Source organism: Cucumis melo, chromosome 9 (assembly GCF_025177605.1).
Source record: "Cucumis melo cultivar AY chromosome 9, USDA_Cmelo_AY_1.0, whole genome shotgun sequence".
Classification (NCBI taxonomy): domain Eukaryota; kingdom Viridiplantae; phylum Streptophyta; class Magnoliopsida; order Cucurbitales; family Cucurbitaceae; genus Cucumis; species Cucumis melo.
The window spans coordinates 3,107,585-3,178,831 of record NC_066865.1 but is presented as its reverse complement, the minus strand read 5'-3'; the positions used below and the strand labels follow the sequence as shown (position 1 = coordinate 3,178,831).

The 71,247-nt window shown below is 33.9% G+C and overlaps 5 protein-coding genes across 11 annotated transcripts; 3 read left to right on the top strand and 2 right to left on the bottom strand.

Moving 5' to 3' along the window:
* The first annotated feature begins 32,074 nt into the window (after positions 1 to 32,074).
* On the top strand, positions 32,075 to 38,133 carry LOC103498057 (WAT1-related protein At3g28050-like). Of its 5 annotated transcripts, XM_051089612.1 has the most exons (9): positions 32,075 to 32,147; positions 32,336 to 32,562; positions 33,215 to 33,443; positions 33,816 to 33,881; positions 34,566 to 34,679; positions 34,806 to 35,070; positions 36,382 to 36,543; positions 37,237 to 37,385; positions 37,482 to 38,133. In XM_051089612.1, exons 3-9 carry the CDS (start codon positions 33,268 to 33,270, stop codon positions 37,633 to 37,635), a joined length of 1,086 nt encoding a protein of 361 aa, XP_050945569.1. In that variant the 5' UTR covers positions 32,075 to 32,147; positions 32,336 to 32,562; positions 33,215 to 33,267; the 3' UTR covers positions 37,636 to 38,133. The 5 variants fall into 5 exon arrangements, with proteins under 5 accessions (XP_050945569.1, XP_050945571.1, XP_050945570.1 ...); XM_051089613.1 differs by lacking the exon at positions 32,075 to 32,147 and having other exon boundaries at positions 32,178 to 32,562; positions 33,220 to 33,443; XM_008460519.3 differs by lacking the exon at positions 32,075 to 32,147 and having other exon boundaries at positions 32,178 to 32,562.
* A 5,883-nt stretch (positions 38,134 to 44,016) lies between these two features.
* On the top strand, positions 44,017 to 49,986 carry LOC103498056 (WAT1-related protein At3g28050-like). The gene is made up of 6 exons (XM_008460518.3): positions 44,017 to 44,357; positions 44,517 to 44,630; positions 47,723 to 47,972; positions 48,833 to 48,991; positions 49,091 to 49,242; positions 49,374 to 49,986. Exons 1-6 carry the CDS (start codon positions 44,095 to 44,097, stop codon positions 49,567 to 49,569), a joined length of 1,134 nt encoding a protein of 377 aa, XP_008458740.2. The 5' UTR covers positions 44,017 to 44,094; the 3' UTR covers positions 49,570 to 49,986.
* Positions 49,987 to 51,678: 1,692 nt separating this feature from the next.
* LOC103498055 (uncharacterized) lies at positions 51,679 to 53,025 on the top strand. Its single transcript, XM_008460516.3, has one exon. The coding sequence runs from the start codon at positions 52,247 to 52,249 to the stop codon at positions 52,796 to 52,798; it is 552 nt and encodes a 183-aa protein (XP_008458738.1). The 5' UTR covers positions 51,679 to 52,246; the 3' UTR covers positions 52,799 to 53,025.
* Positions 53,026 to 56,751: 3,726 nt separating this feature from the next.
* On the bottom strand, positions 56,752 to 60,320 carry LOC103498054 (ankyrin repeat domain-containing protein EMB506, chloroplastic). 3 transcript variants are annotated; one of them, XM_008460514.3, is made up of 8 exons: positions 59,994 to 60,318; positions 59,242 to 59,661; positions 58,460 to 58,539; positions 57,976 to 58,074; positions 57,737 to 57,835; positions 57,544 to 57,642; positions 57,094 to 57,192; positions 56,752 to 56,958 (listed from the first exon to the last, which is right to left on the bottom strand). In XM_008460514.3, the coding sequence occupies exons 2-8, from the start codon at positions 59,633 to 59,635 to the stop codon at positions 56,854 to 56,856; spliced, it is 975 nt and encodes a 324-aa protein (XP_008458736.2). In that variant the 5' UTR covers positions 59,636 to 59,661; positions 59,994 to 60,318; the 3' UTR covers positions 56,752 to 56,853. The 3 variants fall into 3 exon arrangements, 2 of the variants coding, with proteins under 2 accessions (XP_008458736.2, XP_050945568.1); XR_007823448.1 differs by having other exon boundaries at positions 56,921 to 56,958; positions 57,504 to 57,642; XM_051089611.1 differs by lacking the exon at positions 57,544 to 57,642 and having other exon boundaries at positions 59,994 to 60,320.
* A 1,578-nt stretch (positions 60,321 to 61,898) lies between these two features.
* LOC103498052 (xyloglucan glycosyltransferase 4) lies at positions 61,899 to 64,768 on the bottom strand. Its single transcript, XM_017046824.2, has 4 exons — positions 63,841 to 64,768; positions 63,434 to 63,742; positions 62,945 to 63,349; positions 61,899 to 62,850 (listed from the first exon to the last, which is right to left on the bottom strand). The coding sequence occupies exons 1-4, from the start codon at positions 64,483 to 64,485 to the stop codon at positions 62,203 to 62,205; spliced, it is 2,007 nt and encodes a 668-aa protein (XP_016902313.1). The 5' UTR covers positions 64,486 to 64,768; the 3' UTR covers positions 61,899 to 62,202.
* Positions 64,769 to 71,247: the final 6,479 nt, after the last annotated feature.

Sequence of the window (71,247 nt, the reverse complement as noted above, 5' to 3'; positions counted from 1 at the left end):
CTAGTTAAGGCCCACCTCCTCACTTGACGTTAGCGGACCCAAAGGTAAGGCCGGGGCTCTGTTCTCTTTCTTTTTGTGTGGGGCGATGCCAGGAAGAGAAAGGAATGCGTCGAGGCAATGAACAAGAAGACTACAACTCTCTTTTGGCTTTTTCCTCCATGAGATTAGCCCAGTGCATTGGATGGATAAGAGAATGTAGTAGGCCTAAAAAGTGCTTGGGAAATCTACGTACGATGTAGACTCCCTCAATCCGATCCTAAGAAAGAAGAAGTCAATAAGTCAATGAACAAGGCATAAAAAATCGCGACAAACAGAGCAGTTATTCCTCTGGAAGTTATTTTTCTCTTTCTCTCTACGAAACGGATCTTCTTGAGTCCCCGCTCTGCTTCTTTGCGCTCTGTTGGCAGTCTAGGCTTTCTTTACTGAGAACTAACTAAAGAAACCTATCTAGTTGAGGTGGATGAATGAAGAAAAACCGAAGAGCGAATGCCCACTTTTTGAAAAAAAGAAAGAGCATAATCAATGAACATCCATAAAGAAATAGGAAGAAGAAGAATAAAGAAGACATAAAGGACTTATTCCTCTAATAGAAAACGTTCTACGCCCAACTTGAAACCTACCCTTCCAACTTTCTCTCTGATGTTTAAGAACTTTAACCATGATTCTATTCAGTGTGATGACTTTCCTTCTAAACCTACTAAAATAACTCAAGCCTATCCAACTTTCTCTCTAATGTTTAAGAATTTGAACTTTCTTCCTTTCTCTTTTTAGAGGGTTTAAAGCCATCAGTCCGATACCAAATAATAAGAGTAAGCCTTTCTTTTCTTCCTTTAAATAGGTTCTTTTTAGAGGATTTGGAATGCCAGTTTAGTCACTTTTGGCCTATGCAAACAGCAAGTTTTCACGTATTTTTGCTTGTTTTTCACTCTTAGTTAAAATGGACATTTAGTCAGGCTCATATAATAATGCAGCAAGAAAAGACCTCAACCATTTGAACATCTTTAATTAGTGAAATGAGCATTTTCTAACTTTTAGCCCTGTAGGACGTAATAGAAGCAAAGAAGAGGAGCGAAGTCCTTGTTTGAGTTCCAATAAATAAGGGTCCAGGTGGGATACAAAGGTAAAGACTCTAAAAGAGAAGGACTCGTTTTCTTTTATTTTCTTAGAGAAATCTGCTTCGCTATTCGGTAATTCAATATTAGAAAGAAGATTTCCCCCTCTGTTCTACTCCTTCGATATGGTCTCATTGTTCATAACCTTGCTGTAGGTAGAAGGCGTAGAAGGCTAGGCAAACCTGACTAAACTTTCTTCTTATGGCATCAAAAAAGAAGCTTGCTTTTCTTGTTAATGGATCTAGATAGGTTTCTTTAGTTGGTCGAAGAGATAGGGCTTCCAACCTTGAACTGCATTCCCATTATTTTATCCTCTTATGACTTGAATCTGATAATATCCTCTTATGAGACTATTATAAGAAAACCTATCTTCCTTTAAGCCCTCTTAGTAGGTTTAGAATCTTGCTCGGCTTCTATTCTTTGAGTTCCATTCTGAGTTGCACTCCTGTCTTAAACCCTTGTTCATTGATTTCGTTATTTTAAATTAAGGGTCCAGACTAGCTTAATTAGGATATAAAGGTTAGGACTCTGAAAGTGAATGACTCATTTTCTCTGATTTTCTTAGAGAAATGCGCTTCTCAAATTGTAATTATAAGGCACAAAGAATTTGCGAAGGATCAAAGAATTCTTGAAGCGACGGAAAGGTGCAAAGCATCTCAACTAAGAAGGAGAGGTGCAAAGAACTTATGGAAAGGAGTTGCGAAAGGCTTTCAATCCACTCCGGTCTGAAGAAAGACATAGAAGCAAAAACAAAGGGTCAAAGCCCAAGGTTAATATGGATAGTCCTTCAAACAGGATCATATGAATCTGCTCTTATTAATGAGACCGGCTGGGTCCCCCTATCTTTATGTGATCTCGATTGATATAACTAGGTCTCACTCCTTCTCCCCTCTCGCTTTAACTCTCGCATATTTTCTCAAGACACTAATCGGCAATTAATAGATAGCCTAATCTGTTCTAATTCCCAATTTGGAAAGCCAAGAGAAAGATTTTATTCTTCAATAGAGCTTGTGTTGCTCTTGCTTGCATGTAGGGTCGTCGCCCACTCCCATCCTAGGGTGCTAAGGGGCTTTTGTTATAGGAACAGACGGCATTCCTAATGCCTTAAACCAAGTTTTTGTTGCAACATGCTATGTTTTCTCCCTCATTGCTAGTAGTTTGATGTGTCGCACGCCTGGCACACATGTTTTGTCCTTGTGTGTCCATAACTCAAAATAGGTGACCTAACGGTCGTTACCTAACTAAACACACCAATAATCACCATATTCATATAGGCTACTGAAGAATAAGCAATGATCTTCTTAAGATAGATCTATCTTGAAGTGGTCAAGGAAGTATATATTATAGAAATCATGCTTAGAGCATAAATGAAAGGAGTGGCACAAAGTCTCACTTTGGGAAAGATGGGTATTGAAAATCATAAAAATCTATGGGTTCCCAATTTTAAAGAATTCCTACCAAGATGACGGATCCTGTCGTAGGTGCCTCTACATTAGCTTCGAGTAACCAAATATGAACTGGTACCCTAAGCACTTTGACGGCGAAAGAGGTGAAAGAAGCAATCCATAGAAAGATTTGGCACGACTCACTAAATTCTTTGTTTAATGAGATTTGTAAATTGGTGGTTCCTGTTTGGAGAAGAATCAACAGAATAGCTAATAGCATCAAAACAGATCCCAGTAAAGTATAAAGGAAAAACTGATATGCTTGCTTGATCTTTCTTTGTCTCGAACGCCATACCCCTATAATAATGGACGAGTCAGTGGTGTCCCTAAAGCAGAACTAACAGATGGTAGTTGGTCGAAGCTCCAATAGGTAGCCACTCCCTTCTTAGAGAACCGTACGTGAGACTTCCGCATCATACGACTCCATCTCGAGCTTCCTCGACTCTTGTCATTAGCCCACTATCTATGCATGTATTTTTAGCCTAGACTCTCTCATCTTTTACTTCTCGGATAGTAGTGAAGAATGTAGCTTGAATTATGGGAGATGTTTGCTTCTCACCCGAAAGAACCGCTCACTAGCTAGCAGGCTTTATCTGGAGACAGATCGAAACTCAATCTATACGAACTCTTCCAAATCAAAATAAAAATAATGGTCTCGTTTGGAAGAGGAGTGCTGCCTGTAGAGCACATATCAGGCACATTCGAATTGCTCACGCAGTGGTGTCGATAGACAGATAGATATCTTTTAATAGAGATAGATAGATATCTTTTAATAAAGAGTGATGTGAGTAGTTCAAATTTCTTTTCTCTTTCCCAATTATCCTAGCCTTCACTTGTACAAAGTACTTGCGAGGGTGCATGCATAAAGATTTGGAACTAGAATCTAATCTGAATTATATCTATGGAAGTGCCCTTAGAAGGAGTCAAAAATCCTCCTTATTAATTGAGGACCTTTGTTTTGGAGGGGTCAAGACGAGCAAAAGCGGCTCAACTGTTAGGAGAGGCGCAAAGACTTTGCAGGTTAGGACCAAAGAATTTGCTCTTGACTTTTATTTTCTACCATATTAACCTGTCTCGAAGTCTCTACCGAGCTTTACCCAGCCTCCATTTCCTTTTGAAGGGGGCCAAAGAAATGTCTCCACCAGTTGCCAACATTCTTTCTTTGGAATAATACCAAACGGGTCGATCCTCTCCTCTCCCCTTTGTTTTAGCAACTTAACTGTCACTCTTCTCATTAAGAACTCCTCAGTGACGATAGAAGAAGCATAAGCAACCCCTGTGGCGGGGCGAAGAATCTGTAAAGTATGCGATTTTGGAGAGGTCTTGTTTTGTGGTGTTTCTGAGATGTTCGACGTAGAATTTAGGTTACATACCTTCAGATAAATTATAGAGGACACCAAAATGAAGATTTTGACATAAAAACACTCATCTTGGTTAAGTATTGAGGGAGTTATGGTCATTTAAAGGTTATGTTAGAAATCTAGAAAATGCAGAGAGTTGTTCAAATAGGATTTTATTTCTTAAGCTTTGATTTTGTAAGCGTCCTCTTTAGTGTGACATGTTAAGTCTATCTTTAGAAAACCAAAATATTTAGGGTTCTAATACTCGGTTTAGTTGTTGACAGGTCGAGAAGAATTAAACCGAGCTTATAGACCAAGGATCTACCTCAAGATTATGAGTGACAAAACAAGTTTTGAAAATATTTTTCCCTAATCATTATTTATGATGACCGCTCTACAAGTTTATTTACGAAGCCATGAAATCATTTCAATTCCATTACTATTTTCAAGTGTGAGTTTCGAAACTAGATTTCTTAATGAAAATTTATGCTAGCATGTGATTATCGAATGTATAGAAAGAATTTGAACCACGGTGTTTCAAGTAAAGCATAAGTTAGTAAGTTTTGTTTTAAGAACTACAACTTTTCACGAACAATCTAAGTAAGCTTGAGCTTTACAAAAGATAAAGATAGCGGACATGTTTTAATGTTTTCGTATGATTTTCTTATGTTTCCGTTAACTACATGACTGAAATATTGAACCCGAGGCTATATGGTACCGTGTGTATACAGGTTAGATCCCATTGTTGGCGTTGAGTGTACTCCGTAACAACGATGTTGTCTTGAGTGTTGGGCAGGCCCCACTACGACAAAGACGATAGGAGTGCTGGGCAAGCCCCACTACATCGTAGAGCTTGTAAACGTTAAGGTTACTGCACGTGTCCTACACAACGTAGATTTGTCATGTTAGTTAAATTGTTTTGATATACTTGATATGCCTTGCTAGATTTCAATGACTTACATGTTGAGTATTTGAGAAAGCTATTCTTACTATTATACGTTTATATTTATGACTTGTATAAATAGATTTATATGTGTAAGCTTTCATGTGCACTTATTTTTAAATTTATAGTTTAAACTGAGTCACTCACTAAGCTTTATAGCTTACGCTTCCAAAATGTTTTACCCACTTTCCAAGTAGAGATCGAGCTCCCGGTGCCCGATAGACTGCCTTGCTGCAGCTTCAATTTTGATTGTCAGTACGTGGTTAGAGTTGTACATAAAGTCTGTTGTGTTATGTTGTATATGTCTTTGTACAATATAGATACTCTATAGCTTGTATAAGCTCTAGGAGTTGTAGTTGTGTAAACTTTTGTTGGTTATTTTTTGGTTAAGGTGTCTCCATTAGGTTTACTTGCTAAATCAGTTATTTTTGGGTTACACTTCATGTATGTATATAATTAGTCTAGGTTCCGCTGTGTTGTATTGCATGTATAGTAGTTTATATAATAGATTAGCTAGTTTATCATATTCAGGAGTTTAGCAGAGTCGACAGATATTGTTAGAGGAGAACGATGTCAGTCGACTTCACCCCATCTTTTGGTCTAAGATAGCAGGTAGTCCGGGAGGGGGTGTGATAGAACCTATCTAAGATAGCAAGAATTTATGAACTGTTAGATTCAACTACGGAGGCTAAGTAGGAGCAATCTAATCTTCTTCTTCCCACTCCCTCTAAAGGCGCAAGAATATTGTGTTTTTCGTTAGCTTTCTTCTTGTCCTTGATCTCGGGGTTGAATCAATCAATACTCTAAGCCAGGAGATCCCACTAATGGATTTGATCTAGATTAAGTCTAAATAAGGAAAAAAAGGATTCCCCTTTACACTCAAGAACATCAAAGAAATTTGACTTGATAGAAAGAATTAAGTCGTTTAAGGGTGAGGCAAGAGATAGAAAGCACATACGACGAGAGGATAGATAAAGGGGTGGGACCATGCCTACGAGGGAGGGGCTCCGTAGAAGCCTACCTGCTTCTGAGGTGATAATAGATGTTAAGGTTATGGAATATCTTAATAAGAAGAGGCATCAAAATTCAATTCCTCCTTTTAGTAGGCCCACGAAGTGGTTTATGGATGATTTTCTTCTAAAATACACTTCCTTGCTCGAGGACAATTAGATGATCAGTTCGCATATTAACTTCTTTAAATATGTCTTTCTTAGACATCTTGAACCTTATGGAAAGAAAGAACTTGAATAAAAACAAGGAAAGTCACACCCTAATTTAGGGAGGATCTTAGTCCATCTCATGTGCGATCACCTCTTCCGCTCTCCTATTGCACATATGGGGAAAGAGCTCCCCCTTGATTATCATTTCAGTCATACTACATATTACAATTTACCTACCCCTATCTGACTAAGTATATTAAGCTACGTAGTACGCATCAATCATTTATAATTGATCCTCTGACTAGTACTCCTTCTGCACTCTTGTTTATTGACTTTAGATATTATGTCTTTTACTTTTGAGTGGATTTAGTAGGTTTAGAAAAGTGGAGAGATTTTTTAGGTCTTTTCTTCTCAATATTCTTTGACATTAGAGAGGCAAATAAAGAACTTGAAGGACATAAGACTCTCTCCTTTGACCATAGGAGGTCTCACGGAGAAAGAATGTGGAATTAAGAATCGATGAGACGACCATAAATAAAGAAATGCAGGTGGAAATCGGTTTCACTCTGATAATCAAAAGAGCAACGGATATCAAGCAAGAAATTTTTGGTGGACCAGAAAAAGAAGGTCTTGGTTTACATAGTTTCCATCCATTGGTAAAACAATCTCTTCCCTAACTGAGCTAATCTACCAGATGTGGTTGTAGATAAAGGCACCAAGGACAGATGTAAGGACCAAAAGTACCATGAGAAAGCACTATTCTCTTGGTGATATACCATCAATAAGTCACCTTTATAGAAATGCCCAAAGAAAACTATTCACACAAAGAGTGGATCTAAAAAGTATCAATTGAGTATTGAATACATAAGAAATCCAGTCATCCAGATCATGAATCTTTGGAATCGCCTTAAACGAGTCAGTTTAGTCTGAGTTTTAAAGGAAGGCTTTAATTTATCTTTGATAAAGCAAAGCGTTCATCGGATCAAGGTCTTGGTATTGAATGAAAAGTCTTTCAACCTTCTTCTAATCTTTCTCTTTCTACACTGCTAGACATTTACCAGCCTTAGTAAAGGCTTCTTGGGTGCTGGGCTTTAGAAAGATCAAGAAAGTAAGAAGAAACATAGACTAAGCCACAACTATTTTCATCACATAGATTCTCTTATTTACGTAATTTCTCAATCTAGTTCTAGTTCTTATAGAGTGAATGAATTGGAAACCTATTCACTGAGAAAGAATAAGGAAAGGTTGCTTCCTTTTAAACTATCGAATCATAGGAAAAGGGAAGCAAGCTTTTGCTCGGGAAAGGCAAGGGTATGGTTTCCAGCTTTACCTCTTTTCTGGTTTGGAGATCTGGATCCAGCTTTTGAGATTTTCGTCTCCAAAAAGGCCCTAGGCGCGAGACCAATCGAGGGTACGGTTTTCACCTCTTAGTCTTCCTTTCGGCTGGCATATTTTCATATTCCAGAAGACTACTCCTCCAAAAACAAGGCTCCGTAGGAGTGTCCATATTTGAACCTTGCCTACGGGTCCATCATATTTCATTGAACCTTGCCTCCCTTTGTGGTTCTAAAAGGAGAAAACTCCTCAAGAGGATGAAAGCTAATTAAAGACGTTCAAACCCAACGGTAAGAGTATTAAGATTCGAACAAGTCTTATTTCACTAAGGAGTTGTCTTTCTTCTTTGTCTTTTCTTAGCATTGGTACTTTTCATGTTTTACATAATCTTCGTCATCATCAAGACCTCCGAACCGATCATCTCAAAAGATGAAGATGCGAGATCAGACAAAGTTCCATCTTTAACTTGTGAAGAGTCACCCTCTATCAAAGTAGTCTTTCCATAAGTTAAGTCACTCATTGAACAAAGGTCATTCTCATGACATTATCATCTTCAATCGGAACAACATCATTGTGTGCACCTCAATGTTCAAAGATGGCTCCAACCCCGGTGTGGGTGTGTGAAGGGAATCACTCGCGCTAGGAATGAATTCATTTAATTCATTGTGTTGGGTTTCACCCGTGGATTGTAATCAAGATACCTAGTTTATCTGAGTTTGAAGTTAGGATTATTTTCCTAAATGCTCTAAAATGTGTTGATTTTTTATTGCTACAAATAGACGGAGACATCTGCCATCGATCCTGGTTCCTAGAGACAAAAGAGAATTGGTTGATGAGCCCTTTCTTCCTCCTTAAAATGCCTCAAAGAGTTATTGCCCCTGATCTACATCTTGTCTCCCCGCCCCCTCCTTTCTGCATCCCTTGCCTGATCTTATTCTGTATCTCTTCTTTCAGTTGAAAGAGGCTCTTTCTTCTTTCAGTACTGAGAAGGAGCCTAGGGTTAAAGAAATGAATCTCTACCTAGCAAGGCATCCTTAGTCTTTTGGAATATATATTAGTCGAAGTGAGTTTACGAATGAGATATAAGAGTGCAAAAGAAAAAGAAGAAAAAATATGATAAGAGGAGAGGAACTCATTCTCAATTCTCAGTTTATGACTATAATGGGCTAGAGGTTATTTGCCCAAGACTGCTCCCTGGGTTACTGACCAATTACTTCATCTTCTTTGATTTCAGGAAAATGAAAAGATCTCTTTCTCATACATGAATGAATCACCGAAAGCCTTATGACCGAAAATGGCTTTTCTTCTATCAAACCTACCATCAGATAATACAACAAAAGTCTAGGGAGCGGCTTAAAACCTTTCTAGGAGAGAGATAGCCCTCTCTAGCTATCACCCTAAATCATCCTAGCTTGATTCTCTTTCTCTTCCCTCACTTTATCGAGATAGCTTGATATTTCTTCTAAAATGGAAGAAGTCATTCAATATAATGATATTTGCACTTTTAACTTAATATGAAAGATAATAAAAGGGAAAAGAGTTGAGTTAATTAGAGAAAGAGGGTGAATTGCACACTTGAGTGTGAAGAGCATTGTTCTATTTCAGTTATGAATGAAAGAGGAATTTGATTTCAATTACAAACTGAAAGAACCTACTGTTCATGTGATTTTTTACTCAAATACCCACTTTCATCTCAGTTTGAGCTATGGGAATTATAGAGTTCTCACCTCTCTTTTCCCTCTCCCTCGACTACGAAATCATAATCAGATTTTCACAACATCTAAGTAGTAAGGAAAGAGATCATGAAAGATCAAATGAAGAGAGAATGGCTAAGAAGGCGTGAAGCAAAGCTATTCGAGAGAAAAAGTATGAAAGATCATAATCGTTTTCAAGAGAAGAAGAAAGACAAAGAGAAGAGACCTTTCTTCCTCTCTTTGTTTGTGAGGACATTTCCCTTGTTTGCCTCGTGAAACTGGGTTTCTTGCTTTTCTTTTTGTACTTTGAAATATTATGATTTTAGAAGAGTCTTAGAGAGACTATTGGGACATCTAAATCCCAGGATTTTCATCAATTAGATACGCGTGAAGCTGATGATCGAGCTTACCATAATGGAAACCTTTCTTTACATAGGAAATCATAGGCTTCCATTTCGACCAGGAAATCTTGAAGGCAATACAAGAGCTGAGTTTTCTGATTAATCGGCTACCCTATAGGGTGCTCACTCCTAATCGACTCATCGATTCATTCCCTCTTTTCACACTTGAGTCCAGTTCGTCCTTTTATTGCAGCCTGTGTTTCGAGACCCTACTTATCATAAGAAAATGGGTGATTGGGTTTGCACGCCTGAAAACAATTCTTGTCACGGGGGTCAATCCATAAATCAGCCCTTTATGGTTCATAAAGCATGAATGAGCTGATCGAAGAAGATCAACAAATGTAGAGGGAGCCAAGGAACCGTAGGCAAGGTGTTGATGATATTCAGAGCTATTCAAAACATTAGCATGCGAAGCCAAGATTATATAAGAGATTAAGACAAGACCTACGGGAGTGCAAACTAGAGGCACTACATCTGCTCCTACGTGTTAAGGAGTGCAAAGAAGAGCCTATCTTGAATATGGAACAGTTCCTGAATTCATGTGTTAAGCAAAAAAAAAAAAAAGAAAAAAGAAAACCTAGCATCTGAAGGTGCGAAGCGAAACAACTGGAAGAATATATTTAGAAATATCTCCACTCAAGAATATAAAGATCAAAGAATTATCAAAGAATTTGAAAGCGAATTCCATATTCTGCCACTTAGAAGGAGCTCTTATATTTAGAATAACTCGACTCCAAATGATAAGGAGAGGTGCAAAGAATTTGAAAGCGAAATCCTTATCCCTTATTCTATGAAGAAGCCTTTTATTTTTTGAAATAACTCAACTGTAAGGATTAAAGAATTATCAAATAATTTGAAAGCGGATTCCTTATTCTTTCCATTAGAATGAGCCCTTCAAATTAGAAATAACTCAACTAAAGTTAGGAATGAGATGTTCAAAGAATTTGAAAGTGAAGTCCTTATCCGTTGATTAAGAGCGCTTTAATGAAATAACTCGACTCAAAATGAAAGGTGAAAAGCAGCTCGACTAAGAAGGAGAGACGCAAAAAATATATGGAGTCCTTATCTTTATTCTTTAAAGCACATTGAATAAAGAGACTCAAAACAAAATGAATGGAGAGGTAGAATAGAAGTTGAATGAAAGCGAAAGTCTTTATTCTTTGAAGGCTCAAAGAATTTGAGAAATTCCATAAAAGCCTAAGTTATGGATGATCAAAAAGAGATTCATATGGATGGGTTTATCTCGTATATTTAGAATGAGCTGGTTAGGTTGTCAAAGGGTAAGAGAAGGAGAGGCAGATACAGTTGTCCTAGATGGAGAGGCAAGAGGTGAGACCAGAATGAGATCGTCCCTGTTTAGGAAGCAGAGGTTCCCTCTTTGTTCATTGACTCGTCCAAGTACTTTCTTTTGAAGTCTCAATGGTAATCTCTAAAATGAGCTATAAGGCTCCTTCGACTGTATTTAGAAGCAAAGCAAGGGTAAAAAGGTGGTCAATCCTTCTTAATCGAAGTCAATTCAGAAAAAAGCCTTGATATTTGCCAATGCATGTGTCACGCATCTTTCTCCTTCTCTTTAAACAAGGGCAACTGGCACAGCCACCTCTAAAACGACAACAGCCACTACAGGGACAAGAACTAATGCAAGAAGAACGAAGAGCTCACATCTACCTCGCCCTCTCCTCTGTCTACTTCTGTAGCACAAAAAACTAGGACCTTGAGCGGCTTTTAGTCTCATAGAATGAGCATTTCAGCAAACCCCCCACGTGAAATAGAGATTAGGAGCAAAGCGAGAAAGCTTTTCGCTCTGGTTCAAGGGAAAGTGGGCTTGGAGAAAGCATGATGGTATGAATCACAGCTAGCTATAACATTAGATACACTGATTGAATGTAGGGAGAAGTTAGCATAAATGCCATTACCTCTTCCTATGGTCAAGCTACTTCCATCCCTCTTGACTTTCTTTGTTAGTGAGACATGAAGAATCTTTGAAATGAGATTGATGAATTAACAAGCTTGTCAAGAACAAAAGCACGGCTACAACTTATGAAAGCCTATCGTCTTTTCTTTCGCCCATGAACTCTAGTAGGCACCCATTGAGTGGCTTATTCCTTATCTCGATCTATGGGGTTCATATCTAGTGATTCATCTTCAAGTTCATCTTCAACGAGAACCTCTTTCTGGTGTCCCCTTTCTTCTTCGATGATGCTTCCAATCTTGTCAATCCAGTTAGTTGTTCTAGATACCTATGTTGGTTGAGTTACTACGCTCGCCCGAGTTTCAAAAGCTGTTATGAGCATCCTCTTGGCTTTACCTTTGTTCTTCCTTCTTGCTTGAAGGCTGATCGAGAATAAAGGTATGTTTCCAAAAGCTAGAGTTAGAGAGAGGGGCTCAACGAGGCTCCGTAAGGAGTTGACACATAGGGGGCATGATTCTCTCTGCCCAAGGCATCCGACTTTTGGAGAAACTCATAGAAAGCGCCTTTCCTATAATACTAATGGGCACATTCACCCTTATTCATACATTTCTCATATTTTCCATGTAGCCTACAACGATGTCCATCAAGAATGGTGAGTAGTTTCTTCATCTTTTTCTCAACTTCCTCTTGGTGGAAATAGCTTGAAGAGTTTGTTCTTTCCCGCTTCGTCGGCTCGTCAATGACCCAAATATCATAGAAATTCTTAGCCCTAAAAAGTCGCTCTTTCTGTGCCCTGTAGAATAGACCCGTAATACCTTTGATAGCATCTTTAGAAAGAAAATGATGAAAAATGACTTTTGAAATTGCTGAGTTTTTTACTCCCGAATATCCAATTGATTACTAAATTCTTTATAACGCATTTTCTTTTTCTTTGATAAATAAGAATTTAATCGTTGGCATTTTCCAAAAATTTGACGTAAACCTCTTTGAGTTAAATAGTCTTTTTTGTGCAATTCCAAATGTGAAGTCAGTCTTTGTATCTTATTGGTTCAACTGACTACTTGAAATTCACTATTGACTCTTGATGATTCTATGCTCAAATTCCATCGTCCTGAATTCACATGAAAGAAGAAGAAGTTGGCTTTAATTGAAGAAGTTGAGGAATTCTAAAAAAAGGATTAATATTCGGTAGAAAGATGAAGTAAATTAAAGACGTTATGACCAAAGAATTTGCAAAGAAGAAGGAGTGAAAGTAGAAGTTTCAATTTTTTTTGAAGGGTTATCGACTCACTGATCGCTACATGGGTGGTTAACTGTCTAACTAGAACCAAGCAGTGTCCAGTCTCTTTTCAAAGAAGCTTCCAATTAGAAGGCGAAGGGCAGAAGTTTAGTAAATGAGAGCACGAGACCCTTCCATTTCTCCTTTTCCTAGTCCTTTTCTCTGAGAGAGTACGGGGTGCTTTTTCTATTTTCTCATATTCTTTTCGACAAGAAAAGTAAGACAAGGAAGACGGAGCGGGAATGTCCTAGGGAAGAGTGAGAGTCGGAGGCACGTCTAACTTCAAAAGGTAGCTAGGGATGGAAGAAACCCACTTTGCTCCTAGGTTAGACTTAAGCTTACCAATCGATCTACTTTAACTGATCGAACTAAAAAGCCTCAACTTCATAAGCAAGAACTGCGAAAATGGAAACTAACTGAAAGAAAGAAGGAAAGCGGGGACAGATTCCTTTTCAGCATCAATTGTGATAGAGACCTCCCCCTTTGAATTTAATGCCCTGCTTTCTAACTCTCGCACGTGAACCTTTGATCATGTGATGGTCTTTCTTATTCCCCTTAGAAATGATAGTGGAATTCCGCTTGATAGTGGAATTTTTCCTTTCTTTTATTGTATAAAATATGAATGAATACGGCGTGGTCCCTTCTCCCTCTTGCTACTTTTATTGAATTCTTGGACTTCCCTGGATTTGTCCAGTTAGTTCGGGAATCGAGTTTGTGATGGTCTTATCGTGTTATAGAATAGGAAAGAAAGAAAAAGGAAGAAGGACTGGCTACTTCTGCTTCAACTCCTACTAGAAAAAGGACTTTTTCCTCTCCCTCGTTCTAGCATTTCCTCCTTTACCAAACCAGACCAGGTCGATCATTTCAATCTCCTGTCTATCGTCCCAAGCTTAACAAAAGGTCTTCCACTCAATCTCACACCTTCTTCTTCAGAGGTCAAGGATTGTGTGCTTCGATGGTAGTCTTTCCTCCTCCTTTTTGTGTGAGAGATTTCATTATTATCAATATCAAGAGCGTGTTTTCCAACTGGGCTTAGGTGATCGATCGAAAAAGAAGAACTCTCTTTATGCAAGTCCATAAAATCGGGATTATTGCATGAGCTTTGATTCCATTTCACTGAGAAAATGATTAAAAATCATGGGCAAAGAATAAGAAAGAATCAGATATAAGTCGATAAGAAATCAATAATTTTGTAGAAGATGGAATTAATGAGTTCTCACAGGTTCACCCTTTCTCTTAATGACTTCGCTTACCTCCGCGACTATTAACTCATCTGGAGCTTTATTTTGACCTTTTTCCAATTCGCCTCTTGTCGAGAATATCATGAAAGCTCAAGGGTTCTTATCATTCTCGCTCTTCCTCTCTGGAGCTGGAGATCGAGCGGTTAGACAGCCAGTCTTACTTCCGATTCTAGAGTCTGAAAGGTTAAATTCTCTTGATTTTGGCCTAAGATTCGCACCTCCTTGGAGCTTCCTCCCTTTTATGATAACCATGCCTGCTTAATTTACTCAACTGCTCCAACCCTTAAAATGGAAAAACTGAGAAGACTAATCCTACTCCCACCCGTCGTGGACTTCCTATTAATCAACTCATTTTGATGAGATGTCTGTGATCTCACTTTAGAAAGAGATCTAAGCTCCGCCCCAACTTCTTCTGATTTCAGCTAGTCCGCTCACTAACGTAGGTAGCTAGACCTCTAACCTTTCTTTTGTCCCTTGTTTGCAAATTCTTTGCGCCTTGTTCATTGATTTCTGACTTCTTCGTCCTCCGACCGGTACTTAGAATTTTTTAAGATTCTGAAAGATCTAATACTGAACCCGATTATTTAAAATACTATTATCAAAAGCAGGGATCGGGGTCAAGCATATTTCATCCGTCGAGCTCCCGAAGTCAAGAGGGTGGTGGTAAGTTGAATATATAGGTAGATCAAAGACAAGAAAAAAGTGAGGCTAGATTCAATTTAGTCGACCCATCGGTGTGAGATAAAAGAGAAGTCAGAAGTCAGGATTTTGTTAGCCTCTCAATAAATAAATCAAAAGTTCTAGTCGTCTAAAAGAAGATATGGTGTAGACCTCCATAAAGAGAAAAGGGCTAGGATTAAGGAAATTGAAGCGCCCTATGCTAGAGGTTTTGAGCCCCTCCCTCTTAGTTTAGAGAATTCTTTGAAGATATCAAATCCCATGCTTGAGGCCTTATCCATCAAATCATGCTCCAAAAACCCATCGATGATGAAAAAGGCTATTGCATAAGGGTCAATCCTCTACCATCTTGACTCCAAATGATAAGGAGATGCTCCGTTAGGAATTGAAAGTGAAGTCTTTATCCCTTATTCTTTGAAGAAGCCCTTTATTTTTTGAAATAACTCGACTCAAAATACCCACGAAGCGGTTCAAAGAATTTGAAAATGAAACTCCTTCCTTATCCCTTATTAAGAGTGTAACTCGGAAATCCCATATTTATCTCCTCCTCCGGATGAGTCAGAAATCCATATGAATCTGTAAGGAGAGGGTCAAAGCCCTCAATTAAAAATAAGGACTTATCTCTTATTATGTTAAGGAGTGTAACGAAGGAAATTTCATATTCACCTCCGAACGAGTCAGAAATCCATATTCATCTGAAAAGGCTCAAAGAATTCTCAAATTCTTTTCGAATTCCATACTAAAAGGTTTGAGAAGCGACTTCACAGGAGTGAAGCAGCTCAACTAAGAAGAGAGGTGACGATAAAAGGGGAAACATTCAATTTTGAACATTTGGACCTTTGTTTTTGCTTCAGAAAAGTAGTGCTCTGTTAGGTAGGGAAGGTTACCTTTGATAGCGACAGTAAGGGCACCGCAAAGGTTCTTTTCAGAGATGGCCCTTTACTCTGGCCCACTTAGCGGTTATGCATGAAGCAAGAGATCTTGGAAGTAGATTTCTTGCAAAGCGATTATGAGAAGATTTCTTGCAAAGCGATTATGAGAAATGAATAATGAGGTCTTGACTTCCAAGATCAGAAAGGTCACTTCATCAAGAGTGCTCTTTCAATTGACTATTTATGTCTATAAAACTCTTCTTCTTATTACTTTCATGGGAGAGAGTGGATGAGGGGTGTCCGATATAAAGAAGAAATGCTATCCCAAAGGGTAAAGTACGTTGATGTCCCCGTTCTTGTTTAAGAGGTGGCTTCATCCGTTGATCAGTAGGGTATTTCCTTAGATCTCTTTCATGAGACCTCATTCTAGGATTCTTTATTCATTGTCTAATCAAAAGATGTCAATGTGCTTGCCCATGAAATTCAAAAAGACACCAGCCTCAGATTTGGACCATGGATTGATGAAAGACAAAAGGCCCTTTATTGTATTGTACATCTTTTACGCAAGGAGACGTCAAAAGTCGATCACCTACTAATTTGGAAGAAGAATAAAGACGAAAGAAGAATGAGTCCTTCATAAGGAAGGCTCAACCATCGGAGTATGAGTCATCCCTTACTTTAGTTAAAAGAGCTAAAGTAGCAATCCTTTCTTTTCTTATACCTTTCATCTCGTGAATGCAATCAATTAAGGATGAAATAATCTCGTCCATTCTCATTCCATGAAGGACGATAAGAAAGTAGACTCGCCACGGGGCATCTAATCAGGCAAATAGCCCTTATCTCTCTTTATGTCCTACTCGAGAAGACCTTTTCTTGCAGGTTCAAATTCTGACATTCTACCTCAAAACGTGGTTAGGGCTTAGAAAGTATCAAACTATAAATAGATGCCCCATGGACGCAATTTCTTCCATTCAGCCTATGGTCTTTTCTCACTAAAACGAAAAGAAAATGTCCATTAGGCTTTCGCCAAAAACTTGAATTGAAAAAGGATGCAAACCCTAGGTCAACTCATCTAGAGATTTTTTTTTTAATTCACATTCTAAAGTGTCCCGGAAAAGTGAAGGAAAAGAAAGACGTTCGTATGGTAGAATCAATCACTGAATTAAGAAGGACGGGTTAGAATCAGGAGATCTCGAACTTTAGGAAGACCAAGCGATAGGCCTAATTTGAGGGATCGACCCACACGCGGGAGAGGCATAGAAGCTCAACAGATTGCCTAGAGTCTGAGGAGAGACCAAGTGCAGAAAAGGCCCCTTGTTCATTGAGGTACTACCAGTGCCGGTTTTAGAAGCAATTCATCTTCTTCGTTATTTTCATGCTCATGCCTATAAAAGCATTTCACTCTTTGTACCGGAAGTATCCCAATGAATGGCTCACCTTAAGCCTAACGATCTCCCTATCGATCATCGATGAAGCATCGGACATAGCTCATACGATGGGATCTTGCTTGAGCTTTTCCAGTTCCTAGGTCTTCCTCTTATCTGAACGTTTTGATTAGAGTACCCTTCGGCTGGGGGCTAACCTATCAAGCTTCACTATGGTCGAGCTTACCGCTTTGTAGGACTAAGACCACTAGACAATGAAGAAAGAAGAAAATCGCTCCTTGGGTTTTACGATCGTTCTTGTCCCATGTCTAACTTCTACTTTATAAGCGGGAAAGCTTCTCATAATCTATTCTTGCAATATTGGAAAGATTTCCATCACCGCACATGTAGATTCTGAAACCTTTGCTAGCCAATACTAATACTTCTCGTGATAGATCTTATAAGAAGACTGACACATCCGACTTTGGTATCTGGCACCTCTGTCCCTCTTCTGACGATCGAGCAATCCCTCTGTAGTGGGTCAAGTTAGTTCGGCCATGGAAAGTCGGACCTCTAAACTAAATTCCATGGATTCTTTTTTTATTAATCTAAGGGCTCCTTCACAGTCGCTTCGCTTCATGCCTTATTTAGTAGGTTAACTTGCACTCCTTAACAGCCGCTTCGCTTTCCGCCTTACTCTACCTCTTTCATTCACTTCAATCATTCTTTGAGCCTTGTTCATTGTTCTCTTTTCCTTACTAACTAAAGAATGCAAGAATTATGAAAATTATATCTTAGCTTTAGGCTAGTCCTAGCTTACTCAACAATGAATGCAACTCTTGCAGTGGATAGCAATAAGGGCCCGATCCAACTCGCTTGTACCAGTATGCCTCTACTTTCTTTTTCCGACACTGAATTCTCCCTCTTAGCCTAAATGTAGGCCTTCCCTTTTGGAGAACCTCGACCATTCTTTGAGCCTTGATTCTGAATTCCTTCTTTTCATTCAAGACGTTTTCATGTAATTTGACAGCCATGTAGCGCTTTTTTTAAGGATGGAAGTTGTAACGTCAAAGAAGTCACGACAGCTTCTCTAGCAAGAAATGAAGTTTTTGTATGTTTTCTCATGTCCAAATCCTACCAAAAAAGATGGTAAATAGCAAAGTTTGCCTCTAGGCTTTCTTTCTCCATCTAGACCATAAAGAAGAGATAAGAGTCCTCGCATCAAAATTCATTTTTTCCGCCTTTTATTTGATTTTAGTAGGTCAACTTGCACTCCTTAACAGTCACTTCACTCCTCTCCTCTCCTTCTTAGTCGAGCTTCTTCGAATCCTATCGTTTTAAGTAGAGTTATTTCTAATTTGAAGGGCTCCTTCACAGTCATTTCGCTTCGTGCCTTACTCCACCTTCTCTTCCCTTTCGTCCGATTTCAGTTACCTATCAAACTCCAACTCAGCAGCTCTTTCTCGATAAAGCACAGCTTAGTCCCAAACCAGGATAGCGGCTTTACGGTCATATTCTACCTTATAAGTAAGAAAGCTAACTGAACTTAGAGAACTATAACTCATTCCCTACCCTATCAGAGTCTCATGGAGAGAGATTGACGGAAAGAGAGAATTCTTGATCATTCCTCTTTATGATAATAGAAGGTAGGAATCTTCCTCAGACTCGGTCTCGATTGCTCCAACTTGACTAATCGATCTAGCTTATGAGAAGACTAATGAAAGAGAGAAAACATAAAGTGGGAAGACCTATGTCCTTGGGAAGAAAGACTCCTAATTCAACGAAAGAACCTAGTTGGTCGATCTGGTCTGGCTTCCAAATCCTATGAAAGATAGAATACTAAGAAACAGCACTTAACCAACCTTCAACCTATTTCAATTTCGTACTCGACTTGGGAATGCTTGTCTGACCCTAACCAATTTTGAGACTGAGAATAGAGCAGACTCAGTCTGAAGATGTGATCTTGCCTGATTCCCCGACCTACAGATAACAGCCCCTAAACCTATTATTTAGTTCCCTTAGAAAAGATTAGGCTTATTAGAACTTCAAATACGTACTTCTTCCTATTTAGAAACCTATTCGTTTTTCTACAAAATTAGGAAAAAGAGAAACTTCGGTCAAGGAGCATAACGAATAAGGGTACTCGATGTATTGTAAACCTACCCAGCATCAAGCCTATTCTCCTTTTTTTTCTAACTCTAACTTTAAATCATCATCTTTCGGGTCTTACGAGAATAGGATGAAGAGAAATCAGCCTCGCGCTAATGCACGAATAAGGCATAATTAAACTAAGCAAGAAGAGCTTCAACAATGGCCTACGTAGCGGTTCTTTGAGTAGGAAAATTCTTTAGCCTCTGGTCTTGGCTTTCCCCTAGCAAGAGCCTCGAAGGGTGATTCTTTCACCCTAGCTTCCCCAATCCGATCTATCTTGGTTCGAGCTATCTAGCACGGGTGGGACCTTTCACTGAGAACAGTTTGAAGCTTCTTTCCCCGTTCCAAAGACTTGTTAATGAAAATGATATCTAAAAACCTCTAAGAAAAGAGCCTTGGGATTTCTTTCTTGAAGATAAGAGTTCACAATTAGGAGAAGAGTTATCAGATCAATAAACAAGGAAAACCTACCTACTGATCGATGTCAAAAGCGACTTTTCCTACATCCTCTCTTGCTACATGGGGGTCTTTCCTATCTCCTCAACCAAGAGCTGGTCATAAAGTCGACCCACTCGAACCTCTTCTCTTTTCCCTACTTAAGAAGGGTAGCTTCTCTCTCTATACCAACCCTAGAAAGAGTTTAGGAAGCAAGTAGATGAGAGATAAAGAAGGAGATTAGCATTGTAAGAACATTCCCCATTTTGGGATATAGGATTACTATTGGAGAATCTCTTTCTAGTAGTTGCTCTCTAATAGCCGATCTACAAAATGTTCTCTCCAGCAGTAGTGATAGCTTGATCACGACAAGGATAGATTGAAGAGGGCGTGAAAAAAGGATGCATAGGCCACAAAGAAAGACATATAGCTACCAAGAAAAGAAGAAAGAAGGCCTATGGTGCAAGATCAAAAAAGAGGCCACATCCACCACCCCCAGGGATGAATAGAATAGAAAATTGAATCTCATCGAACTGCTCTGCCTGAACTAGATATGAGATCAAACCCCTGTGAGCCCCTAGTTGAATAAGAAAGGGGAAGGAGCTCTTTGAGAAGTCGCGAGAGTAGGATTATGAGTCTTGAGGTAATTGTATGAATAATTATTCTCATTCTCAGAAGGATACGAGTGTAGGTTCCTGCTTTGTTGGAGGAAAGAATGGGTTCCTGCTTTGTTGGAGAGTAGGGGAGGTAGAGGAACTGAACTAAGAAGAAGACATGGATCTCAACTGCTATCTCATATTGACCGAAAAGGAAGCTATCACAATAATCGATTGAGGAAGAGGTTAGAATATCTCTGATTATTAGTTTCTCCAAAAAAAGACTAAGAAACCTAAACTCTAGGCTTTCCTTTCTTGGACTGATTTATGGAATCTATTTCTTGGACTTGTTTATGGAGCGGAGCTCTAGAAAAAGGTAAAGGAGGGAGTAGACCTTTTAGTGGAATCTTTTCTTTAGTGGATCAAATGGAAAGCCCATTTTTTAGTGGTCTCATTGATAAGGAGACCTAGAAACTTCGGACCTGTAGAATTCAAACGGAAAGCTAATCTGACGAAAAATGCAATATTCTTTGCGCCTTTGGAGGGAGTGGGAAGAAGAACATTAGACTGCTCCTACTCTGCCAGAGCCCTCCTATTCTTTGAGCCTTGTTCATTGACTTGTTTCTAACTCGATGAAAGATTTTCTTCATAGGCTTTTTCTAGTACGTTTAGAAGAAGGGATCCACACAACTCTTCTAGAATAAGAGAGTTCACAGTCATCCGTCTCTCTTGTTCCAGAAATGTAAGAGAGATAAGAAAAAGCAGTCAATGTTCTTGTCCCAGTTGAAGGAGGAGAAGTATCAAAATCAGGAGAAGCTTCCCTTTCAGCTCTTTACAAAGGTAATTTAAGATCTCTGCCTAGGCTCAGAATTGGGGGGAAGTCCTTTCCAGGTTCAATTGAGAATTACCTGTCAGTGTCCCGCAACTCTTATGAAAAGAATACCATAAGCATCAAGACCCAAGACACTTTCTTATCAGTCGAGTCGTTCTTATATTGAATTTCATAAGAATTTCACAGGATTTCCATATCGGACTGCACTACGTGGGCTTTCTCTAAAATTGAGAAAGCTCTTAAATTCTCTTAGATCTCGCCTTCCTCTTCTCGAATGCTCGAGCTAGCCAAAACCATGCATTTTGAGTGCATTTTGAGTGCATTTTACCGCAGACTAAAGTGAGGTGGGAAAGGGCACATGGGGAACATAGAAGGGGTTCACGTAGGTCTTAACAAATGAATGCATTGCAGAATTTTATGAATGAATTTGAAATAATATGATCACTTGCGACGAGGGGCCACGAGTTGACTGAGAGGAGTGATGATGGATTGACTAGCCGATGGAAAAGTTTGAATAGGCTCTCCCCTTTGAGTCGGTTTCTAGAGTTGGAAGAAGAGAAATCAGTCTCCGAGATACTAATATGATTGATTACGCCGCTAAGCGGTCAGTTCCCAATTGCTCCTCAGCCTGGATGAGAGAGAGGAGGCATAATTTTTTCTTTTCGTCTTGGCCTCGAACTGAAGAACTCATTTGTCCTTTGATCGAGATTGGATGAAGGGATCTTCACTACACGACCAAAGCCCCTCTTTTCACTCAATTCTAGTGTCGAAAGACATCTTTCAACAACTTTCTTTCTCATAAATGAGGTCAGCGAGGGCAAGACGGGTTAGAAGTAGCATCAAGATATTCAAGGACTTCTTGCTTTCAGTTAGTTATTCAATACCAAACCAGAAGGGAAAAATACGAAAATTCCCTTGGGTTTCCATTATGAAGTAGGTCAAGTGGCAACTTCCTTCTTCTTCATGATTCCTCATCGAGTGGAAAGATTCTTTGGAAATCTTTTTAGCTTTCTCAAAATTAGTGGGGAACAAAATTAATGAAATTAGGTTCGTGACACCTTCTCTGCCTCGTGGGAGTAGAAGAAGAAAAAAAGACACCTCTAGGCCTCAATTCAGAAAGATTCAGGGACAAAAAATCTTTCGAAAGAATAAGTGCATAGTGGTCTCATCGATAATAACTGGATATAAACAAGTTAAGAGGTGGAGTATGTTATAAAATAACTCGACTGAAAGGATACAAAGGTTAGGACTTGAAACGGAAGTCCTTATCCCTTATTCTATGAAGGAGTCCTTATATTTAGAAAAAAAACTGAATTGATAAGTATCAAAGAATTATCTCAGAATTTGAAAGCGAATTCCTTATTCTGCCACTGTTAAAGAGTGCAAGTTGAGCTACTAAATAAGCTGCGAAGCAACTCGACTAAGAAGAAGAGGGAAGGAGCCAGAGTTAGGATCAAAGAAATTGTGAAGGACTTGTTTTTATCCATATTCACTTTTCTTAAGGGTGAATGGATGAGTCAAAAAAATAAAAAGAAGCTCGAGAGACCGATTGAGTAACAATCGCGTAGTGAGCTTAGATGGATTCCCTTTACCCTACTTACTCAACTCCTTCTTCTCATTCGTCTAGTGAAACTATCCTATTTATGTGAGAGAGCATACAAATCTTCATACGACATGAGCTTCAAGAAATGATGGAAATTTCTAAAATTCTTTCCGTAACACCACCACGGGATTCTTAGATTTTCATAGTCTTTGAAAAGAGAAAAATAGGTCTCGTCTCAATTCATGGAAGTCTCGCATAGAAAAAGAGTGAGTGCCTTGTCCTCCTCGTGGGAGGCCTAGCCGAATACTTGAATTACCACGTAGTGGGTAAATGAAAGAGATCGAGCTAGAAGGCTCAAATCTATGGTCTTGGTCTATTGGATAACCATATTCTATCCTATATGAGTCGTATTCTTTGAGTTCCAACTTTGATACATCTATATTGTTAAAAGAAATCATATCCTCCGAACGGGTCCTTTAGACCTCTTTTGTCCTAACGGAGCGATCAAGCTAGTAATATCTTCTAAACCTCAAATAAATACGAAAATGTATCCTTCACAGATCGAGCTACCAAGCGATCAAGCTGGTAATTTCATGAAAGATCTGATTCAAGAGATCAAGCTACCAGCAACTAAGACTGAGGGTGAGGATAGAGCCTCCTCAACAACTGCTTAAACTTCCTCTTCCTTTGCTGTCGAAACTAAGACAAAGAGATAGTCATACCCATTATTTCTCACATTTCTTCCTCTCCCGCGTAGTGGGCAACTGCTCATTCAGCCTATCTTTCCAAAACTCCTTCCCATATAGGAACAACCTTTCTCGTCCCGATTCGTCTCCTTACAACATTTCTCTTCCTATTTCGATTCTCGTCGCCCTTCCAAGTGGTGGGGTTATTTCATTCCTCTTGGAGTCGATCTACAGCATTCCTCTTAGCAAGCGTGATAGAGTCCTTCGCTCCTAAATCAGCCGTATCTAAGAAAGGTAGTAGATTGAAGAAACTTTTTAGCTAGCTCCATTCAGGACAGGTGGAAAGTCGCAGTGTCAGTGAGTCTGGAGTGAGACTGAGTTCTGATTTTATGGAATTGGGACGAGGTGAACTAAGATTGGTTTAGGTAAGACCTCACCAAGACTCTCTTAGTTGAAGCACTGTTAGATATTCATTAATAGATTGACCAACGTCTTGATTGAGATTGACAAGGCTACTGTGCAACTAATAGTAATGAGCTAATCCGACAGATTTAAACCGTGTAAACAGAAAATTCCATAACTCTTTAGCATCTTCAAAAGCATCAAATTGTGTATGGATAGCAGGGATTAATGTGTTACTGAGCCAGGTAATAATCTGATGATTTTTGTTGTCCCAATCTTCAAGGCATTCGATAAATTTGCTATCATCTTCCTTGTCCTGTTATCATCAGTGACAATACGCCATAATTTTCGTCCAATTAAAAAGCTTTTCATTTGATTTGTACATGTAGTATAATTAGAGCCATCAAGAATAGTGCTAATTGGATGAGCAGTTTCATTTTTCTCCATCTACTCACAATAAGAAACAAGTCGGCTATCAAATAAACAAAGCACAAACACAGATCTAAAGGAAAACTTCAGATATTGGCGAAAGATTGAGCAGATCTGCACAAGAAAAAAATAAAACTCAGAGAGCGACGACGATGAGGAACAGGGCCGCGGAACTATGCTGAGGTTGACGATCTGTTGTTCATCGTGAATGGCTGGCCAAACGGAGAGCAAAACAAGGCGAAGATGGATGAGTCGATCTATACCGAATCAGGCTAGAATAGTGGAGACGCGAACAGAGATGAATGGCTTCGTCTTGAAGCAAACAAAGATCGGAGAACGGGGCGACGGAGAGCAGAAACTGGATTTCACGGAGACCAGAGAGCGGCTAGAAAGGGGTTTTATTGTTTTTACGCAAACGGAGAAAGGGCGGCGGATGGCTTCGACTGGGTTTCACACGAACGGAGAGCAGATGCTAAGACTAGGTTCAAAAGAGGCAGAGGACGTCAGGCAGGAGAGGTTCACGGCAGGGGGAGGCAGTGGCGACAGCTAAACAATAGATTTAGGTTAAGCTCTGATACCATGTAATGATATTTTATTGAATAAATAATTTTGTATATTTACATCAAGGAACAAAGGGATAAATACAAAGACGTATGTGATAAATAAGGAAACAAATAACATAAAATAATATATTCTTAATTACAAAAGATTTTATACATTAATATAAATAGAAACTAGATGGAAATTTTAAGAACTTAATTAAGTATAGGTTTGTTTCCTCTTTTTGTTCATTAACCTTTTTCTTCTTTTTTTTCTTTTTTCTTTTTTGTCTTTAGTTTGAAATGTCTTTTGCTTTTCTAGTATTTACTACTTGGCTTGTTTAATTACGTTGTTGTTTGTTATGTTAAGAAGGATAATGATTTTGAAATTCGAAGCAATTTCAGATTGGAATCACTTAAGCTTACATTAGTAAATTCTAATTTGTTTCTTTTTCAATTATTATTCAAATATGTCCCTTTCAAATATTTATCATTCTAAATAAATTAATTAATTTTAAACCATTTTCTAAATTTCGAATGGTAGGATTTAAAAATCATTTCTTTCAATTTTGATGAATAGAAAGAAAGGGACGTTGAAATATTTTGTTGTTGGTAATGTTGGCGGTGTGATGGGGTCGATTGTGATTGGTTGTGGGCTTTATAGTGTGATGTGGGGTCAAATCAAACAACTCGACTTGTCCTTACCTTCTTCTTCTTCTTCTCACTCGTTTTTGCTCGACCACAACTCTTAAATCAACAATAACATTTGGTTATGAGTTGACAATTGGATTTGAAAATTACATTTGACATATTAGTTTTTTTTCATATATTACTCAATAATTTTTAAAATTTTACTCTTAGATATAGTTATTGTAGTTACAAATACGATTATTGTTACACTAGGAAAATTAGGGATTTTGTCACTGTTACTGTTATAGTTATAGATATTATTTACCAATTGACTCTAAATGATAATAATAAGAATACAATGGTATTAATTACTTTTGAGGTCAAATTATTTTTGCAAAATGCATTAGTACATCAAAAACAACCTACACTGGTAGAAAAATGGCCTACGGTGGCAGTTAAATGATGTCATAAAATACTTTCGTGACAGTTATTTGCAATCATTGATGCGGGAGTCAACTATACCCTTCTTGCTTGATGTTCGACAAGTACAGGGGTTGTTTGCAAATCTAATCAGCATCAGTCAACTATGTGATCAAGGATATCAAGTCAGCTTCAATAAGGACAGATGTAATGTGATGGATAGTTCAAAACAAAGTGTTTCTCAGCGGAACAAGGTTATCGGACAACTATTATCACTGGGATGCGGAGGTTAATATATGCAATCTATCAAAAGTTGAAGAAGCTAGTCTATGGCACAAATGACTGGGACATATTAGTGGAACTACTATTTCCAAACTCACTAAAGCTGATGCCATTATCGGCCTTCCCAACCTCACATTTACCACACTGGAAAGCTGTTTAGAGTGTCCTGCTGGTAAGCAAGTCAAGTCGACGCATAAGTCTGTCAGCCTCCCTTCGACATCTCATACTCTGGAACTTCTTCATATAGACCTTATGGGGCCTATGCAAATAGAAAGTTTGGGAGGAAGAAGGTATGCATTAGTGCGTGTAGACGACTTTTCTCGCTATACCTGGGTAAAATTTATTCTTGATAAATCTGAAACCTTTAAGGCATGTCAAACCTTGTTCACTCAACTCCAAAGAGAAAAAAATACTGGTATTTGTCGTATACAAAGTGATCATGGTCGTAAATTTGAAAATAAGTACTTTACTAAGTTCTGCGAGAATGAAGGTATCTTTCATGAGTTTTCTGCCCCATTAACGCCCCAGCAAAATGGATTTGTTGAAAGAAGAAACCGAACCTTACAGGAAATGGTCGAGTGATGATCCATGCAAAGCAATTGCCTATTCATTTCTGGGCTGAAACTCTAAACACTGCCTGTCATATACTCAACAGAGTCATCCTTCGTCCAAGGACCACTACTACCTCTTATGAACTCTAGAAAGGAAGAAAACCTAATGTGAAGTACTTTCACATTTTTTGCAGTACATGCTTTATTTTGAGTGATAGGAATCATTGCAGAAGGTGGGACTCAAGGTCAGATCGAGGAATATTCCTTGGATACTCTATTAACAGTCGAGCCTACAGGGTCTACAACCAACGTACGAAAACAATTATGGAATCCGTTAATGTCATCATTGATGATCTTGGAAAAGCACCTAAAAGAAATATTGATGAAGAAGATGGGGTTTTCTGGGATTCCTTCTCTCAGAAAACTGTAAATGCAAAGTCAGAACTAACGTCCCTCACTGAAGAGACGGATTACTCACCCTCTCATCCAAACACAAACAGAATTGATATTTCGACAGCTTCAACATCAGTTAACCATTCTGAAACATGTGAAGGTGAAGCAACAGCACCTGCAAGTCAACACACTCTAGAGCAGACTGCTAATTCAACTGATTCACCAAAGCAGAAATTTATGCCACCTACGCATATAGCTAAAAATCACCCCTCCAGCTCCATTATTGGAGATGTTCACAGTGGAATCGCAACTCGAAAGAAGGAGATGAGAGATTATGCTAAAATGGTAGCCAATGTATGCTACACATCTACCTTGGAGCCCACCACTGTCACAGTAGTGCTTATAGATGAACACTAAATTTTGGCTATGTAGGAAGAACTATTACAATTTGAAAGAAATCAAGTATGGGATCTGGTGCCAAAGCCACCTCATGCTAATATAATTGGTACCAAATGGATCTTCAAGAACAAAACAGATGAACAAAGAAGAGTTATTCGTAATAAAGCTAGATTGGTTGCTCAAGGGTATTCTCAAATAAAAGGTTTGGATTTTGGAGAGACTTTTGCCCCAGTAGCCAGGTTAGAAGCAATCTGACTACTGCTGAGTTATGCGTGTTTCCAGAAGTTTAAACTGTTTCAAATGGATGTGAAGAGTGCTTTTCTGAATGGGTACTTATCTGAAGAAGTATATATGGTCCAACCAAAAGGGCTTGTTGATCCGGTGCATCATGATCATGTGTACAAGCTTCGAAAGGTGCTCTATGGACTCAAACAAGCTCCTAGAGCATGGTATGAGAGACTCTCTACATGTCAGTTACAACAAGGATATTGAAGGGGTAGCACGGATCAAACAATGTTTATGTATCGTCAAGGTACTGAATTTCTAATTGTACAAATCTACGTTGACGACATTATATTCGGAGGCACGTCCTCAGCCTATGTTGAACAGTTTGTTGATCAGATGAAGGGAGAATTTGAAATGAGCATGGTTTGGGAACTATCCTTCTTCCTGGGTTTTCAAATTAAGCAAGAAAAAACAAGGATCTTCTTCTCTCAAGAAAAATATGCAAAGAACCTCATATCCAAGTTTGCAATGGATAAGGCCAAACCTAAAAGAACACTTGCTGCTACACATCTGAAAATGACCAAGGACATAATTGGAGAAAAATTTGATACAAATCTGTACCGCAGTATAATTGGCAGTTTGCTCTACCTTACAGCCAGCAGACCGGATATAGCTTTTGCAGTAGGCTTATGTGCTCGGTATCAGGCTGACCCTCGAACGTCACATCTTCATAGTGCTAAACGCATACTGAAATATGTATTAGGTACATTTAATTATGGTCTTTGGTATACTTATGATACAACTGGTACTCTTATTGGCTACAGTGATGCAGACTGGGCAGGATGTTCGATGATCAAAAGAGCACATCTGAAGGATGTTTCTTCTTAGGGAATAATGTAGCAGCCTGGTTTAGCAAGAAACAAAACAGTGTTTTACTCTCAACGGCTGAAGTCGAATACATAGCTGCAGGGAGTAACTGTTTCCAACTCCTATGGATGAAACAAATGCTTGATGAGTATGGGATAACCCAATCATCCATGATTCTCTACTGCGATAATCTGAGTGCAATAAGCATCTCCAAAAACCTAGTTCAACATAGTCGAACAAAGCACATAGATATCCGGCATCATTTTATTCAAGAGTTAGTCGAAGCTAATATTATCAGTTTAGAACATGTTTAAAGTGCATTTCAGCTAGCTGATATATTTACTAAGCCCTTAGATGTGGCAACATTTGAAGGATTAAGGGCCAGTGTTGGAGTCTGTCAACAGCCCGTATGACAATTAGCAAACATTGGCCTTCATACTCTCACAGCACGTGGAGTATATTTTGGGCCACGTATGGTATATTAAGCGCATTTAGGTTACCTATCCCTCAAGCTTCGAATTTAAATTGCATAGGGTTCCGTGTAGTCAGCTATAAATCTCTTAATATTCCTGGATTCTCTCTGGTCAGTTGGGATTTGTCTCTGTAGATTTTTCGTCGGTCTGCCTATATTAATGACTATTTACTCATTATGGTTGCCACTCGATTCAAGAACTATCCATCTAGTATTTCCTCTTCCAATAACTCTTCTACTCCTAGTGTTTCAGAATCCATGGCTCCCTCTCCTTCAAAGTCGGAAACTTCCTCGAAGGGCAAACGGTACAAAGGAATCCCGACTAAGCATCCATATAAGAAGTTTGCAAGTCAATTCCGAATGGTGACAACAGTGCTGTTACCAGTCTTGAGCGCAGCTCCCACGCAGAGCGATCGACGAATCCCCCTTCTCCAATTACGGTTAAGAAAGAAGTCCCCGAGTTTTCATCGCCTCAGAGTGTTCGTCCTTCTGTATCTTCTTCTGTGCCAAAGTCGACCTCAAGGCCTGAACCTAGGGTTTTCGTGAAAACCGTGGTATTAGACTCTGACTCATCAGACAGTGAGGACAATGTTGTCTTATCTACTCTTCTTCATCGAACGAGAGGAGTTCGCACCAATCAAACCCCTTCTCCTACAAAACCACAGTCAAGAGAAGTTTCGTCTCCTAAGGAGGCTCCGCCCCGAACTAGTGACCATGGTAAGTACTCCGCTGCTCCTTCATTTCAGGTCTCTCCCCAAACTCCTCTTCCCTCTATTACGGAAGACAATGATGACTCTGATGATGAAGATTATGTTCCTGGAACGGAAGAAAAGACAGAGCCTGAAGTCACGTCGACATCTACTGAGGACTATAGTGCATCTCATGTAAAGGACCCATCTGATCACAAATCAACTAAAGATTCGGGTGAGTCGTCGATTCCTAGGTCAACTGAAGGACCAGGTGAGTTCTCGATTCCTGTGTCTCCACCAGGACATGTGGCATCCTCCTCTGGTCCTCGACGCCCCCTTGCCAGCGAGTTGTCTCCACCAAGGCTGGACGACGGAAGGTACCTCCTAATGTGCCATCCGTACTAATTGATGGTGTATCTTTTCACTCTGAGGAAGGTGCACATAAATGGAAATATGTGGTAAAGCGGCGAATTGCAGACGAGGCTAATATTGCTGATCAGTACAACTCTTGTCCTGCCATTCTTGATTTGATACACAATGCGGGGCTTATTCGTACTGTCTTTGAGGTTGGCCCATTTTATTCGCGACTCATGCGAGAGCTAATTATGAATTTACCTTCAGACTTCAATGATCCGAGTGCTGACGAGTATCAAAAGGTACATATTCATGGTATCTGCTTCAACGTGTCTCTTGAATTACTGAATACCTATCTGGGACTCTCTCTGCCTGTTGACTATGCTGTTTCATACCCTACTCCTGAACGTCTGGCTGAAGAACTTATCGGTGGAACAGTCCCTGTGTGGCCAGTCGATGGATAGTTACCAGTTGCTTCCTTGACAGTTAAATATTCAATTCTTCATCGAATAGGGATTTCAAATTGGATTCCTTCTATGTATGCCTCCACAATTTCGACTTCCTTGGGTCATTTTATCTACCTTATGGGCACTGGAGTAAAGATGAATGTTGGTGAATTCATCTTTAACCATCTTCTATGTCACGTTGATACTTTTGCCATTCATATTCCAATTTCCTTCCCACAAATTATAAGTGGATTCCTTATGGCTCAACAGTCAACCATTTTGACCCCACTGGATACTGTTGGCACAGCGCCTAGGGTTATACCGCTCAGTATGCGCCTGTTTCAAGGGTCTCACATTTCTGATGTTGCTGCTGAGTTTGACAATGCACCAGGCGGTACCAGTACTACATCATTATTTCTATTTCTCTTAACAAATTGGTTAAGATTCTTTCCTTAAAAATAGGGTTCGGTTGTGCTTAAAAAGTGGGCTCAAGCTGTTAAGATTATTTGCTATATATATATATTAGTTACTTCCTGAAGAAGTTAAGAGCGTGGGGATTCATCAAGCATAAATAACAAAGTTTGGTAAGTTTCTCGCGTGGCTTATGAAAAATATAAAATGAAGAAATTTGGATAGATGTGCTTGACCATTGAACGAAAGTCGACGTTGAATGCACACTCAACTAGTGCCACCATTGATGGGGAGTTCCATCTCATTTACTATTTAGTTGTGATCATTATGTTAGTTCATAATTAAGTTCTGTTTTAAACAGTCCTAGAACAGTACAGTAACAAAAGACCAACGTGTTGTTCCCTCAGTCATAACTATGTACTCAACTGTCATTATATTTGTGATTAATACAATCTTCTATCCTGGCTAACTGCCCCCCAGATGTAGATGCACATTCATCGAACTGGGTTAACAAACGTTGTTGTGTTGCGTATTTTGCCTGCTTCTATCACTCTCTACCCTTCACATAACTAAAGTTACTTCTGTTGCATATCTCTAAAACCGTTCATATTTCACTTTTTATGACAGCAAATAACTGTCACGAAAAGAGAAATCCGAAAACAATGTCTTTTCCCGCCAAAAAAATGCATTTTCACTTTCTTCTCCCCTCTCAATTTTTCTACTAATGAAATGTCATAGTAGAGCACTTTTCTAGCAGTGCTAATTAGCTTTGTACAATTGGGAGGTGCATTTCGATTGATATTAATAGAAATAATAACTATCACACTAATTTTGGCTGTGGATGAGTAAACATTGCCTTAGTTTTTAAGGTTTAAGTTTAACTCTATGTTTAAAAATTTGACAATTTTACTATTAAATTTTTATTTTTCTTTTACCATTCCATCCATAGGCTTTAAAATTCACTCATCAAATCATGATTCTCAATAAACGCACACATATAGATTTTATTATTGATGTCTATTAATTAACCCTAAATATAATTATTTTCCACTAATTTTCCAACATTTTTTAAAAATTATTTTAAATTAGTTAATAACCATTTAACTCCAAAATTATTTAAACAAATGCTCTAACGTTTTTTAAAGTAAATCTTGAAATTATGACTCAAATTAAAAAATAAAATTCAAAATTCGAAAATTAAAAAATAACCTTTTTAGAACTTAGAAACTCAGCTAAAATCAAACTCAAAGTAAAGTAAAAAAAAAAAAAAAAAAAAAAAAAAAACTAACAAAATTATCATAGAAACCTATGTTCCTAATTTATTATTTTTTTGATAATTTAATTTAACAAAAAGAAATAAAATTTTAAAATTATTATACTTTTTAACAAGTAGTAAATAAAATATATTAATGTCTTATTATATTCAATAGAGTACTTAATAAATGATATTTAATTTTGGAGTGGCTTGCGATTGCCACGTGGGCACCACATGTGCTCCTTTGGATTTATTTTCGAAATTTGGTAAAAGGAAAAATCGGTCATGTTATTCTTCTCCAGTCTTTGACTCTCTCTTCTTCCACGCGCCTCCGCATCTCTCCACTTTTTTCCCGCTCGATCAGGTAAGCTTCTACATATCTTTTTTTTTTTCTTTATTGGATTTGGTATTGTTATTATTATGCAGATTTAATCAAACTTCTTCAACACGTGGAGTGATGCATGAAAATATAAAGCACTTTTGTCTACAAGCTTCAACTAAAGACTAATTATTCACAACAAACACTTTCAATTTCGGCTATCTCAATATCAGAAAGCCTATACATCCACTCTGAGAGAGGAAGATCAGCCATTGATGGTTTTTTATTCAAGATTCAGAATCATCAGAGATGCTCTCGGTTTGAAGGTACAAGAAGTCAGGCATGCATTGATGGTGTGTTTTACCATTGTTTATAATGGTTTCTGAGGTGAGTAAGTGGTCTCCGAAGTGAACAAGGATCAGCAAAACAGAAACACAACTCAAATGATGTCTTCAAAGAGGTAATTAAAGTGCAAAGTTCACTAATTAATTTGTGCCTTACAAATAATAGCTACAAAATTTAAAGTTGCATAAGAACGGTAAATAGGGATCTGGAAGGGAATTGTAATGGCCTAATGGGAATGGGAAAAAAGAAGGGAGAGGAAAATAGAAGTGTGTGAGAAAATGAAATGCATAGTGGAGATTGATTTTGAAATATTAAAAAAAAACATAAACTTAAAAACGTACAAATAACACAATAATTAATAACTTTTTATAGAAAAAGGAATCCTCATTATTATTGTACCAAATTGTCCAATCAGAATTTTCTTCTCACTTTTTTCTTTTTTGTTTTTTCTTTTAATATTTGAATTCATTATTAGTGTGTGAGAAAATGAAATGCATAATGGAGATTGATTTTGAAATATTACAAAAAAAACAAAAACTTAAAAACGTACAAATAACACAATATTTGATAATTTTATTATAGAAAAAGGAATCCCCATTATTATTGTACTACATGTAATTTCTAATTTTGTTATTCTTTTAGTTTCTTGGATTTCTTAGTAGACTTTTATAGTAGAGATGTTCTTTTATCACCATCTAAACCCCACAAATTAAAATATGAATTAATTAACAATGTGCCCTCTTTTTTCCTCATTCTTTATGGTATAGAATAGTGAGTTCATGAGAGAAATTTGAGAAGAAAGAAGAACAAGAACAAGATCATGGAGGGTTTGATGATCTTTAGTGCAATGATAATGGTGGAAATCATGGATGTGATCACATCAACACTAAGCAAAGCTGCCATGTCCAAAGGAATGAACAACTTGGTTTTTGCTGTCTATTCTAATTCTCTTTCCACTTTCATTTTTCTTCCTTTTCTCCTCTTTTCCGGATTCAGGTTCGTCCTCTTCTTCTTCTTCTTCTCGATTTTCATCACTTTTACTAGTCTCTTTTTGAACCATAAAGGTTTTTGTAATCTCTTATTTGGGGTTTTTTCCTTTTGTAATTTCATATCCAATTTGTTTTTTTAAAAAAATATATAAAAAGATTGAAAATTACTGCCTTAATTAGTTGGCAATTATTTTGATTTTGAAAATTACAATTATAAACACTAAACCTAACCTAACATGGTATTTTAAAATATTAATAAAAAGTTTAAACAAATCATCAAAACTTATAAGCTTGGATTCATCGTGAAAAATAGTTCCAATTATTTTTATTTATGACACTTTGTTAAAGTTTGTAATTAAAAATTTATTAACTCTTGCAGAGATAAACAGGCTGCCCCTCTATCTTTGTATATGATCCTTGGCTTCTCTCTCCTTGGCCTTAATGGGTAACAATAATGCTATGTTTTTGTCCTCTTCCCGTATATCATTGTTTTTAATATTTTTTTCCCTTTTTCTTCTTATAAAAATCGATTCTTATCTGAGAAAAAAATGACTTCACAATTTCTTAAAAAACAATACATCACAGGTATTATCTGCTTTAATATCATAAATCACATAGTATACGTGTAAATTGCTAAATTAACATAAATTTAATTTAGTGGTAATTGATTATTGATACGATCTTCCTTGAAGGAAGAGTTTCGATCCTCAACCTACGAAATTATTATACTAAAAAAATTAACTCATTTATTTATTTCTTTAATGTAAGGGAAATAGATTACATAATAACTAACATCATTTGAGCTATAGGTTCACACTATAATCATCATTAATCAACTTCAAAGCTTAAGTTGATGGTTGCAATAAGTTTCCCTCGTAAGTATAACGGTAGTTCAAATTACTCTCTTAAACTTTTAATAGCAAAAATTAAGTCCTCAAACTTATACCAATCTTAAAATTGGATCCTCAAACTTAAACCCCATAAACTTAGACAATCGTTATAATTTTTACTATTACGTAGGTCCAACTTTAACTGGTAAACGTTATATAAGTTTGAGGTCACCTTAATTTTTTAAAAAAAAAAAAATTTGAAGCTCTAACTAAAAGATATTTAATGTTGTTGTGAATAGGAGTGTGGGGCAGATATTGGCATATACAGGAATAAAGTATAGCTCACCTGCTCTTTTATCAGCACTCTCAAATCTCATTCCCATTTTCACCTTTCTTCTTGCTCTTCTTTTCAGGTAACAAATCATCTAATAATCAATCCCCATTTGATCATGATCTAAACAGTACTGTTTCATTATAAAATAAAATTATAATTAATTTTGATAACTATGATTTGGGTTTTATTGTATATTAATTATTAGAATGGAGAAGGTTGATTTGAGGAGGAGCAGTGGGAAAGCCATATGTGTTGGAACCATTTTGGCTGTTTCAGGAGCTTCCTTAATAACCTTATACAAAGGCCCATTGTTACTCAATAATATCTCTTCTTCTAATTCCTTTGAGATTAAACAAGAAGAAGATGATCGTCATCTTCATTTACTACACTCACACAATTCAAATTGGATCCTTGGAGGTTTTCTCTTTCTAATCACGAGTTTACTCTCAGCAAATTGGCACATTGTTCAGGTAATAGTTAAGAACGTTTTTTGTGAGTGATTTTGAAACAGTTAAGGCTACTATAAGACATGGGTAAAAATATTTAGGCATATTTTATAGTGGTTTTAAACATGAACAAAATGGGTTATTTTTTTCGATTTCAAAATCAATACTCCCAAACGTGGATTAGTTCTTTTAAATATATCAAGTTTTTGATCTTATTAAAATTTTAGGATTGCTTTCATAATGTTTTCAATATATTGTTTTGTTGATTTGTTTCTCTGCTTCTAAATATGTACGATAATCTTTTTTAAGTGCTTTAGTTTACACTCTTTATTAAGATTACTTTTTTTTAATTGTAAATACATCGATTGTTACATGTGTGCAAATTAAACTTCTTTAAATGTGTAGAATTAAAAAGTTGGACAATTACATAGGTGGGGCACCCTAACTCACATATCACCTTAGAGTCTCTCTAGATGGGAGGCTCCCGACTCTCCTTAGGTTTACTAATATTAGTGTTGAACGTTTCAACTTCTGACAATTTACGTGTGATTCTTTCTTCTTAGTGAATCCTTCTTCTTAGTGAACTCTTTTCACTAATGTATCTTAATTAGGTATAGCCCTAAGATGAAGAACTCCCTCTCAAGTAGCAAAGTCTTGAGCTCCCCTAAGATAGAAGTGTTTTCGCACAACAGATAATTGTGAACGAAGATACCCAATCAATCAAGATCACAATGAAACACAATTCGGCCTTTACACAAACACACAGAAAACCAACAATCGAATTTTTTTTCTAACCTCTGGGTTTTATTGGCTTTTGATATTTTCTTTCTAAATTTCAAACTATGCATGGTTAAAAACTTGTTTTAGTTTTTTTTTTTTTTTTTTTTTTTTTTTTTTTTTTTTTTTGAAATTTTCTCATGAATTCAATTTCTTTTAGTAACAAGGAAACCTTGTAAGAAAATGGGAGAAGATAATATGATTAAAAAATGTTCCTCCAATTAGTAACAATTGTTATTTCTTTTTTCTTTTGAAATTTAAGTTTGTATAAATTTTGTAATTCAACTTTTAGCTTTGTTTTGCTATTCAACTTTTAACTAATTTTCTTAAGTCTAAGTTTAAAAATAAATAAATGTTTGTATTTTAGAAATTGTATTACAAATTTTGAATATCTCTCTATGCTATAGAAAAGTTAATCAAGAGGAAAACAAACGTTAACTTCGATGCTTAAAAATTAAACACGTAAAACATTATTAAAGGAAACTTAAATAGTTATGAATGAGAGCTTAGATTAATTGTTCTAGAGTTGTAATTAATGGTAATATTGTTAATGTGCAGACGTGGTTTGTTAAGAAGTACCCAACCAAAAAAATAACAAATCAATTCTTCTTCACATTATCCATGGCAGTCCAAACAGCAGCTTTTGCCATGGTCGTCGAGAAAAACACAACTGCTTGGAAACTCCAACCCGACATCGAAATGGTCACTATCGCAACATCGGTAAGAAAAGTGACACAAACACATCTATGTTTTTAAATTTTCAATTTTATGTTTAATGAAGTAAAATGTCATAAAACTATTCAATATTCTTTTTTATTTATTTAATTGTAGCCACTTAATTTTGTACCAGCCTTATTTTAAAAAAAATAATAATTTTTAGATTAATTTTTACCTTAATTTGGCTAATTTTTAATTTTGTGCATTTTCTTTAAAAATTGTTACTTTAAAAAGATGGTGAGTAGTTTAGTTAGATTAAATAAATCAACTAGTTAGATTAATTATATATATAAAAAAAATAGCCTGGAACTTTTATAAACCTCTAAAAGAATATCTTTAAAACAAAAATTTATAATTAGAATTTAGACTAAAAATGAGATATGAGTGGTGATATATATAGAGTGGAATTTTGATTTACACCAAATAATTTTAATTAGTTATCTGAACAACAATTTTAAGCAGTAGTAGTCTTTGTTTGAAATTCTAAAAATTTATATTAGAAGTCAAAATGATAGTTTTGAAACACTGACAAAAGTTGTGGGATAATGGGGCGTGTAATGATTGAAAATATTTAAGATAGTTTTGAAAGGAAAAATTGAAAAGTTCAAGAGGATGCAGTTTTATAAAAGATTGATACGAGGTTTAAATCAATTTTTCGATGTGAACAGGTAAGGACTAATGAATTAAGTATGGCAGGGTATAGGAGGTGTGGTTCGTATTGGAGTCCACATATGGTGCTTGCAAAGGAGGGGTCCTCTTTACGTTGTAATGTTCAAACCCCTTGGCATGGTGGTTGCCATCCCCTTGGTTGTCACATTTCTTCATGAACCACTTTATCTTGGAAGGTACTTAAATCCTCCAAACCTTATTTTAGAAAGTGTCTAACAAATTATTAATCTTTCAAAGACTAAAATACTCTTTTCCTGTTTCGGATTTGTCAGTGTGATTGGTTCCATTGTGATTGGTTGTGGGTTCTATTGTGTGATTTGGGGTCAGATCAAGCAACTGGATTTGACCTTACTTTCTTCTACTTCTCACTCACAGTCGGCTTTTGAATCACCCTCGGCCCCTCTTCTGTCTCAACAACACTCTTAAAGTGCATGTCTACAGACGAGTAACAAAGTTTTTCTATTTATATATTAGAAAAGTTCATGATAGTAATGTGCTCCAATCTCTACTGCCAACGCATTATCTAACATTCTCTCCAACTTCTGCTACCGATCGAACTGATCATGAAAGCGATGATAATATATATTTCTCACTTTGTATACATAGAAGAAAGTCTATGTGCTTTTGGGTTTTAAATTGTCCCGATCAAAAGTAAATTAAACTTTGATGAACTATCTTTAATATGAAATTCCTCTTTATATTCTCTAGTTTGAGAATTGGAATAAAAGAGTGAGTTATACAACAACTTTTAAGAGACTACACTTGTAATCGAGATTAGGTGAGGGAATTGGGTTTTATGATTGTAACGATTATATTTTTTTATTGTAGTTTTTCTTCTAGGTTTGGAGCTTTTCCATGTAAAATAAATTATTGTGTATTGTAATTTAATTGTTTTCATAAATTCAATGTCTAATTGTTTTAAAATTGGTGATATACAAAATTTGAAATGAGGAAGTTCGTCTTAAATTTCACCAACTTGAATGATAGATATTTGCAAATAGGCACAAAAGAGGGAGTAATTACTTTTAAAAGAGAAGCATGGATTTGGTTGGTCATAAGTGCTGTTTTGGTATGAGAATTGAGATGGAAAGAAAAGCAAGTTATCCACAATTATTTGAACCAATTATATATGCCATTTGAGTCAAAATCATAGCAATCAATTTCTTTGAGTTGGGAATCTAAAGCCATTGATGTATATGGGTTGCGTTTGAGTTTGGGATAGCACTTTTAATTAATCATTTACATAAACCATGGCCATTTTTTCACTTTTTTTTTTCTTTCTCGAGTTATTAAAAATACAATACAGATATGTCGCAAAATAATTTTCAAATTAAAGCAAAAAAACGTTAGGGTTGTCAAAGGGCCTATGCTTTAAATTTTTTAAAAAATATTGGTAAAGAATCTAAAAACAAAACCAAAAAACACTCAAGTGTTTATATGTATATTTTTCACAAAAACAAAAAATTATAAAATAAAAAATATGATCATTAATTTTTAAGGAAGTGTTTATAAATAAACTAGTTTTTAAAAACGAAAAAAAATTACATTAAAGTGAACCCTAAATGAATGTTTATTTTTCATGTAATAATGTAGTAAATGGAAGTTGTAAAAAAGTGCTAATGTCTCCAACCTAAGCAGATTCAGTCAAAAGAACAAGTGAATCTTTCTTTACTCAAGTTCCAAATATTTTCTTTTTTAAAATGGTCAAAAGAACATGAGAGCAGCCTTAATTATACAACTTACTTAAATCAAACCCTCAATCATATCTACAATAAAATAAGGAATTAAGTTAGCACGAAAATCTATTAATATATCGTTGGAAATAATTCTCCTTCTTCACCCAATAACAATTGCAAGGCCATTCTCTAACCAAACAAGATAATATATTTAACTATAGTTATCCCACCTAAGTTTAAAAGGTTTTTAATTAGGACGATTTGTGACCAAAGACATACACTTCTATTATAGTCCTTGAAGCACATGAGGTTTTTAAACTTTTACGATGTGAAACAACTCATGAGTTAGGATATAAAGTAATAAGTATATCATTTCTATATCTATTAGACAACCGACTTATGATTTACACTCTTGTTGACACTTATATCCTAACTTAGTAGTTTATTACTTTTTCTTTTTTGGTAAAATATTTACCTAATTCTCTCATATCATTAGTTTACTTTGAGTTTATTAGAAAATTAAATTAGTATTAATGTAACAAAATTTCATCCTTAATTCAAAGACATATATAATAATTTTATAATTAAATTTTCAAATCAGAATCAGTTAAACTCAATTTTGTACCATTTATATAGTGCTAGTCGTTGAAAATAGAAATAGTATTTTTTTTTTTTCATTTTAGTAAAGTTTTTGTATTTAGTTATTTTGGTATGAAAAGCAAAAGCAAAAGGGGTAATGGAAAAGTAAAAAAGGAAAAGAAGGAAAGAATCCAATGGCTTATTTGAATAAACCCAAATATATGAAAACAAACCAATTGGGTCCCTTTGTTTAAAATTAACAAATCATTAATATAAAGACAACTTTGGTTATCTATGGCGACTTAATTATTTTTCTATTAGCATCCTTTTCATATCACTTTTTTTTCTTTGAAGTGAATAAGAAAAACCACTACACAAAAAAACTCTTATTGGCTCTCTCATAAATTATTCTTTGGATGTGGCACAAACAAATTTGTATACCAATTATTATACCATTGACATCTTTTATAATTTCATTCCTTCTCTATCTCTCCCTTTTCTTTTTTGGTGTTTGGGGTGCCTATTCTTCTCTTTCATTTTTATTTTTGGTCTCCACGGTCGTCTTTTATCTTTATTTAAAGATTATAGCTAAGTTTTACTTGTAGAATAACAAGACTATGAGACGGGTGTGAGTGCTAGTACACGTGAGGACAAAATGTAGGCAACGTCTTGATTCTTTGATTAATATGTTATTTTCTATATTTTAGTAGTGCTTTCCGAATCAAAGTCAAAATTTGAAAACTAAATATTTGATTCGGTAACTATTTGATTTTTGGTCCTTTGTTTTTAAAATTTAAGCATATAGATATTTCATATATATCTCTAAGTTTCTTGTTTTGTTATCAATATTTTACCATGTTTAACAAAAATAAATTCAACTTTTGAAAATTAAATAAAGTAATCTTAAAAAATTTGTTTGGGTTTTTGAAATCTGGCTAAAAATTCAACTATTATATTTAAAAACGATGCAAATCATAGTACGAAATTAAAATGAAAAGAAATAGATTTAATTTTCACACATCCATACAAAAAAATACTACCAAACAATATTTATAAAAAGTCTTTATTTTTTTTCTTTTTTGAAAATTAACTAAGAATTTACATGCTTAGACATGAAATATGAAAATCATGAATAAGAAATTAGGAAAAAGAAAGAAAACGGTACAAATTTTAAAAGTTCATAATTACAAAACAACACCTAAATAATTATTTGTCGAAGTGATTAGAAGAAACATGGTTATAACAAGGGAAAATATTGAAAATAATAAAACAATCGAAAATATTTACAAAATATAGTAGTGTTAATCAATATCACTAATAGACACTATCAGTGATAGATCTAAAATTGTACTATATTTTTATAAATTTTAATTCATTTTGTTATATTTGAAAATCATTTTATAACATTTTGGTTATTTGGTGGGACCTTCCTCGTAAAGGATGTTTATTTGTTCAGAAAATATTATTTTGTCAAATTAAGAAAGTTCTCCTTATGAAGATTTTAATTATTTTATTTGGCAAAAATAATCTTGTTAAGGAAAGATTTTATTTGACAAATATATTGTTCATCAAAATATTGTATGGTGTAAACTCCTACCGGATTGAATCAAGGCAAGACAACACTCCAGCATCTCAAGTTTAATTGTTGTGGCAAACTTCTGAATAAATTGAAGATCTGAGTAAGTTTGCTTAGCAAATAGTTGAGTGTTCTGTAAATCTTAACTGAAGAAATAGATGTGTGCAAAGCTCGTACTGTTTGCAATGTGTTCGTGAATCATTAAGGAGATGTTTAATTAAGGGGGAGAACTTCATCAAGTCTTCTCTATTTCAAAGCTAGAAGAATTATTTAAAAAATGAGGAGTATATCTTATTTGATTTATTCCAAGTGATCTAGGTTAATGTATCACTTACAATATGAAGTATTAAAACGACCATGTAAACTTCGTACTAGAGATCATAAGATTGTTGTTATGATCTAAATCAAAGACACCCCAGAAGTTGATGTTGTGTCATCGAATTGGATTAACAATCTTGCGTGTTTATTTTGTTAACTTCTTTATCTGATCCAATAAGCGTATCTTTTGTTGGTTAATTGAAGGTTCATTTAATTTATCATTGTTGATGCTTTTCTTGTTTTATCATAACAAATATATTAAATTATATATGAGACAAAATAATATATAAGGAAGAATTTGAATTAATGAAAAAGAAAATAACGAAGACTTTTTTTAAAGAAAAAAAAAGTGATTTTTAAATGGATTTATTCACAATGAACATTAAAAAATTAAAATGAAAAAAAAATGAATATGGGAAACCTTGGAGGGGAAGTGTGTTGTCAATCAAGTTGGATCATTGATTGGGTAATTGAATTTGATATGTCGCAAAAGGATTAAAAAGGGGAGAGTATATGGTGTCCCAATATGCAATGCAACAAACCGTCACACTTGTATTTTTTGGCAACCATCTTTATCTCTTTATTACATCATTCCACAACTTTAATTAACAACTTTATTTACGAGAGATTCTTTCAAATAATCTAAATAATCGACCCATTTTGAAAGAAAAAAAAAACACAAAAGACAACGTCAAAAAATCTATGAGCAGACCTAAGTCCAAGAGAAACTAAGGAGAATGGCGATATAGGGGAGAAGTGTCATCTTGAAAGGAAAAAGTTAAAGTTTTAGATTTTGGGATCAACCAGCCAAGCCACTTAATATTTATCAAAAGGAAAAATAATTGAATTGGGTCTAATTTGATGTCATGCAACATTTAGGACCACAAACAATCTTGAAATCACCAAAGTTATATGTGGCATGAGTGATTGTTAAAAGAGAAGTATTTAGAATAGCTCTGATTCTATGATTCGTCTAAGGGAAAAATAAGTAACCTCCAAAGAAGAATTCTAACCTTACTTTTGTGTATTTTGTTGAAATCTACATTATTTGTACTAATTTAGACATCGAACTGTGGTAGGCTTGGAACCACACTGATGCAAGGAACTCTCAAATTGGTCAGCTCAGAAACCTCGATCAAGCAAAGAAAAGTTAGCTCGAGTTTGGGGTGTGCGTGGTTGGTCTGATTTGAGTTTTCAACCAAACTACGATTGAACAGATTTAGTTAATCTAGCAAATGTCCAAACTGATTTCGATTGTCAAGGAGTAAAGTCGGTCAGTTTTGGTTGGTCAATTGATTTTATTCTTTAAACTATTTTTAAAAATTTTAAATTTGAATTTTTCTAAAATCAACACCATCCAACCTCTCTTTTTATTTGATCAATCAGTTAGCCAACTCGATTTTTTAGCTTGATCATATTCAAGCATATAAGGGGCTCTAATGACTTATATTATAAATAATAATTTTAAGGAAAAACCATCTTGACCTTTTCTTTTCTTTCACTTAACATTGGTTTGAAGTACTTCACCCAACCTTATGTAATTCAAATTTAAAAAGCATACATGTGTTTAGCATATTAAACACACATACTCAAAAAGCCACAAAGCAAAATGAAGATAATGACTAAAATGATTGGTTTTTCTTTCAAAGATCTAATTTTGGAACTTCTTTATTAAAATAGAATAAAATTATAAATCCAAAAATAAAACTAAAATAAATTCTTGAAAAGGTTAAATTGAGTTTGATCACAAAAGAAAAAAATGTATATTTGAATTTTTAGCCTATCTTGTATACAAATATTTGAAACTTAGACTCACATTTAGATAATTAAATTACAAATTTAATTTGAATTTTTTTTTTCAAAAGTACTATTGATAAGTTATTTTATCAAACTATTGGTAGTATTTATAAGGATTTGTCAAACCATAAAGATTGAAATTTAACTTTTTCTTTCCTACTTGAGAAACTAAATTTGTAATTTAATTTTTTTAATAAGCATACACATGTGAATACTTTCTTTTATATTTATTTATTATTGTTATTTTTTTAATTTAGGTCAAGTTTACTCCCTCAAAATGTAATAATTAGTAATATGAAAAATGAGTCTTATCTAATTACTTTTGGAGTTGTTCAACTTATGTAATGTGTTATGCATTTGTATCAATATATGTGGCTCACTCTCAAATCTATAACAAAAATATGCGACCTAATCAATGGGACTTAACCAATTGTACCTAAAAATTAAGTCAAACCGTTGCCTTTACCATTATCATTATTATTCTAAAGAAAAAATTATGAGGTTTGACTTTCTCAATATTTATCCTTAGAAATAAGGATAAAGGTAAAAGTATATATTACAAAATTTATTATTCTGAATAAATACGACCAAAAGCAATCAAATTACATTTGTGATTTGGATTCATTACATTTCTTCTATCAATAAAATTCTAATGTGATTATACCTATTTTGATTAGGGTTTAATAAACAAGACCTTAATGAATTTTAATAAACACATACATTGCAAATATCTGTTTTCATCTATTTTCTGAATTTAAAACAAAGATAAAGTCCGAATTCCAACCTCTAATTAAAAAAATCAATAATAATTATATATAATATATTTAATTAGTGGATTTGCACAATCATCTTTTTTAAATAAATTTATACATAAAACCCATTGAAGTTCAAAAGAGAAGACTCTGTTTCTTCTCTAAAAAACAGAGCAAGTAAGTTTCCATGGCGTTAACTGGAAGAAGCTTAATGGAAGGAGTTCTTCCATTTCCGGCGATGATGGCGATGGAGTGTATAAACGTCGGTCTCAACACACTTTTTAAAGCCGCCACCGCCACCGGGATGAGCCACCACGTGTTCGTCGTTTACTCTTACTCATTCGCCGCCCTTCTGCTCCTCCCTTCTCCGTTCATCTCTCGAAGATCCACTCGTCTTCCACCTCTCAATTCCTCTGTAATTTCAAAGATTGCTCTGCTTGGGTTAATCGGGTACAGAGTAATTTCAATTGGGTTTTTGTTTATTTGGATTTTTTGAATTAATCTCTGTGTGTTTGAATGATCGGAAACAGAGGAATTAGAATTGGGGTTTCCGTTCCTTTGGATTTGTGAATTGATGATTTGAAGTTTGGTTTTTGTTTGTATTGGTAGTTCATGTTCGCAGATTATGGGATACACAGGAATCAATTATAGTTCTCCAACACTTGCTTCCGCCATCAGCAACCTTGTTCCTGCTTTCACTTTCATTCTCGCCATCATTTTCAGGTTCTATTTTTAGTTACCAAAATACCCTTCTTCTTCTTCTTCTTCTTCTTCTTCTTCTTCTTCTTCTTCTTCTTCCTCACCTCTTCATCTCTCCTTTTTCTCGAGGGTCATTTTTCTTTTTAGGGGTCGCTTTGTTTTTATTACTTTATTAAAAATAAAGTTTAAATATTTTTTTAAAGATAATTAATATACAAAAATTATTTTAGATGAGGCCACAATGAAAATAGTATAATAAAATTTTAGATCCTATCAATTTCTATAAATATCAGTAAAATAATTTTTTGTCTTTTGGTAATTTGTTTTTTTAATATGAATAGTTTGTTTTTTAAAAAAAAAATTAAAAATAATTTTTAAAAAATATAGCTATTCTCGTAAAATTCAACTTGTTTTTTTAGTTTTTTCTTTTATAGTTTTGAAATGGGTTTGGTTAACTAAAAATGAAGCATTTTAAAGAAAAATTTGAAGTGTTTGAAAAGGCATTCAAATAGTTTTGAAAATACTTCTAAATTTAATTAATATAATTTTTATCTAAATATGTTTTTTTTCTCGAAAAAAAATGCTTTTTTCACTTTGATCAATCAAAATCTGTTCTTGATCATTTTTTAAAAAATCATTTTAAATCTCACCAATCCCAAAACTAAATCGTCAAATGTTACTTCAAAAATATATATATATATATATATATATATATATATATATATATATATATATATTAATATTCAATTTTGATGAGTTGTAATTTGATGTTTACTTCATTTGCACAAAAACTTATTATTTTTTTAAAAGAATGGAATTAGTTATTTTTTTTCTGTATAATATATATAGTGAATGTGTGGATCATAAGATTAGTGGAATAAAATAGTGGGTTTTAGTGTCCATATTTTCAAAGTCAAGTTGGGTTTCTAACTTTCAAAAGAGAAATTGATTTCATTGGCAATCCACTAAGTTTTCTAAAACTATTTTATTATTTATCATAATTAAAGCAACCTTCCTTTATTAGTCTGACATCTATAACAAAATAAAATATTTATAAAATTTTAGATTTTATCCATCATATAGATCTATTATTATTAAATTTTAAAATTTTATTATATTTTATAAATATTTTTAAAAATTTGATCATTTAATAAAATTTCTCTTTTCCAACAAATAGCAACGTGATATATCTTTTTATATTTTTTCTCCAAGTTGAATTTTGTGGAGTTTATCTAGTAAAAAACATTTATTCTTGTATTAAATTTCTATAGATACATGGATATCAATATTTTTACATTTTCATATTATAGTAAATAAATTGACATCTCGTAAAAAAAAATCTATAAATCACATTTAAATACTTTTTTGAAATTTGAAATTTTATAATTATAAATATTACGAGCATCAACACATTTTTCGATACTCCATTAAAATTTTTGTAAAATTGAGAGATTAATATTTATAATTATAGTTGTAAATTTTTATCTTAAAACTTGTTCCACTTTGATATTATTTTCACAAAAACAAAATTACTCAAATTGGTAAATAATTTTTCTTAAAACTTTTTGTGTATCTCATTTAATGATTTTTTTTTTCTCTCTTGTTGGGTGGGCTATGTAACGTAAGTGTGACAAAAGCAAATGTCTTTTTCCTTAGGTTTACAATTATTTACATATCCAATTTTAGACCACCACAAAATTAAAGTCATAATTCATAATAAATAAAATGTTCTCTTTTTAATTCATCTCACTTTATTAAACAACCTAACATCTCCTTCAAAAAAAAAAATCTAGCAAGGGACATCCCACTTAGAAATAAAGAAGACAAAGTAGTTTGACAAATTTTTTTTGTTTCATAATTACATATATATAAGAAAGCTTATTTGCTTAAAAATGAAAAAAAAAATTTAATCCATTTTAAATAACAAAACTTCTAAAATTACTTACAAATATAACAAAATATCATAATCAAATTGCAACAGGGCATGCTAGATTAGGATAGATTGCTATATGTCGTTTTATATTTTATAACTATTTTGATTTATTTTGTTATATTTTAAAATTAATCTTTCTTTATTTTAGTTATAAGTATTTAAAAACCAAAAAGCAAAATCATAGGAGATTTCTTTTTTATTTTTTTCCTTGATCATACATGCCATTGTGTGCCATTGTTTTTATTGAATGATATGATACATTTATTAAAATTTTCACAAGAATTCACATAGTGAATGTCATTGTGACAAGATTCTTGCTTCTTTTATTGTCAAAGTATTTTTCTTTCCTTTAAAAATAAAATGTCAAAATCAATCATTAAAAAACCCATTTAACATTTGTGTCTTTTTCTTTTTTTCTAATTAAGTATAAAAGGAGCATGTACAACACACGTTTCCTGATAAAACATGAACCTTTTAACCCTTTCTCACTTTGTATATAAAAAAAAAACGAGACTTCACCTCTATCATTGAATTGACTCAACCCGACTCGAACTAGAAAACAAAAATTTAAGTTCAACAAAGTTTAAGATACTATGTTGGACTCGGGTTGGGCCAGCCCAACCTTTAAAAATCAAACTCATTTCCAAACTTAATTGGATCAAAGTTTGGGTCAAGTTTGCATTGTGGTTAGGTTGGCCCATAGAATACAAATTATTTAAAATTTTACTAATTAAAGGTTAGTGAATATGAAATATATTGAATTTTGACATTAGTCAATCGAATTTTAAATCAAAAATTTATTTTCTTTCGTCAATAATATATGTGATAGTGAAAGAAGACAGAAAATATCTATCGATATATCCCTAAGTCAAAGAGTTCAAATTACATCAATATTAAATGCTCATGAGATCTTTTCTATCTTTTATAATTGTTCGTAAAACATAAATAATGTAATGTATTAATCAAATACGCTCATAATTCTAATAACACTATCAATATCCATAACTCGATAACAACTGAATTGTTAACCCAAACAAGTATCCTAAATCTATTTTTTGAGTTACATAAATTAAATTTGTGATATTGTAATCCTTTTTGTGTGATATGTTGGTTTGTTATGGTTGAAGTTGAGGAATAATGTAATTTGGTGATATAAAAGTGTATGTTGATATTATAAAATTAGGATGGAGAAAGTGGTATTGAAAAGCAATAGCAGTCAAGCAAAAGTGATGGGCACAATAATATCAATATCAGGGGCATTTGTGGTAACATTTTACAAGGGTCCAAGAATCATATTCTCATCTTCACCAACCATTTCTCTTTCACTTCATCACAATTCACAACAACTATCCTCTTCTGATTCTAATTGGGTTATTGGTAGCCTTCTCTTGACTGCTGAATATATCCTTGTTCCACTTTGGTACATTGTTCAGGTAATCAATCTCATTTTCTAATCCCTATTATTCACTCAAATTTTTTAACTACTCCTTTCCTCTTCTTTCTTTTTTCTTTTTAGGTCTAATTATCGTTGTTTTCTTTGCTTCTACTAATGCCCTCTTCCCATGAACCCAACATTTACTTTACTCTTCACAAAACTGCCTCTAAGTGTGAGCGGTTTATTATGTTTCTTTGTAGTTCTAATAGGTAAAACCTATATTTGGTTTGGCTCCCACGTTCAAATTTACTTGTTTTTCTAGTCTCTCGTGATAAGGAATATTGACCTCCACCATATATCTCCACAATGGTGTGATATTGTTCACTTAATATGTTAGAGTTTGGAATTTTGTGTTTAGGGTGTAGAGTTGTTAAGACTGAAGTTAGGATACTTTGGTGAGGGGGAGAAAGAAAGAGGGGAAGATGGAGCTTCAATAGTAAACATTTTTGAAGTTGGTGAAGTTATTTAGTCGAGAGATGTGACATTAGAGGGAGTGAGAAAGAGAGGGGAAATGATGAAATTCTATATATGCAAACTTCAATAGTGGAGTTGGTAGAATTGAGTTATTTAACACCAACTTATGAAGTTAGTAGACTGAAAACTCTCTATTTGCTTTATTTTTGAAACCACCCCAAAAGGTTTGTGTACCAATAGAGATAATTGTTAGTACTTAAATACCATGAATCTCTCTCTTTCTTACTCGATGTGGGACTTTGTTTGTACTCCTAACACATGTCAACTAATAGAGCTTTAAATCGATGATGATTCTTACAATAGAGAGCATGCATGTTCAACTTGTGTTTTATTTGAAGAACCTTAGTTTGAACATAACCTTGAAAGTGTTGAACATTTTGACAGACAAAAATAATGAAGGAATACCCAGAAGAGGCAACAGTGGTCTTCTTCTACAACTTAACTGTGGGCATCATAGCTGCATTTGTAGGTTTTATTTTAGAGAAAGATCCAAGTGCTTGGATTTTGAGGCAAAATACAGCATTAGCCTCTGTTTTATGCTCTGTAAGAACAGAACCAACAAAAAGTCACTTAATAAATGTCACTCTCCTCTTATAATCTATCATCCAACCAAAACTTTCTTTTCTTTCCTATATTTTACAGGGACTTTTTGGATCATGTTTAAACAATACAGTTCATACATGGGCACTCCGATTGAAAGGGCCGGTATTTGTAGCAATGTTTAAGCCGTTGTCGATTGTTGTTGCTATCGTAATGGGTGTTCTGTTTCTTGGTGATTCTCTATATCTTGGAAGGTATGACCACAAAGAAAAAGAGAGTTTCATGAGTTGGGTTTTTTCATTTTGACCTATATGGCTGATATATAACTCTATAACCACAAGTTTCTTGCATCAGTTAAACTAACAGGTAGAAGTTTTCCTTACAGTCTTATTGGAGCATCCATAATATCCCTAGGGTTTTATACTGTAATGTGGGGAAAAGCAAAAGAAGAAATGGGTGTTGGAGAAGAAAAACAAGAAGGCCATAGCCATAATAATCTTGATGGTAATAAGGAATCAAATGAAGATCAGAGAGTACCTCTTCTTGGAAGCTACAACAGATACAGTGAAGATCATGTATGAGAAAAGCCAAGAAATTGATTGATGATTCAACTTTTATTTTCCTTCAAGCTATGGCTATGGCTATGGCTATGGCTTTGGCCAAGGACTGGAGGAAATTGTACAATTTGATTGTGTTCATCAAAACATGTCACAGGGTAGTAAAGATTTTTAACACGTTTCACCATATCAATTTATATGTACTCTACAATTTCAAATGACTTTGAAATTGTGGCTATGAAAAAGTACAAGTTTTATTTACCTTCAAGCTATGGCTATGGCCAATTAAGCATGGGAGGATGAATTGTAAAATTATTTGTTTGTGGTTAGAGAATGTCTTAGGGTTGTAAACATTTTTTACACTTTCGACCATGTAACAATGAAACATTTTAGTTTAACATGTGTACACACTCTACAATTCAAATGATTTTGATTCTACTACTTTTATCTTCTCTTTTTTCTCTACCTACCTCCAATGTTTCACTTGATACTGTCGATATCCTACTCCAGTGACAATCACCGTTGATGGCCACCTTCCGCGACTACTTCTTTGATGCTCGACTACGACAATAAACATCATTTCCCATTATTGCCAACTCATTCCGAATGATATGCTTTAAAAATCACTTGTGATGACAAAACTTCGATAACCAAATTCGACAATCATCTCCTAGTGACCACATCAAATGTCCAATTCACATACTACCACCTTTGGTGGGCAATTATGAATAGATACCACAATTACTGCATCTTCAAGACTTTTCACTTCTTTGTCTGACACTTGAAGATTCTACCAATATTGTTAAGTTAAATATAGTGATGTTTTAATATTATTTATTAGGAACGATAATAGGCCTCAAGATATCATTGTGATTGTTTGATACCATCAACCAATTTCGACAATCATCTCTAGTGACCACCTCAAATGTCCAATCCACATACTATCATCTTTGATAGGCCACTATGAATAGATACCACCATGACTGCAACTACTACTTCTATTACTTTCCACTTCTTTGTTTGACACTTGAGGATTCTATCAATATTGCTAAGTCATGATATAGTGATGTTTTAATATTGCTTGTTAGAAACAATAACAAGCATCAAGATATCACTGCGATTGTCAGATACTGCTCACTTTGAAACTTTTGTAGCCTTATTTTTAGTTTTGCCCAAAAATTCTCATATCATTGGTTATAGTTGTCATCCATTACATATTAATGATAGTTCTTTCGTCTAACCAATGTAGAGCTTTGATCGCATTCCAAACACCAACTTGCATGCATAATCTAACCTACAAATTGACGTAAGATACTCTAAAAAGTCACGGACCCCTTGATGGCCTACATTTTTTCTTATCAGCATTATTACACTCATACATTCTACTCATGTGAAAGTGTATTGTAATTTTATTAATTATATAGAATAATCTATCCCAAGTACAATGGTAATATAAAAAGTTGTAAAATATATATGAAAGTTTCAAGGTTGGCATCTCAATTAGTGCTAAAAATTTGGAAAACTATGCATGCAATTGGAGAGTTAACAAATAAAAATATTAAGCAAATAAAAATAACCCCAAAAATTCATAGTATTTTAAAATATAAAAAACAATGCTAGATACCTCTAGCTTAATAGCTAACTATACACCACAAAACTTTTCAACTCTAAATACATCACTTCACATCAATATATTAACCGTACAAATATATAAATTACAGATTTCAAAATTCAACTCGATATCCTAAAAATTCCTTTGTAATTTCTTTACTTATAAAATACTCAAAAATTAAAAACACACAAGTATGCATTATCAAAATCGATATCATTCATCATATGTAACAAATTGATAACTAGTTATACTAATTATTCGAAGTAAGGGTGCGTTTAGATTGACTTTTTAAGTGTTTATACCATTTTAAACATCTATATTTGGATTGACTTTCTAAATGTTTAAAATGATATAAACACTTAGAAAGTCAATTCAAACTTAACATTTAGAAAGTCAAGCTAAATATGGATGAAGTTGATTGAGCAAACACGAACCAGTATATTTGTTCAATAAAATATTTTACTTCCAATATTAACATATACTAAAACCTTGAGTATAGTTGGATGGACAGCTTAAGAAGGGTAGATCTTGTCAAAGCATAATTCAAAATTTGGTGTACCAAAGGGATTTGAAGTTCAACGCTGGTTGGCTCGGTGGTTTAAGCGGGCCGGCCGATGCCCCCTTCTCTCGTTCTCCCGTTGTCTTCCTCGTTTCGATCCACTCCGAAAGACACCCAATCTGGTTCGGCTCTTTCCAAGTGGCTTTGCAGCTCCAACTCTCTCCTATAGACTTTCCTTTCATCCCCCTCTTTCCCACTTTTAACTTCACTTCACCGATTTAGGTCTCTCTATTCTTCCATTTCTTAATCACCCCATCTTCTTAAAACTCCCCACTTTCTTCAAATTTCTCTTTTTTGTTTCTCTTTTACCTCGTTCTCGCATTTTTATAGCTTCTTAATCATCTGGGTCCTTTGGATTTCTTCTGGGTATTACTGTTTTTCTTCTGTTTTCTTTGTCTTGTATTTCTAGGGTTTTAAATTTCCCATTTCATACACCTCTGATCTTCTCTTGTAATTGGAAATTGGAAATTTTGGTTTCTGGGCTTTGTTTGTTTCTCTAATTTACTTTGAGGATTTTGAGTTCTAAGGCGATGTCACAAGGGTTTGCGATCGAGCTTTATTTCGATCCAGCACTTGAAAACCAAGTTCTCAAGGCTTGGAATGTACTAGCTCGCCGTCAAATTAGTACCCAACTCATCGAAATTGAGTCACGTCCTCACATTACCCTTTTCTCTACCCCGTTTCTCGAACCCACAAAAGTTGAATCCATCGTTAAAAATTTCGCTTCTAAACAGGAGCCTTTGGCTTTGTCTTTATCGTCAATTGGCAGCCTTCCCAGTGACAACAACATTCTCTTCCTCGGTCCAGCGCCTTCGATTTCACTTCTTCAATTTCAGTCCCAATTGTGTGAAGCAATGAGGAAAGAAGGAATTGAAATTGGTGAGGAATATCGCCTTGGTTCGTGGATTCCCCATTGCGCTGTTGCTCAGGAGGTGCCTAAGGCTCGAATGGCTGAGGCATTTTGTGTTCTAAGGGATTTGAAGCTACCAGTTTCCGGGTATGCAATTGATATTGGGTTGGTGGAATTTTCCCCTGTTCGGGAGCTGTTCTCTTTTGTTCTTGGTAACACTGTCGAAGCTTGAAGCTTTGACGCCATTGTTGTGCTTTAATCTCATAGTTCTTCTCTATGAACTTGTATAACCTTCAATTTATTGTAGCTGTTTTAGAGGTCCTATTTAGACGCTAGAGCATTACAAATAAGGATGCATTTTGTATTTTGTGTTATGAATTTGATATTTTCTATATTGTCTTCATATTACAGTTGAATCTTACGTGCTAGTGCATTTAATAAACACAGTTGATTTGATTATTAGTGAGTGAGTGAAGAGGAAAAACCTTATAGGTTCATTCACTTGCTAAGGCTCTGAACTTGTTGGGTTCTTTGAGATGATTCCTGTATTCATAATTCATATTGTAGATTGTAACCTTTCATTGGATTCTGTTGAAATTGATGTTAAAGGCTTATTAGACCTTTCAATTATAATTGCTCTTGGATAAACACTTTTACTTGCAAGTTGCTGTATCATGAACCTTTTTATGGGTTGAGTTGTAAACTGAGTAGCAAAGTGCTATTAATTTAGACTTTCTGCTGTTGATGTGACTCAAAAAGTAGCCGAATTTGGTAAATTTCAAGCTCATCCGTGGCTTGTTATGAATATTTGATTCACGGATGTCTTCATGGCCTACCTTTTTGAGTTCCTCTGTTATTAGTTGATATTGGTCACCTCTCTGTACATTTCCATATTTTCAATTTCATAAAAGCATTTGCTTTAGCTGTCCTCGAGTTCAATATGTTCTTCAGGGTGGCTGGACTTGGTCCCTGTTAGTGTTTAACTTCTTTGATCTGATTCCTATAGTAATTTGTTTCCTGAATTCTCTATGAACATTCATATGGAAACATTTAAGAGGGATGAGTGCATGTCATATATCCCTTACTTGTTGTGGATTATGTATGAATTCATTGGTCACTTACCCCTTAAATGTTGAGGTGCCTTAGGCGAAACTCATAATTAACCTTAAATTTTTTGATCTTGAGTCGAGAGACTTGCACCAAAGAACACATGTAGGGTACACAGCTGTATGCCTCATGACGTAGCTACAAAAGTTATATCAATTGCACTATAGCTTTGTAACCTTACCCGATTTTTATGATTAGTAGTGGGTTAAGGAAAATATTGTGATTAAAGTTGAAGAGTAAGTTCATACTACTAGTGATTATGATTATGATGTTGAAAATAATGAGATTATTGGTAGCCATAATCTTTTTCCTTTTCTTTTTTTTTTTTTTAATTTTGTACTTTAATATGATTATTTTGTTGATGATACTCTATTTACAACATAATAATCTGTTGATGTGTTTCTTTTAACCTAATCAAGTATTATGCTTCATATCATCTTGAGGCGACTTAAATATTCAATTCTATGTTTTTCTCTTTTTTCTTAGTTTCGCATGAAGGGGTTGAGATATGGACCCCTGACATTTTGATAAGGATATAATCCTTAACAATTCGATATCGCTCAAGTTGGATGTGTAAAATAGGGCATGCTGTTATAATCAATCACATGCAAGCTCAAGTTTCTTGGCCTTCTGGTTTCTTTTCTTGCCCTCAAGAAAATCTTGTCCATCCAACTACCTTTTCTCTTTAAAAACCTTCTCATTCTTCATCCTTTCTAATACCCAGTTCCAGTTCCATACAATTTGGTATTTGTGTGTGTCATTCCATTACAATAGTGTTCACAGAGTTTAGTGAAATAGTTTATACTTCAACAAATGTCTTATTGAACTTGTTATGAGAGGGAGATTTTTGTTATGTTAGATAATGGTAGATTCGATGTTGTCCAAATTAGAACAAATTGATCCGTATAGCACGAGGCTGCAACAAGCTCAGTAGATGAGCCAATGATTGGCCCAAGCTCAACCCAAGAGAGATTAGCAAGATACTAAGTACCTCAGGGATAAAATTTGATTTGAGGGATTATGGAGAGAGTAAACATCCATACATACAATTCTCTGCATATTTTAAGATTCAATCTCAACCCAACAGAGGAAAACATATGGAAATAACTTCAATATCATCAGCTGATTCGAACACTGTCAATACAACTCTGATGATGAAACAGGAACTTCAAAGACAGACAAAGTAGAAACAACAAGAAATTCAACATTGCAGTACAGAATGACAGGCAGATCATTAACCATCAGAGAATTCAAACAATCTCTTTGAGGACAAGAAAAGAAACAAGAAGACCAAGAAACTTGACGAGCATTGAGTGGGAACATAAGGCCTCAGGTGCATCAGAGCTGCCATAGCTCTGAGCTTCTGCTTCTGTAGCCGTGGAAATAAGCAAGCAAGCGACCCAAATGAGAACCATACCCAAACATTTCTGAAGATTCATTTTCCTTCTTTCTTTCTTCTTCTTCTCTATGTTGTTGCTCAGGTGAGGAGATGATATTCTAATGGTGGGAATTTATAGAGAGAAAAGAAGGATAATTTGGGTGAGAAGTTTTTCATTGGAAGTGTCAAAATGTGAAGCAAGAATTGTTTGTTACTTTTTCAGATGGATATGAGTTTTGGTGTAGAGACCGGCATATAGGAGACATTTGGAGGATTATTCAGCTTTCTTCATGGCTTCGTGCTTTGCAGGCCAGGTGATAATAACAAGGAGTTTTCAGGCCGTAGGTTCCTCTAGTTATATGCTTACAAATAAATATGTGTAAATATACTTTGAAATGTTCATATAGCTCTAACATATCTCAACTAGCTAGGTAATTATGTTATTAACAAAATTGATAGAGATTTAAATATTTGTACCCAAATATTTGAACTAAAAAACCATTGATTTTATATATACTTTCTTTTCAATTCAAATCATTTCGTTTTTAGATACCTTGATGAAAAGGTTACAAAAAGTGTCAAATGAGCTGGCTTGTACCGTGAAAAACTGAGATTTAAAGAAAATATACTTTGGGTTCCTAAAATTTGAGATTGGGTTCCTAAAGTTTGAGATTGATTGATTACCTTTGATTTTGGATATGTCAAAAGTGGAAATTTTACTTGTAATTTGGAAACATCCTGAAATGGTTCTCAACTTTAGTTGATCGTTAATTGAGTTAATGGATGTCGTAACAACTTTACTAATTAAATAACCGACATGGTTACCTTCGTTCTTTATTCTTTCTTCTAATCTTTTCCTTCTCCCTTTCTTTATCCAGCACATCGTCGTTGTTTGAAAAATCATATCCTGTTGCCTGATCTCAAATCCATTGTTCAACCACATTAGAAAAATAGGAACCCCTTGTTCCAAATCTGACTCATTTGAATTTGAAGAATGAATGGTAAGATCTAGAAAATTAGAGACAACAAGTGCTATTATAGTACATACTACCTTCCTTCAACATTTGATACAATATTAGACGATATATTATTATACTCTACGAGTCTACACACTTATTAAATATCTTCTTTATGTCGAGCAATGAATGAGAGATAGTATGAAAAGATTTAAATAATAATACTAACACTAAAGGAATAACTAAAATTATGTCATTAGTGTTCAATTTGATCAACTAAAGTTAGTGTTCAATTTGATCAACTAAAGTTAATGGTCGTTAGAAATATTTTCCAAAGCTTAGAAAAGAAAGCATCTCTTTTGGCATCACAATAACCAAACAAATATTTTATCAAAAAAAAAACCAAATAAATATCAACTTCAAACTTCAATAACCTAGTCAAATTCTACTTGAAGCCTTCTAGAAACTATATTTTAAATCCTAGGGATTAACTAGAAATCACATTTGGACTTTAAGGACCATACATCTGACTTGTAAAACAATCTCAAGAACCAAAAATGTTGGTTTAAAAGTTCAAAGAGACCAAAAAAGAAAAACAATTTCCAAATTTCATATACAAAAATGTATTTTATCCTGTGATGTTTGTAAGATATCAGATGAATGAATATTATCATTTTGACTCTTCTTTATTTTGAAAATAAGATATCCTTCTTGGAATGAATTATAATAGCTTTGCATGGGGCATTTCAGCAAAAGAAAGAAAGTTATGCACTTTATACAAAAGACTTAAATATAAAGTGTTCAATACAGAAAGAAACTGCAAGCATAATGTTTCAAATTAACACATTAAAAAGCTCCATAAAGAGGCACTACTTTTAGCAACTTGGAAAGATCGTACGACTTGAAGTTTTTACCATAACACAAGCTCAAATCCAAGGCTGTCTTTCCATCCTGAAATACAACAATTGTATAAAATCTAACTGTTCCAGAACCATTTAAAATAGCAACATTTCAACAGTTAACTTCACCAAACATGTCATGTATGGCTCCAAACCACGCAGTAATGAATCGATTACGAAAACTTACCTTGTTTCTTCTGTCCCTATCTGCTCCATTCACCAACAAAATTTTTGTTATATCTCGATTTCTACTTTGGATAGCAATGTGCAATGGCGTCCATCCATCCTATACAAGTGTTAAAGGCAATTTAGTTATTAACACTTCGTATTAAGAAAAGTAAACAAAATGTTTCAGTCTGTTTGGTAATCATTTCGTTCTTTTTTTTTTCGGTTTTTGAAAATTAAGTCATTTCTCCTGATTTTCTTACAATGATTTGCATCTTTCTTAAGTATGATAGTTTTATCTTCAGTCAAATTCCAAAAATAAAAGCTAAAAAGAACCAAATGGTCCCCAAAACAAGAAATTTAGAGGTGGAAGTGAAAGTTTATAGGTTTATTTTCAAACACTAAAAAAAACCAAATGGTTACCAAACAGACATTTTTTCTTGTCGTTTTCCAAAGGAAATCAAAAGCTCACAGAATCTGCAACATTGACATCAACTTTGTATTTAATTAGTAGCTTCACAATTTGTTTTGCACCAACTTGAACAGCATAATGAAGTGGGGTAGCACCATTCTATCAACAAGACAATTACTTAGAATCATGAATTTTGGGAAAGCAGTCATAGGAAACAAACAGAAGCAACAGCATAACTGAATAAACAACTTACTTTGTCTTTGATATGAGGACTTGCACCTTTTCTAAGAAGATGACCAATGACAGCATCCTTTCTTCCTATAATTGCTTTATGTAGAGCAGAAAAACCATCCTGATTCACCACATGAAGCCTTGGCTTATAAAGTTCTTGTAAAGAAACTATGGTTTCGAACAATAAAATGTAGAAATTGGATATTGACAATAAGCCAATGATTAAGATGCACCTAAGTTTTTTTTCTTAACAATATTTACCTTGTCGACGGAGTCAATGTCGAATCCACTGTCAAGTAGTTTGTCCATTGGAATAATCTGTCCTGATAAGGCGAAAGTGTGAAGTGGATTCCATTTCGGCTGAATATGAAAGGAACCAGAATTAATTTTTTTGGTCAAGCAGATAGCTCTAAATAGAAGTGAGGAAGATCAATGCACTAAAGATAGGTTAAGAGTTAAAAACGTATCTTAAGGCCGTTTTGATAACCATTTTATTTCACTTTCATTCATAAGTTTTTTTCTTATCCATTTTCTACCAATATTTTTAAAACTAAGCAAAGTTTTGAAAATTAAAAAGAAAAAATAGTTTTCAAAAACTTGTTTTTGTTTTTAGACTTTTGACTAAGAACTAAAATGCCTTCTTTTAAGAAATGAAAAGATTATAGTAAAAATTTGAGAAAAACAACATATTCAAGAAAAAAAATGGAATCATTATCAAACAAAGATTAAATATTTTCAGCATTACAGTTGACAGTTTATCCACATTCAGAGTTGCATTCTGTTGCAGAATTGCTCGTTCTTTGGGTTCCAAAAGTTGTTCAACCTCTGCAATAATCAAGCATCTTTTGATATTTAGAAGGTTCTGAAAAAAGGAAAAATCTTAGATATGTGTATTTAAAAGACCACAAATAAGGATCATTGGGCACCCCACCCATAATGGAAATTAGCTAACATCAGAATGACACGGTTCACTACAAGAGAAGAGAGGTGAAAGTCAATTGACAAACTGGTAGTAGCATGTACTTATTCTAGAATCAAACTTCTTATGGTTGTACCTTCGCAAAATAATGTATATTTTCAGCAAGTAAAATGGACGTAGGACAAGAACAAGCAATCCACAGATGTCTTTACAAGATAAACAAAAAGAAAGAAAACAACTGACCAACAAATGTTTTGAAAATACTCTCTGGATGCTCATATTGTTATGCGATTTATGGTATCTTTCACATACGTACTTTAGATTTTATTTACTCTGTGTTGAGCTTCTACTCAATCTCTTTACAAAATCATAACTAGAGATGGCCTGACACTCTCAGAATAGGCTCAAATCTTTCTTGTCGTGACCAAGGGCCTCATACAGATTTTAAATAGAAGTGAAAACCTCAAAATTTAAAGATTAATGTAGACTTGTTCTCAACTATCAAAGACTATATATGTATTATATGTATTTTTCTTTTTCAATATTCTTAGTGAAAAAAATTGAAAGAGTGAAACATAAACATATATCCAATGGGAGCGAGTAAAAACCTTCCTGAAGATCCTCCTCATACTTGTTTGCAGCAGGCTGATCAATAATCGAGACAGCCTGAACATTTTCTTCTCCTTCCCAATCACTTTCAAAATCCAGGTCATACTCATCCACTTCCTCACTATCTTCCTCATCAAACTCACTGCCGCTTCCATCATCAGGATCTTCCCAAGTTTCTTGACGTGATTGCAAAAAAGACACTTGGTTTGACTCTGTGACAAAAGTTCTCATCCTTAACCACTTCTTTGAAAGAGATAACTGGAGCTTTGGTCTTCTAGGACCAACTATATCTAAGCAGTTGATGGTGCAACCCAACAATGGACTAGAAGCAGTAGCAACAACATAAACAGGAGGAACTTCAAAGGGAACAAAAGTTGACATAGCCCACGACATTATCCCTTTCTTTTATATGGTATCAACTGAAACAAACATTTACCACCAAAAGAAAAAACATGGGTAGTTAAACAAAGCTCAGGAGGCTTGAGAAGCAATAAATAGTTGACTTAGACATATCAGCAAACATCTTATGGGCAATGAATTCCGAATCGTAATTCAACCACTCATTGGGTGTTTCAGAAATGAATAAAGAAACCAAGTTGTTTCGTATAACTCGAGTAAGAGAGTAATACATGCAGACCCAGAATTACATTCGATAAAGAATACAAATTTTTGCCGTCTTAATGAGTGCTTGTCAGATACCAACATACGCAGAAATCACGTAATTACATAGAAATGGTAGGAAGTCACAAACCTAAATCAGGGAGAGAGAGGAAAGTTGAAGTCTTTTGAAAAATCTCCAACTAACAAGAATAAATTTTGGCGCTTATACAGAATAATCGAAAACCCAAAGTCGAGTAGGCGCCAAGTAGCATCTTCCTTCCCAATAAGATATTGATACCGGAAAGAGCGCTGGATTACCGGTTTTGTTTTTTCTTTTTCTAATTTTTGTCCTAATCACCTATATTTGACGCGATTAATGATCCACCCCTCACAAAGTGGACGAGAAAAACGAAATTCATGATTGAAATTGTCTATTTCGTTAAACATATGGTCATTCCTAATACACAATCGAGTTGCAGCTCTGATAGACATGGTTATTCTTAACTTTATATGGATGGGAATGATTATTATTGATTTATAATTAATGTTTCAAAACCGTTTTATGGTTATAACTTATCATCGTTTTAGAATGATTATTTTATATATATATATAACTTATCCTTATTTCCAAAAACGCTCCACTCCATTACTTTCTCAGCAACAAAATTTTTTTGATTTCATTTTTTATTCTCGCAAGTGCATGTTTGAGTTGGAAAGTTGTGTTAACGTTGAGAAGCAATCGACATAAACGATTTACCACAAAGGTTACGTCGAATTTAACTTTCAAAGGAGTGGTTCGACACGACACAAGTCAACATTTGTTTCCAATGGATATGTCACAAATTGTGATAGTTGTGTTTTATACTCACAACAATAGATTTTTTCCATTTAGAGAGATGGTACCAAAGAAAATAGTTTTTTTTTATTCGAATTTAGAAGCTCTTGTACGTAAGATCAATTCAAGTACTATTGAGCTTAACTCACTTTAGTTGATTCTACTTTTCTATTTTTTTTTTTTAAATTAATAAGTGTATTAGTTTATGTGGATTGAATTTTTCTTTTTTTTTTTTTTTTTAATTTTTACTTGCTCCTCAACAATGTGTCCAACTCTGTAACATTTAAATATTAAAAAAAAAAAGGGAAGATCATCCTTGAGAATTTAGAACTATTTTCACATTTTATTTAGAATTTATAAATCACCAGAAATAAAGTAGTTACAAAGATAGAAAGAAAAAGAGTGTCACTAAATAAGTAGATAAAAAAGGAATACAAAATGAAAATTTATACTACACATTTTATTCCAACATTTCTTCTTCTAATTCTTTTTCTCAATAAATAATAAATAAATATATGTATATATATAGATATATATAATGTTTATAAAAAAGCAGTAGAAGGTTTAAATTAAATTTAAATATTAAAGTTTATAATTTTGATTGATACAATTATTAATCTGAAATTATAATCGAGGTATCATCGATATAAGTCTTTTTAGATCATTATCAAACAAAAAAAAGTGTATAATATATTCGTGTAAGAAATTGATATAGATGTAACCGTTACAACGACTCCAATGTATAAATTATTCGAAACTTAGTTTAACTTTCACATTTGTATCAAATAGGTCTACAAATATAGTTTCATTTCAAGAGAATTAAATGTAAATGCAAATTAAGCATGTTGTTAAAATTTTATTAGTAATAACTCATTGACTAGAAAATAATAACTAATTTATATTGAAATAATTATATGTTGCATTAACTACCATGCTTATTATATATCTCTTCATTACAATGTTATCATTTTCTATTCGTAATCTTTCATTCTCATTAACTTGTCTAAAATTGTTTGCACCTAAAAAAGAAATTGTTATAATTCGACTAAAATAATTTGAAATCTAAACATATACTATTATAACCTAGAGAGTATAACAATCTGACGGATAGAAATACCCGAGGAACAAATTGGAATTTGGAAAGAGACCAAAAGCATATTCTCTATTTCTTTTTTCTTTTACCAAAAAAAAAAAAAAAAAAAAGCTAAACAAAAACAACAATATTAAAATAACTTATCTCTTATACTCAGAATTGCCATTATTTTGTGTTTGAAGAAACTCATACACTAACAATACTATAATGTATCATTGTACAAATTTAATGAAGAAGAACAAAAAAAAATTCTAAAAATCTTTATCTACCAATTTTCAAACATTAAATACCTTTTTTTTCTTTTTTTTTCTTTTTTTCTCTTTTCAAAATCTATCATTTTTAATCCATTTTGTGCCCAATCTTTGAAGGGCCTAAAGAACACCAAAAAGAAAGTAAAAAAGAACTTATGAAATCCACTCTCCAAAACATTTTTCAGTTCATTTGTTCACCAATCAAGTCCAAACCCACCACCAGGAATGACAAACCTTGAAAAAGCAAGAAATAGAAATGAACTCCATGTTCTGACAGCAAGCTTCTAGCTGATGCAGTGAGCAATAGAAAAGCAAGAGCAAGTTCTTTTCTATACACCTTGTTTCTTTTCTTCTTTGAAACCACTTTTTGCTTCATCTCTTGTTGGTTCAATTTACTCAACAACTCCAGCCCCGACTCCGAATGTCTCCTTAAAATCTTCTCATCGTTTGATGTTTTCGACTCTCGTTCTGCGAATGCTAAGAAGTCGGATTCGGATGATCGTCCTGTCTTTTTTGTCACTACCCATTCGTATGAACTTCCAAGCTGGAATAGCCCCGAAACCATGGCATTGAACTTTGTGACGGACATGGTGTTTTCAAACAAGAGATATGGGATCAAGAAGGGGAAGGATTTTGGGGATGGAAGAATGTTTAGGAAGGACATGAAAACTGGGATATAGCAGATTACCCAAAGAGGCAATTCTGCTTCTGGAATAAACATTGTTAATGGAAGTATGATGCAAAACAAAGTGAATGAGTAAAATGGAAGTATGAGTTTTCTCAAGAGAAAGAACAGAAATATCAAGTTGGTCTTCTTCCATATTGATATCTGCATGAAAAACATTCATTCAAATCCAAATGATTAATCGAAATTTTAACCTCGACGAGTCGGTTGTATAAAATAGTAATGTTTGAAAGTAAACCTTTGAAGTAATGATAGAAGGAAGGCATAATCTGAAGAGCTGCATTGGACCAGAATGCCAACGGTGTTGCTGTTTCTTATAAGCTTCATATGATTCAGGCAATTCACAAAGAACTTTAACATCATTGAGGAAGATGAATTTCCATCCCTTCAAGTGAGCTCGAACAGCAATATCCATGTCTTCCACGGTTGTTCGCTCGAGCCAGCCACCGGATTCTTCAAGTGCTTTCACTCTCCAAACGCCTGCAGTTCCATTGAATCCAAAGAAATTCAGGAAAACTCCATTAACTTGCTGCTCCACTTCAAAGTGGAAGCACAAGTTGATGTTTTGGAGTCTTGTAAGTAAGTTCTCTTCCTTGTTAACAAACGCCCAACGAGCTTGAACAAGACCCAGCTCAGGATTTCCCTGTTGAAATGTTCAAAAACAGTAAGCTTCCATTTCTGGTTGTTGAAAATGAAAACTCCCATTGATTAAAAACTTCATCAGTACCTTGAAATGAGGGATACATAGTTTAAGGAAATCTGGGTTGGGCTGGAAATCTGCATCTAAAATAGCTACAAACTCATAATCTTTAACATAATCACAAGCCATGGCGGACTTGAGGTTCCCAGCTTTGTATCCAGTTCGAATCAATCTATGTCTATAAACAATATTAACACCCTTTTCATTCCATGACAGAACTTCTTCTTTGATCAAACGCTGAAGATTTCCATCGTCTGAATCATCAAGAACTTGAATCAAAATCCGATTCTTTGGCCAATCAAGCTCACAAGCAGCAGCGATTGATTGTGCGTAGACCTATTCAAAGGTGTTAACAAATGAAAAGAGATCAGATCAAGTTGGAGATTCATTGAGGAGTAAAATCAAGCACCCAAAAGGAAATTCTAAGACCTTACCTCTCTTTCATTACACATTGGGATTTGAACAAGAACCATAGGAAAAGTTGAAGCATCTTCCAAATCATAAGCATCATCTTGAATCATGGGTTTGATTTTCTTATACTTAATCCAAAAGCACCCAAAACAGAGAACAAGACGATCGAGAGATTGAATCAAGAACAAAACAATGCAGAATTTCGAAAGCATTAATACCAATGGAGCAATGTAATCAACACGAAACGAAAGCCAAGAAACATAAAACCATTGAAGAATGCCATGAACTTCAACCTCCAATGGCTGAATCATTCCTAGATTCCACTTCTTGAAATGCGCAACAACTTCAAAAATCAAACCCACAATAGAAATAACAAGAAACCCCTTGATGAATCTATACAACTTCCCACGGTTTCTAGAATCATTTTCATTAATACCCGCATGAGCAATGCGTTTCTTAACAGAAGCAAAAACAGCCTTCACAGTCATAGCTAACCATGAGAAGAAAAACAGAGCTCTATGAGCTTTAAGAAGAAGAACCCATGTGAGTTGCTTAGGACTAGCAGCCTTTTGCTTTTCAGGAAGTAACAAAGATTCAGAGCCATTGATTTCCACTAAAGGGAAGCTATTATGCTTCTCAATTGTGACAACAACAGAGCTGGGAGCCATCTGGGTAGGAAATGAAAGGGAAAACAGAGGAGAAAAGGAAGAAAAGGAAGAACACCAATATGAAAAAATAGGAAATGTTTTCAGTTGGAAGAAGATATAGCCATTAAAAGAGAAGAAAAAAGTGAATTTGTAGTATTGGGAAGAGAGATCTGTGAAATAGGGGGGTGTTTTAAATTATTAAAGGGAAACTGAATCCAGAAGTTGAGGGGGACTTTCCCATGAAAGTTGACAGAACAAATTTGAGGTCAAAGGGTGTTTAGACAGACAAGAAATAGATCTCAAATTTGCTCAAGTGAACTACTAATAAAGGAAGAAGAAAGGCATTTATTTATTTATTTATTTATTTTGGGGATTGAAGAAATAATTTTGAAAGACAGGTCTTTGTTTTCTCCATAATACTCTGTTTCAGTTGAGTAGGGCCATTAAAGTGAGGCCTACTTGAACAGAAGAGAACAATTTTAGAACAAATTTTAGAACAAATTTTGAACACTTTTTTTTAATGAAAATGAAATTTTTTTTCTTTTTTTTTTTAAAAAATTCAAAAAAGGTTTCTAATTTATGAGGAAAATAAATGGAAAAACAAGGAAATGGGAAAGAAAATGAAAAAAAAATTGAAATTTTAAGAAAGCTCACTAATTTATGAGGAAAATAGATGAAAAAACAAGAGAAATGGAAGAAAAATGGAACTTTTAGAGAAAAAGAAAACCCACTAATTTATGAAGAAAATAGATGGAAAAACAAGAAAATGAACCCCTTCTTTTCTAGAATTTTTTAAAAAGGCCACTAATTTATTAGGAAAATATATGGAAATTAAAACAAGAGAAAGGTAAGAAAATGAAACTCTTTTTCTATTTTGAAATTAAAAAAAAAAAAAAAGACCCAGTAATTTATGAGGAAAAGAAATGAACAAACAAGAAAAAGGAAAGAAAATGAAACCCCTTTTATTATTTTGAAATTTTAAAAGAAGCCAACTAATTTATGATGAAAAATAAATGGAAAAACAAGAAAAAAAAGGGAGAAAAAATAAAAACCCTTTATTTTCTATATTAAAAAGCCCACTAATTTATTACAAAAAATAGATGGAAAAAAAAAAGAAAAAATTTAAAAAACAAAAAAACAAAAAAAGACCCATCTTTTATTGTTTTATTGGTTGGAAATTCAAAAAAGGACACTAATTTATTTATGGAAATAATAATAATAATAAATAAATAACAAATAAAAAAAAAAAAAAAAAAAAAAAAAGAAAAGAAAAGGGTGAGTATCTAATGTATGGGTGTATCCTTGCTAGCAAAGATGATATTTAGTATCTTAACTTTTAATGGGAATCTGATTTCATTAACAAATATTATTATTTCATTGCTCATCTTTGGCTGTGTGATTATGTAATTATTAAGACAGCTATGTCAGTTTTTTTCCTTTTAATTATTGTTCTTTTTCTTTCTCTCTCCCTCTTTTATGACTATTAATAATAAGCATCTAAATCATACATACTCTCATGTGCTCTAATTTAAACTTGTTCTTGCTTCCTTCACTCTCTCAATTTTTCATTTAACACCTTTCACTAAATTCTATTTTTAATCTTTTCTATGGTGTGTATTATTCCTTTAATTAGATTATATCTCATTTACATCGAATTTGTTTAAATATCAAATTAGATGGTAAGATTTGACTTTGACATGATAGTGGTCTTAAAATTTAAGTTGATATTAGATTAACGTATTGAATGTTCAACTTTTCGAATCACAAGTTTTTAATTTTCCTTTTTTCAAACACATGTTTCACATATTCGAAATTTCCCAAACCATTAATAAAAAATATTGTGATATGGTATTTGACCCTGTAATGCACAGTAACTATGTATAAAAAGTTAACATTATATTTGAAATCTTTTAATCTCTACTAAATTATTTTTCAATTTACAAAATACATCTTTTTTTTATTTTTAATTTGAAAAAAAGAAAAAAGAATATCAAATAATTAGAGGGTTCTAAATATCTTTAAAGTAAGAATTAAACTAAAAATAATTTAATAGCAAACAAACGACCAACCATGAAGTAGTAGGGATATATTCGATGTCACAGATTTCTTACTCACAAAATCAAATTTAAAGAAGAACTTTTCATTAATTTGTTCCCATATATTATGCATTTATTCTTCTGATTTTCGTTATTTCTAGAGAATGTTATATCTAAAAGGTTGCACAGAAATTAAAGGCCATTAAAAAATAAAATAAAATTAATTTATAAAATTAATTTATTGAAACATATGTTTCTATATCATAAAACAAAATTATATTCTTTAAAATTAAAAAGAAATGAATATTTTGGATAAATTAGTTTTGGGAAAAAGAGAGTTTGATGATGATAATGAAGTGAGACAATTGTATAGATTGATTGATTGGCGGTGGAGGAAGGCCAATTTTGCTATTTTGTGGGCTACATTTTACATATTCTTTTCAAATTAAGTGGGTCATCAAACCAAGGCCATATATAATAAAAAATAAATACACATTTATAAGAATATACCAAAATTTTAAAATTTATCGATCCCAATCTTTTATTAATATAAACCTTGATAGAATTTTATTATTCTTTTGACTATATTTATAAATATTTTCTAACATACTATTTATAACATTTTTTTTTATTTTAAATATATTTTATAAATTTTAATTAAACAAATTCATAAATTGAAATGGAATATAGCCGATATGAACATTAACTCATTGTCCCCAAGTTTATAGGAATGATTTAAAAGAAGAAAAACAAAAACATTTAAGAATAAGTCTTTCCAACTAACTTTATAAAATATAATGATATGATATTTAAAATTTTAAAAAATTAAAATACTCTTCAAGAGAAAGATAATTTTAAAACCTACTTTTTAATTTAAAATAATTATCGGAAACTATTAGATTGAACTTTTAAAACCTATTTTCGAAAGTTCGAATACTTAGAGATTATATTTGAATACTTAAAAATCAAACGTACATATTTTAAAAGATTTAAAAACTAAGAAGATACAATTGAAATTTTGGAGACCAAATACAACTATTCTTTAAAGTCCACGAACTAAAAAGATAATTTACCTAAAACCAAATTTAGTAATTTAAAATTATAGATAATAAAAACAACAATAATTATTTCAAAATGACAAAAAGTGTTTAAAATATTTATAAAGGTAGCAAAAATCTCATTATTTTTTTCTCAATGAATACTAATAGATATTTATTAATGTCTATATTGTTCACCGTAAAATTTTATGATATTTACAAGTGATATTTTTACTATATTTAATTTCAAAATATCGAAAAAAAAATAATATATATACTGATTTTTACAATATTCTCCTACGTATTGGATTAATTTTAAAAATATTTTTTACAACTTGTAGTAAAGTATATTATTTCCTAAAATAATTATCATAATGAATTTGTAGTGATCTGTAAATGTAGCATAGTAAGAAAATTTTGCTCTAATAATATTATTTACAAAGTAACTCTAACAAATCAGAATTATCTTTTAAATATTTGAGAACCAAAAACTCAATTTGATTCGAGTATCAAGGCTATATTTACCTAAGTGCAATAATATAATTAAATTAATGATAATTTTAAAATGTAGATTCCATATAATTATTTTTTATCTGTGTTCTGCATGCATACCGATTAATGAGATGACCCACATTTAATTCTATAAATAAAAGCCATAATATGATTGACGAGCGAAGGAAGATCAATCTAATTGTGTTTGAAAATTGCGTCTTATCGTTATCGTCGTTGTTTTGGGTTTGGGTTAGGATTACAATTATTATCGCACTTTTATAAAGAAAGAAATAAACTAACTTTATTTCGACATGTTATCCTTACCGTTGTGGTTTGAACAGTAACTTTGACAAAATTCACAATTTTAGGACAACACAATTAAACATAATTTAATAACATTTGTTATTGCAGTTCATTACGATTGATTTATCAATGAAATTTTACTACGATTACAACGTCAGTACATTTGCTTTTATTACAAATGGGTAAACATAGGCTAAGTACTGCTTAACTACATGTAGGTTTGACTAATGAACTACATTAAATATGATAAAAGGGAGAAGTATTAAATTTTGACATTATTATTTAATCTAAGTTTTTGAGCATTTAAGAGTAGTCATCCATCTAAGCTCTCTCTAGATTTAACTTTATCTCATCTAAAGTAAGGTCAAAGTAAAGCATTATATTATACAAAAGGGGTACTCTCTTTAAATATATTTTATATATGCTTCCAAATAAAATACTATATTTAACATTATTTTAATATCTTAAATCTGATCACAATCAATTATATAATAGCTATATTCTTTTTTTTTTTTTTGAAAAAAATTAATAATTGCATGCACATTATAATATGATTACCATAATTACAAGATTAACAATCCCATCCCCAATCAAATTGTCATGCATAAGCATATGATAGTTATCATGCATGCCCATGTTTAATCAAATCAGATCATATCAAACAGATGGGCATTTGTCTTGGAATCTTCAATTGGGTTATTAGTTCTTCTTTAAAAAGAAATAGGAGAGATCCAAAGCTAATAAACTTATTAAAATTTGTAATAATGTGGGTTTGATTTCAAATGTACTCAAATCATATTTTGTGATCTAATGTTTAGGAGAAAATAGAATAGGATCTTGATGAAAGACAAAAAGATCGTAGATTCAATTCATAATGACTATTTATATATGTACAATATAGCAGTATTACGCGTGCAATGCACGTAAAAATCATACACGAAAAAATTATAGTTTTAACTTAACTTTATAAAATTGGAACGATCACTTCAATATTTTCATATTTATATCTTTTTATATTCACATCTTAAATAGTGGAAGATGAATAGTACATTTAAAAATGGAATAGTTGCAAATGTAGTAATTATATTTAAAATAATTAAGTATGTATCAATATTTTAAAAAATTGCAAATAGCAAAATCTGTCTGTTCACACGAGATTTCAAGAGAAATTTAATTCGTGGAATCGAACTTTGTATTGATTTATGTATTGCGGATACAATCTCTAATATTTACTCCTTTGATTCTTTCTCTTGGATACAAAAAGTAAGATTTAAAACTTCGTGGTCTTCGATCTTCAAGAAGTTGTAACTACAAGTCAGTTCGAGCTTCAATCTTCTGGAATTCAAGGAAAGTTTGATCTTCCAAGTCTTCGATTTTTCAGAAGGTTGATTTCGAGGTTGATGATAACTTGCACGTCTTGAGAGGCTTCAGAAGTTTTTGTCTTCAATTCTTCAGAGCTTCGATTCTTCTCTTCCATCAAAGGTCCCCCCTCAAGATGAATGAGAAGGTCTCTATTTATAGAGAATCTCGATGGGCTTTAGGTGGGCTTGGGCCCATTTGCTTGTTGGGCGGGCTTAGGCCTGGGCCCATTTGCTTATTGGGCGGGCTTAGGCCTGGGCCCATCTGCTTGTTGGGTTTGGGCTTGGACCCATTTGCTTGTTGGGCTTGAGCTTGGACCTGTTTTCTTGACAGGCTTAGGCTCGGACCCATTTGCTCGATCGGTTTGGGCTTGGATCCATTTGCTTGGTGGGCTCGAACTCGACCCACTTATTTGCGCAAGCTCGGGTCCATTATTTCTTTGGCCCAATTTTTTTAGGGCCTTGAACTAGGTTGGGTATGAGAAAACTTGACTACCTAAATCCAATCAAATTATAATTATCTCAATTTTGCTGTGATGACGTGGCGTGATTTAATTGGTCAAAATTTCCTGTTCAACAAATGCCCCCTTTTCGAGATTTGTACACGTGTATGGGTGGATGAATCTCGAAAATGATAAGCTGAAACAAAAAATACAAGTGATCTTGTTCTTGACTTTTGCTCCAGTTAATATGTCGAATTAATCAAACTATGCGTTTGGACATAAGTTTGATTAAAAATGAAGTTTTGATATAGCCCAATATCAAATTTGTAGTGAATTTTGATTTTAATTCACAATTTATTTATTTATTTTGGAATATAGCCAAAACTTGAATGAAATTGAACCTTTTCTTTTTTACCAATGAATTTAATGGAAGAATTGAGACTTAACATTTATAAAATTGGAATATTGCCAATTCATCAAAATATGAATTTAAGTCAAAGTTTTTTTTTTTTTTTTTTTTTTTTTTTTTTTTTTTTGCATATTCTCTTAATTTGAATTTTTAGCGAATTGGGATAAAATTTGAAAAGTTTGCCATTTTTTTTTTTACTTCATTTCAAATCCATTTATGATTTGGGATAAAATTTAAACATTTTTTTTTTAATAGATGAGAAAAGAAAATCGGGGGATTTTTTTTTTCCAAGACTTGAGGTTTTTTTTTTTTTTTTTTAAGGTTTAATTATGAAGAGGATATGGGAGGGATAAGACTTGAAATTTTTTTAACGCTTTTAAAAAAAACAGAATGTCATTTTTTTTTCTTAATTAATCTTTAAAAAAAAAACAATAGAGGAGGTTTTTTTTTTTTATTATTTAATAAAGGAAAAGAATAGAGGAGGTTAGGAATTCTCTCCTATAATCTCACCTAATCTAACTATTTGTTAAGAAGATTTTTATTTAGTTTGTTGAGAAAAGATTTGATTTGCTACCTTCCATCCTTTATAAATAGGGAAGAAGCTTGCAAACAAAATTCACACCAATTCATCTTCTCTAACTTTTTTTTCATTGCATATGTGTTTGATCCTCCAATTCTTTTTCTTTATTTGGGAGAGAAAAAAAA

Excerpts from the sequence above, each read along its gene's own strand:
- LOC103498056 (XM_008460518.3), top strand. The coding sequence starts at position 44,095 with ATGGCGTTAACTGGAAGAAGCTTAATGGAAGGAGTTCTTCCATTTCCG. Across the intron at positions 44,631-47,722 it reads ATTCTCGCCATCATTTTCAG|GATGGAGAAAGTGGTATTGA; the intron begins GTTCTATTTTTA and ends TTATAAAATTAG. Across the intron at positions 48,992-49,090 it reads TAGCCTCTGTTTTATGCTCT|GGACTTTTTGGATCATGTTT; the intron begins GTAAGAACAGAA and ends TATATTTTACAG.
- LOC103498054 (XM_008460514.3), bottom strand. The coding sequence starts at position 59,635 with ATGTCGTGGGCTATGTCAACTTTTGTTCCCTTTGAAGTTCCTCCTGTT. Across the intron at positions 58,540-59,241 it reads TGAGGAGGATCTTCAGGAAG|AGGTTGAACAACTTTTGGAA; the intron begins GTTTTTACTCGC and ends TGATTATTGCAG. Across the intron at positions 57,643-57,736 it reads GTCCTCATATCAAAGACAAA|AATGGTGCTACCCCACTTCA; the intron begins GTAAGTTGTTTA and ends TCTTGTTGATAG.
- LOC103498055 (XM_008460516.3), top strand. The coding sequence starts at position 52,247 with ATGTCACAAGGGTTTGCGATCGAGCTTTATTTCGATCCAGCACTTGAA.
- LOC103498057 (XM_051089612.1), top strand. The coding sequence starts at position 33,268 with ATGGAGGGTTTGATGATCTTTAGTGCAATGATAATGGTGGAAATCATG. Across the intron at positions 34,680-34,805 it reads CTTCTTGCTCTTCTTTTCAG|AATGGAGAAGGTTGATTTGA; the intron begins GTAACAAATCAT and ends ATTAATTATTAG. Across the intron at positions 36,544-37,236 it reads TGGTCACTATCGCAACATCG|GGTATAGGAGGTGTGGTTCG; the intron begins GTAAGAAAAGTG and ends TAAGTATGGCAG.
- LOC103498052 (XM_017046824.2), bottom strand. The coding sequence starts at position 64,485 with ATGGCTCCCAGCTCTGTTGTTGTCACAATTGAGAAGCATAATAGCTTC. Across the intron at positions 63,743-63,840 it reads CAATGTGTAATGAAAGAGAG|GTCTACGCACAATCAATCGC; the intron begins GTAAGGTCTTAG and ends ACCTTTGAATAG. Across the intron at positions 62,851-62,944 it reads CTTCTATCATTACTTCAAAG|ATATCAATATGGAAGAAGAC; the intron begins GTTTACTTTCAA and ends TTTTTCATGCAG.